Source organism: Meriones unguiculatus, chromosome 1, assembly GCF_030254825.1.
Source record: "Meriones unguiculatus strain TT.TT164.6M chromosome 1, Bangor_MerUng_6.1, whole genome shotgun sequence".
NCBI classification, from domain to species: Eukaryota; Metazoa; Chordata; class Mammalia; order Rodentia; family Muridae; genus Meriones; species Meriones unguiculatus.
In genome coordinates this window covers 109,666,834-109,737,627 of record NC_083349.1, presented here as the reverse complement: position 1 = coordinate 109,737,627, position 70,794 = coordinate 109,666,834, and the positions used below count along the sequence as shown (strand labels likewise).

General features: G+C 41.5%; 1 protein-coding gene across 1 annotated transcript; it reads left to right on the top strand.

Moving 5' to 3' along the window:
* Positions 1 to 13,307: 13,307 nt before the first annotated feature.
* Positions 13,308 to 70,578, top strand: Rab10 (RAB10, member RAS oncogene family). The gene is made up of 6 exons (XM_060365146.1): positions 13,308 to 13,988; positions 50,774 to 50,834; positions 59,476 to 59,614; positions 64,069 to 64,158; positions 64,690 to 64,791; positions 68,135 to 70,578. The coding sequence occupies exons 1-6, from the start codon at positions 13,862 to 13,864 to the stop codon at positions 68,216 to 68,218; spliced, it is 603 nt and encodes a 200-aa protein (XP_060221129.1). The 5' UTR covers positions 13,308 to 13,861; the 3' UTR covers positions 68,219 to 70,578.
* The last annotated feature ends 216 nt before the right edge of the window (positions 70,579 to 70,794 follow it).

The following is a 70,794-nucleotide window of genomic DNA, read 5'->3' as shown; positions in this document are numbered from 1 at the left end:
AGTGCTCCCAACCACTGAACCATCATCTCTCCAGCCCCAGTGTTTGGTTCTTAATAAACATTCAGGATTCATCCATTGTTTTTACAGTGGGGGAACTGAGCCCAGGGCCTTTTGAATTCTAGACAAGTGCTGATACTCTCTGCTAATCTCCACAGGCACAAGACATGCATGTGATACACACACGCACACACACACACACACACACACACGCACACATGCACACATACAGGCACACACACATACACACACATATGCTGGGAAAACACTCATACACATAAAATAAAATAAATCTAAAAAAAAAAAAAAAAGAAAGACAAGGAAGACCTTTTGCTGGTATCCCAGATTAGGGAAAACCTCTTTTTATGAAACTTTTTTTTTTTTAATTTGAGACAAGATCAAGTAGATGTGATTGTACATGTCTGTGATTTCTAACTCTAGTATTTGGGATGTGGAAACAGAAGGAAGGATTAAGAGTTCAAGGCCAGGGGGGCTGGAGAGATGGCTCACTAGTTAAGAACACTGACTGCTGTTTCAGAGGACCCTGTGGTTCAATTCCCAGCACCCACAGGGCAGCTCACAACTGTCTATAACTCCAAAATCTGACACCCTCACACAGACATACTTGCAGGCAAAACACCAATGCACATAAAATAAAAATAAATATTTTTTTCTAAAAAGAGCTCAAGGCTAGCCTTGCTTACATAGCAAACTTTGAGGTCAGCCTGGGCTACATGAGACCCTGTTGAAGAAGAAGAAGTAGAGGAGAAGGAGGAGGAAGAGGAGGAGGAGAGAAACGGCGCCTCAGTTGGTCTTGAGCTCATTTTGTGGTCCAGGCTGGGCTTGAATTTACAATCCTGCTGCCTCAGCCTCCTGACTAACTAGGTATATACCAGCCACCATATCAGCAGAAAGGTTTATTTTTTTTATATTTTTGAGACATAGTCTGATCTTGGGTAGCCCAGGCTGGCCTCAAACTCCCTATGCAGTTGAAGCTGTTCAACTTCTAATCCTCCTGCTTTCACCTCCTGAATGCTGGGATTACACAGATGTGCCACCATGCCCAGTGTCTGCAGCGCTGGGATCAAGCAAGGCCTCACATGTGCTAGCTAAGTACTCTACCAACTGAACCTCATCCCCAGTTATCACTGGTATGGTCCTGCCTCTATGAGTAGAGGCATCTCCCCTCTTTTCAAGTAACATTCGAGAAAAAGCAGGTGGTTGTGTTTTAGGTAACCACTGGGGTTCGTTGAATGTAATCAATAACTTAGATCACAACGGAATGGTTTGACATGAATGTGAATTTCAGAAGTTGGCTCGGCCCAACTTCTTTCTATGGTCTGTAGCTCTCCAGTTGTGTAATTTGTTGAAAACATCCATCTTGCCATTGTTGCCTGCTTCTCCACCTGAGAAGGGGAAGAGGTAAAGCGAGGGGACTGAGCAATCCTTAGCAAGAAGACCTTAGGAAGAAACAGGTCTGGCTGGTCAAATGAAGGGATCTAATTAAGCTTTGCTCTGTGCTGTATGACACAATCCTCTTTTCTATTTCTCCGTGAAGCTTTTAATAAACTTCTGCAGTCACAGATACTTTGGGATTTGAATGTTGTATGGGGTGGGTTTGTTAGCAGAGTGCTCAGCCAGGCCTGGAGGTGTGGCAGGGGGAGTGAGAGCAGAGGCCAATCACCTTCTGTTAGAAACCGAGAAAGAAAACAATGAGGGGACTGCGGAGGCTTTGACCTGAAGCAGAGCAAGTATCTGGGGCTGGGGCTGGAGAGGTGATTCAGTGAATTAAACAAACAAACAAACAAACACCCTCTTGCTGCCAATGCTGATGGCCTGAGTGGGATCCTCAGGACCCACGAAGAGGAACAAGAAAACTGACTCCTACAAATAATCCTCTCACTTCAACATACACTGTGTCTGCTGTGCTCACATATTCTGCACACCTGTGTGCATGCGCACACACGTGCACATATTCACATGCACACACGAAATGTAATCTCCTAAAGATTATTCTAAAAACGAAAAATTTGGTTCCCATATTGCCCCAATCTTGGTCTCTTCTAGGATGGAACCTAGAGGTGAACCCTTTCTTTGTAAAAGAGGATTTTTCTCATTCTCTCTCTCTCTCTCTTTTTTTCTAGTTATGTTTGTTTATTGCGTGCATGTGTTAGAGTGTGTGTAAGTGCTCTTGTGTGAACACGCATGTGAAAGCCAGAGGTGAGCCTAGAACACCATTCCTTAGGTGCCATCTTTGTTTTATGAGACAGCTTCTCGCTGGCCCAGAACTTGCTGACTATGCTGGGCTAACTTACCAGCGAAAGACACAGCCACCTATCTTTGCTTTTACAGTGTGCATGCTACCACAGGAGGCTTTTACAATGTTTGTCTTGGGGACCCAATTCAGCTCCTCTGAGGTGCCTTGCACAACTGATCCATCTCCTCTCCTCACCTGGAGGGTGTTTTTACATTTACTTCTGCTTCTCTCCTAAATCCAATTCCAAGACATCCAGGGAAGGGAAATTTTGGCAGATGGCAGGAGATGTTGGTGCCTGATTATCCTTTCCACCCAGGGACTCTTTTCACAGACATATCTGTGTCCCTAAGGACTTGGATAGTCACCTTTTCTTTTCTTTCTTTCTTCTTCTTTTTTTTTTTTTTTTTTTTGAGACAGGGTTTCTCTGTGTAGACCTGGCTGTCTTCTGTCCTCTTTCTTTCTTTCTTTTTTTCTTTTTTTTTCTTTCTTTCTTTCTTTCTTTCTTTCTTTCTTTCTTTCTTTCTTTCTTTCTTTCTTTCCTTTCCTTTCCTTTCCTCTTTCTTCTCTTCTCTTCTCTTCTCTCTCTCTCTCTCTCTCTCTCTCTCTCTTTCTTTCTTTCTTTCTCTTCTCTCTGTGTAGCTCCAGCTATCCTGGAACTCACTATGTAGACCAGACCGACCTTGAGCCCAGAGATCCACCTGCTTCTGCCTCCTGAATGCTAGGATTAAAGGTGTTAAAGGGATTAAAAGATCACTACACCTGGCTTTGGCTGGTGATCTTTCAGGCCAGTGGTTCTCAGTTTTCTTCATGCTGTGACCCTTTAATACAGTTTGCTGTGGATATAAGCATGGTTTTGTTTTGGTGTGGGATGTGGGACTGATTCGGATGGTCCACAGTAGCAGACTATTTGTTTTGTGCGGGCTCTGAGAGGAGCTCTTTGCCAGCTGCAGATGGTTTAAATCTGAGGACTCTGGAGGGAGACTAAATGCCAGAGCCCAGAGCATGTGGAGTCTGAGAAAGAACAAAGCTGCTCCTGCTTCCCCTTTGCTGCTCCTGGTTGCTGTTGTGAGACAAGAAGTTGGAGATCTCCTGAAAGGAGAATTGGACTGGCTCCAAGGAAGTCAATCACTTTGACCAGCAGGAAGCAGCTAAGAGAACTGTACCCCCTCTCCCACTAACCCTTTCTCTCTCCTACCTAGTGTTGGGATGTTGGAAGATATTGGGGTGGAGTAGAAAGAAAAAGATATAAGAAACTTAAATAAAAGAGGTTTTTTTGTTTTGTTTTTTTTTTTTTTAAGTACACCAACAACAGTTTCTCATGTTGTGGTGACATAAAATTATTTTGTTGTTACTTCATAACTGTAATTTTGCTACTGTAATGAATCATGATGTAATATCTGATATGGAGGACATTTGATATGCTACACCTATTGGGGCTGAGACCCACAGGTTAGGAACAGCTGTTTTAGGCCCTCTTCAAAGTGAAAACCTAAGGCATGAGGTCACTGCTCTGGGTGATAAGAAGACAAGGATGGGCACGCTAGGTCAGAATCACATCACGCAGGTTCTGTTCACCGAGGAGGATGCTGGAACAGGACAGAGCCAGGCTGGCCCTACTTGTCTAACCCAGCCAGGAAAGGGCAAGTCAGATCTGGCTCCCAGGGGAGGATGGGGAGGGGTGTGGTGCTGACTCAGGGCCTGGCAGGTCCGGTGACAACGAAAGGGCAGCTGTTCCCTGGTGCTTTTAGAAAACTTTGTCTGCCAAATACTCTCTTTGTGCCTGTGCCTCCTCCAAGGCAGGCAGAAAAAGCGAAAGTAGGTTCTCTATCACTGCCTTGCCAGGGTATTACTACCTGGAGAGTTTCTATTTGAAAAACAAAAACAACAAAAAAAAAAGCTTTATTTATTTGTTTGTTTGTTTGCTTATTGTCAGGGTTTTACTATGAGGCCCTTTCTGGCCTGAAACTCACTAGGTAGACCAGGTTAGCTTCAGACTCTAGAGATCTACTTGCCTTTACCTTCTGGGTGCTGGGATTAAAGAGTGTACTACCCACCTGGCTACTTTGTTGTTGTTGTTTCGAAACAGTCTTTCTCTGTGTAGACCTGGCTGTCCTGGAATTCGCTCTGTAGTTCAGGCTGGCCTGGAACTCCCAGAGATCTGCCTCCCTCTGCCTCCCTGAGTGCTGGGATTAAAGGTGTGTGCCGCCACTGCCACCGCCACCACCACCGCCACCGCCTGGCCTTTTTTTTTTTTTTTTTTTTATGTATGGTGTGTATGTCTGCATGTGGGTAGATGCACACTTGAGAGCAGGTGCCCACGGAGTTCAGAAGATATGTCAGATGCCCTGGAGCTGGAGTTACAGGTGACTGTGGGTGCTGGGAACAGAACAAAGGTCCTGTGCGAGAGCACTGTGGACTCTTGACTGCCGAGCGAGCCATCACCTCTTCCATCCCTATCTGGTGTGGGTATTGTCTGTGATGACTGAAAAAGAAGAGCAGAAATTAGTTAACAGGTTTTAGCTCTCCCTTGATTTCCCTGAATATCACTTACCAGTTCTAGGTATTTTTATTTATTTATTTGTTTGTTTTTTATGCAGCATCTGCCTGCTGTCTATGAGGGTACCACATCTTATTATAGATGGTTGTGAGCCACCATGTGGTTGCTAGGAATTGAACTCAGGACCTCTGGAAGACCAGCCAGTGCTCTTAACCTCTGGGCCATCTCTCCAGCCTGTTCTAGGTCTTTTTAAGGACCTTGCCAGAAAAACCCAAGTAGAAGCTGAGAGATCAGACACTGAAGCATCAAGGCCTCATGTGACTTTTATTTACTTGAATTTATAAACTTTAGTGTTGTTAATGAATTTTGTCTTCCCAGTCCTGAGAATTTAACTCATGATCTCAGGCTTCTGAGGCAAACATTTTACCACTTAGCTACATCTCCAGTAAGGAAAACATTTTTAATTATGGAAAAGTTCAAATACAGACAAAATAATTTTATTTAGCATAATGATCTTTTATGTTCCCATCATGTGTCTGGTTATCAATGCATGGCTAACCCTGTTTCATCTTTACTCTGCTTTCCCTCCTTCTATCCATGTACCATTTAAAAATACTTTTAAAATATTTACTTATGTATGAGTTTTCCGTGTGCAAATATGGTCCATAACAGAAGAGGGCATCAGATCCCGTTATACATGGTTATAAGATGCCATGTGCTTGCTGGGAATTGACCTTGGGACCTGTGGAAGAGCAGCTAGTACTCTCAACCTCTAAGCCATCTCTCCAGCACCCCAAAAATACCTTATTATTATTATGTGTACATATATTATGTATGTAAATACATGTCCATCCATCTGTGTGTGTGTGAGCCTGTGCACATGTGTGCATGTGTGCCAGCTTAAGCACAGGTGTGAACCTCAGGGGTGTAGAGAGCAGAATGCAACTTTGGGGTGTTGGTACTCTCCTTCTCCCTTGAGTTTTGGGCAATGAACTCAGGTCATCAATCTTGTGAAGCTCTGCTGAGGCATTACCCTACCCCCAACCCCAGTCAATGATTTTCAAGGAGGTCCCATGTATCAGTTCATTTTGATTTTCTTAACATCTTTCTTTCCTTCTTTCTTTCTTTCTTTCTTTCTTTCTTTCTTTCTTTCTTTCTTTCTTTCCCTTCCTTCCTTCCTTCCTTCCTTCCTTCCTTCCTTCCTTCCTTCCTTCCTTCTTTCTTTCTTTCTTTCTTTCTTTCTTTCTTTTTTGGGTTTTTGAGACACGGTTTCCCTGTGTACCCTTGGCTATCTTGGACTTGCTTTGTAGATCAGGCTGGCTTCAAACTCACAGCGATCCGCCTCCCTCTGTCTCCAAGAGTGCTGGGATTTAAGATGTGTACCACCATGCCCGGGTCCTTCTTACTTTCTTTAAACCCTTGTTTCCTCATCTAAAATTGGAGAACTTGTTGTCTCCATCTCAAAGTATTTAAAACATATTCACACTTCATGTGTGAGTGGGTGCCCAAGGGGGCCAGATGAGGGTGACGGATCCTATCACTGGAATCACAGATGGCTGTGAGCCGCCTGACATGAGTGCTGGAAACTGAACCCAGATCCTTTGGAAGAGCAGCCAGTACATTTAACCTACGAGTCATCTCTTCAGCCCTACTCCAAAGCATCACTGTGAGTCATGCCTGTACAATGCTGGCACAGTGTGGGAAATAAACTTGCATTATTAAATAAACTTGCATTATTAAAATGTAAAAATAAGAAGTTTCTATTTCCTTTTTGCCTCTGGGTGCCCCTTACCCTGTAGTGACCCTGAAGAGACTCTCCCCTGGCTGGTGCTGTGCTGAGATGGGAGGATAGGCAGAGGGCACACATGCCTGAGCCCAGATCCAGGTCAGAGGAAGGCAGCAAGCTGCTGGGAGGAGGTTAGATGCTACCCTGGCCCTGGCGGAGGATCTTGTAGATAGGAGCAGGGTTCTAGCGGAGGTGGAGCAGGGTCAAGTGGCAAGGTCAGCGAACAGTGGGAGAGAGAATGTGAACCTAAAGCAAATGCCTCCGAGAGTTCTATCAGAAACGAGTTAGCCAGTCATTCTTCACTGTGACACAAGAGGACTTTGGCATTTGGAAGCAATTCATACATTTATTGAAAGGCTACTGGGAAGGTCTTAGATTTACTCAAAAGCCAGAGAGCTTGACTCAGGACTTGTGGAAACAGACCAGGAGAGCCAGCAAGATGGCTCCATTGTGCAAGCCTGGTGACCTGAGTTTAGTTCCCAGAACCCACATTAACCTGAAAGGAGACAGCTGACTTTACAAAGCTGTCATCTGACCTCTGTGTGAATCCTGTGGCCCAGCTCCTCCCACCACCACACACAGACACAGACAGACAGACAGGCAGACACACACAAGCACACATAGAAGGGGAATGAATGTGAATGAAGGTGGGAAAATGGCCTTGGTGTCAGACAAACATTATCCCCCTTTGGCTCTTCAGAGCACTGGACAAGACTGGCAGAAGGTAGTGGAACCCTGAGCGCACAAACATGGTCAGAACCAATCCTGGGCTCTTCTGGGATATTTAGGACAATAGTAATGGTTGCTTTCAGATACTGTCTTGGCAGTGCCAGACCCTGTTGGCACGTAACACAAGGACTTTTGATATTCTGTACTTCTGCTCTGTCCCTGGCTCCAGGAAAGGGGTGGAGCAGCTGCAAATAACTCACTGCTTTATTCCAAAGGGCTGGGAGCAGACAGGGCGAGAGCTGACAGCTGTTCACTGAAGGCTGAGCTCCATGCTTCAGGAAGAGACAGGTCCGTGCAGTGTGGGCTTTCCTGATCAAATAAATCTGTCGTATTTTAAGTTTTGCATAACTTTTCATAGGCTATGTAGTTGTTAGGCATAAAAGAAATTTATATCACCATAAACATGCCAGCTTCTCTGAAACCATGGAAGTGTGCCTTATAGCTCTGTTGCACCGATTCATCCAATCACTTGCTATTTGTTGTGTTGTAGACCATATTTGAGGTACCTTGGTTTTTTCCTTTGTCTAGATGATAGAAATAGAGCAGTTACTACTTTTAAAAACATCTTTTAAGTTATATTTATTTGTGCATGTGTGCACCACCACTGCCTGGCCTATCAATACTTTTAATATTATTCAATCTTTGCAAGTCAAGTCAGCTAAGATTCTTTCTTTTACTTGTTTATTACAATTTATTCACTTTGTATTCCAGCTGTAGCCAGTTAAGATTCTTTGATGGATGCTGTGGTGCACGCCTGTAATCCCAGCACTCAGGGGGCAGAGGCAGGAGGATCTCTGTGAGTTCGAGGCCAGCCTGGTCTAAGCGAGTCCAGGATAGCCAAGGCTACATAGAAAAACCCTGTCTCAAAAAGCCAAAAATAAAAGGACTCTATTCTTTCTGTCCTAACTTTCATTTTCTGGCCATTTCTATTCTCTTAAAAATATTTATTTTTTTATTTATGTGTATGAGTGTGTGCCTGAATAAGTTTATGTATGCCATGGCCATGCAGGGGCCCATAGATTCTGAGAGCATCAGATCCCCTGGAACTGGAGTTACAGGCAGTTGTGAACTATCTGATATGGGTGCTGGGAACCAAACGTTGTTCTTCTGCATGAGCAGGAAGCATTCTTTACTGAGCCATTTCTGCACCTCCCCTCCTCCACATTCCTATTCTTAGTTCAAGTTCCTGTGGCTATTTTTCCTTCAAGATGTTTCCTTTCTTTCTTTCTTTCTTTCTTTCTTTCTTTCTTTCTTTCTTTCCTTCCTTCCTTCCTTCCTTCCTTCCTTCTTTCTTTCTTTCTTTCTTTCTTTCTCTCTCTTTCTCTTTTTTCTTTCTAAATTTATTTAATTTTTATTTTGTGTGCATTAGTGTGAAGGTGTCAGATCCCTTGGAATTGACATTATAGACAGTTGGGAGCTGCCATGTGGATGCTGGGAATTGAACCCGAGTCCTTTGCGGAAGAGCAGACAGTGCTCTTAACCACTGAGCCATCTCTCCAGCCCCCTTTCTCTCTCTCTCTCTCTCTTTTTTTTTTTTGAGACAGGGTTTCTCTATGTAGCCTTGGCTGACCTGGACTCTTTGCTTTGTAGACCAGGCTGGCCTCGAACTCACAGAGATCTGCCTGCCTCTGCCTCTCAGAGTGCTGTGATCAAAGGTGTGTGTCACCACCATTGGGCAATAATTTATGCTTTCTAAACTGTAATGTTTTGCTCTTTGTCTTATGGTGTGACTTGTCGCTCCTTATTATAACAGAAAGGACCTACCTGTGCATGCTCTTCTGTCTACACAAAGCATATTTACAGGCTTTATCTCATTTAATTTTTTGAAACAGTCTTTGAGTACAATGCCCTTTGGTACCTGAGCAGAACAGGCTGAACGAGGTTAAATGAGTCGTCCCTTATTACAGAGCTAGTCTCTGCAAGTTAGTTCCAGAAGATATATCATCTGGCTACAGGTTTAATGCATTCTGCTGACTCACAGTTGCCTGATTAGCTTTAACACTGTTCTTGTCCACAGAATAAATAATCCCTATGGTGGAATTAAGTTCTTCATGCATGCCCTGAAATTAATATTTTAAAAGATGAAAAAAATATTCAAATGTGTTATTTTTCATTTGCTCTTTAAATTCTTTTTTCCATTAATTAATTTCTTTTACATTCCATCACAGCTTTCTGTCCTCCCTCTTCTTCTCCCAGTCTCTCTCTCTCCCCTTCCCCCATACCCCTTTCTCCTTGGAAAAGAGAAGGCTTCCTTCCCATGGATATTGTCCTGATGGCTATCGTCCTGCCTTTGCATATCAAGTTGCAGTAGGACTAGGCATGTCTTCTGCTGAGGCCAGACAAGGCAGCCCAGTTAGGGAAAAAGGATCCAAAGGCAGGCAAGAGAGTCAGAGACAGCCCCTCTTCCAGTTGGAGGACCCACATGAAAACCAAGTTATACATTTGTTACATAGGTGTAGGGTAAATTCTTTTTTTTTAAACTTTATTATACAAAAAATTGAAAATAAACAAAAACATCACACAATAAAAATTTCTATTTTGAAAATTTCTTCCAAACAGTATTTCAAGCTGGGCAGGATGGCACATGCCTTTAGTCCCAGCACCCGGGAGGCAGAGGCAAGAGGATCTCTGTAAGTTCAAGGCCAGTCTGGTCTACAATAAGTCCAGGACTGCCTAGGCTACACAGAGAAACCCTATCTGGAAAACCAAAACCAAAACCAAACCAACAAACAACAATAAACCCCAAACTTGTCGAGTCTCTTCTTTCTTTTGAGACAGGGTCTCGCTATGTAGCCCTTGCTGACCTAGAGCTGACAGAGATCTGTCATCTTTAACCTCTGGCATTACAGGCATGAACCACAATGAAGTTTCTAAAATAAACAGTTATTGATTGTGAAAATAATAAATTAAAAGTATAATTACATATATATTTATTTATAATATATAAATACATATAAATTAAAAAATATAATCCTTGATGTTTGAAATCAGGTCTCATTATGCAGCCCTTGCATATGCATATCTTGCTATCAGAATGGCCTTGAACTTACCTAGATCTTCCTACCTATGTCTCCCCAGTGCTGATATCATAGGCTGTACCACCAGCCCCACAACAATCGATTTTGAAAGGTAGGTATGAAAGGAGTTCAGGAGGGCAACAAGCTACTCATAGCAGGAGTTGCTATGGTGAAGACATTTGAGCTCAAGGCCAAAGGGATAGCAAGTGATTTGAGGTGCATTTTATAAGGAGTGAATTACATTAAACTAACCTTGAAACCAGGAAGATACATAGTAACTGTGGGAGGAAAACCCTGCTTTCTAGAGAGATGTAGAGGCCAGGGTAGTTCACAGTCTCTTGAATGCCTACTGCCAATAAACAAGGCAGGCAATGGTGATAAGAACAGCGGTGGCCTCTGGGTAGTCAGGTCAATCTAATGAACCTTCCTCAAGGAAGTGCCTGCAGAAGATTTCGGGTGTGAACACAGGAAATGGGCAGCAGTAAATAGGCAGTGTCCCAGACAGACACCGAAGAAGTAGGTTTTACAGTTAGGTAATGACACAGCAAGGCTGACCTACCTTTCAAGCAAAGATGCCTTTTGTTTGTTGTTGTTTCTTTTTTTTTTTTTTTCGAGACACACTTTCTCTGTGTAGCCTTGGCTATTTTGGACTCCCTTTATAAACTAGGCTGGCCTCAAGCTCACAGAGATACGTTTGCCTTTGCCTCTCCGAGTGCTGGGATCATAGGTATGTGCCACCATGCCTGGCAAAGATGCCATTCTTATAAAGAACAAAGTGACCAAGGAGTAGAGCTTAAATAAAAAGGCAAGAAATCAGGCTCAGGTTCGGGTGAAGTGGCTGCCTAGTATGTACAAGGGTTCAATTCCCAACAGGCTGAGAGCCAATTCCTTTTCAGTTTTGTGGGGATGGGGCGGGATGGGTGAGACACGGTCTCCAGCTCAGAATCTGCCAGAACTAGCCTTGCAAGCTCTGAGCGGTTCATCCTTGTGCTTCAGCCTCCTGAGGATTAGGATTACAGACCTTCACACCACACCTAACGGAATTATGCTCTCAAAGATTTAATATCTCATGATCTTGATTTGAGGATAAAATCAACTGTTAATAAATATAAGAATTTGCAGATTTTCAGACTATGGATTTTAGAAACAGCTATTGGAAATGTAGAGTGAATTAAAAAAAAGTTCTTTCTAGCAGCCCATTACTTCTTAAATTTATGTGATGGCATTGCTTTCCAAATTCACCTTTCTACTTTTAAAACAAACCCACTAATATTTAAGCAGGTGTGGTAGCATACCTGCAATCTTGGGAGGCTGAAGTGAGAGTGTTGAGGCTTGCCTGGTTAATTCACAGACAGGGACTTTCACCTCCACTCTCTACAGGGTCTCATGTATTCCAGGCTGGCCTCTGATTCTCTTTCTAATCAAAGATGACCCTACAGTTCTGATTCTGATGCACCTCTGGTCTCCACCTTCCAAGTGTTGGGATTCATTTACGCTAGACAGGCACGCTACAAAGAGCCCTCCACTGCCAGCCTCTTGAAGGTTTTCCTGGGGTGCACAGGGGTATGACTGAATTAATGACAAACCTGAAAAGCCAGTGCTTGTCGGAAATTGACATAGAATTGCTGACTTATGCTATAGTAAGTCATTCCCAGCTGGAGGAAGAATGATTCAGAAGATTTGGTTTAATGATAAAACTAAGACCAATCAGAGAATTAACTGGAGGGAGATGGTTTAGAGCACACAAACATCTTCAGAGCTTTATGGCCATTTAGAAGAAAGACAAGTCTTTAAAAAACATGCTCACAACTGAGATGGTCACAAAAGAACATGATTAAAGGCTTATTTTAGTAACACATGAAATGCACATTTCCATGATGGTGAGGTGTCCGCTAAAATGTAGTTCATTTTAATTTAAAATGTAGATTTTTGTTTATATAAATAACACAAAAGCCTCTTTTATTGGTTTCAGATGTCCCAGGTTCAACCAGCCCACCAGGTTCAACCATTCTACCATCACATCCTGCAGGTGGTGGAGCATACTGAGAAAAGGTAGAACCTTCTTGGAAAGGAAGAAAGGAATAATGTATATAAGACTGATAGGGAGAGCAGTAAGCACGGGTCAAGGCACTGGTGTAGTGGAGTAAGCCCACCAGAGCAGCACTCTGGAGGCCGGGACTGGAGAATCATGAATTGGAGGCCAGCATGGAGTACGCAGCCAGACTTTGCAACAAAACAACCAACCTACAAACAAGTGAAAAGTAAGGAAAGGATCGGCTGGGCTGGGGCAGGCTTTTGGAATTTCGATTCAGTGGTACAACTTTTGGCTACAGTGACCCGGCCCGCCTTCTCTGTATAGAGCGCTTCGGCTCCCGGGGATTCCAAGGACTGCCTAGGCCTGGAGCAGCGAAGCTTCCATTCGCGGGGAGGTTCTCCCGCACCCGGGATTCCTCAGGCCGATGACATCATTCCGATCCCAGGAGCGCTGCGACTTTTTCAATTCGGAATCCCGGCTCTCTCGAACTCTAGCTTCTTAAGGAGACCGGGCTGTCACGCTGGGTCTACAAGCGAGGGCCCTTCTGGAGACGTCTGGTTTTAATAAGGAGGTTCTTGAATGGTCCAAGGGCACTCCTTTCTCTCGCATCTAGGAACTACACACACAACACAGGCCACCCACGCCCGTCGCTGAGCCAACATCTTCAGCTCCGCGACAGCAGACAGAGAGCGAGAGAGCGAGAGAGAGAGAGAGAGCGCGCAGAGGATCGCAGCCGTCAGCAGGACGCCCCGGAAAAGGCACGGAAAGGGAGGGCAGGGGCTACACGAATGTAGTACGCCTGCGCAGTTCCCAGGCCTCGCCTCCCCCGCGGGGCGTGTTCGTCAGGCCGCGCACCCAATCAGGAGGCCGCAGGGAGCGCGCCCGCGGCCTCGCCCTCCCTGGTCCCGCCTCCGCCTGCCCGACAGGCCCTCCCGCGCGTGCGCAGAGGCGGGCCGCAGGGGCGAGGGCGCGAGGGAAGGGCGGGTGTACGTCCTTGCGTGCGTCTCAGGCAGCGCGCACGCCGGCGTGAGAGGGCACGGGGAAAAAGGTGGCTCTGGCCGGGGCGGCTCGGTTTCCTGGGGTTATGTAGCAGGGCTCGTCGGCTCGCGAGACCTCCTCCGCCGCCGCCGCCCGCGTCCTAAGCGCGGAGTTTCTGCTCCGGGCCGAGGCCGTGTCCAAGCCCGCCGCGCTCCCTCGACGTAGAGCTCGCTCGCTCGCCCGTGGGAGCGTCCCGGCCGAGCCGCGCTGAGGGGGGAGGGGAGGCCATTTTGTCCCGACCGACTCCCCGGAACCGGGCGGAGCGGCTGGGAGAGGCTGCGGAGCCGCGGGCGCCGCCCCTCGGAGGCACGGGCGCCGCCACCGTCGGGGCTTCCTCGACGAGGCCGTTCGGAAGGTCTCCCGCTCCGCGTCTAGAGCTGCTCTCTCCCCCGCACACGCTTCCCCGCTGCTGCGGCCCCAGAACGCCTGGGTGAGGAGTTGGCCGTAGTGAGCAGCGCCGATCCCTCGGGGCCACCGGCGGCGAGCGCCCGAGCCGCTCCTCCCAATGGCGAAGAAGACGTACGACCTGCTTTTCAAGCTGCTCCTGATCGGGGACTCGGGAGTGGGCAAGACTTGCGTCCTTTTTCGTTTTTCGGATGATGCCTTCAATACCACCTTTATTTCCACCATAGGTAAGACCCGGGGTAGGATGGTGTGGGGGCCCTGGAGCCTCGAGCCGTTGTCTTTGATTCCAGACATCTTGCTTCCCGGAATTTACGCCTTTGTTCCAGTGATTCCGATTCCAGACGACAGATCCAAGTTACTGTTGGAATCGGAATAGCGCTTACTGGGGCGGGGTCTTCCCATGCTTTCCATCCGGTCTTTTGCTTTCAAGTCTCCTCCTCTGTTCGTTGCCTCCTGGCACAAAATATGCAGCATTTAGCAGCGTTCCAGAATCCTGTTTGTTTAAGTGACTTGACTGGCCTTTTCCATAATCAAGTAACTTCACGTTACTTGATGTGATATTTGTAGTAGACATTTTAGCGTTTGAGATGGAAGCAATACTGGCTGTATGGTAAAGGCCCGAATTTTTATTGGAGGTCAGAGAGAAAATATTCCATCTGGCTGTAACTTGGAGTAAACTTGAGAGTTGCAGAATCACTAAGGAAAATGAGAGGGGCGGAGGGGTGGGGGGGAGAGTGAGTTGGCTGTCTTGACTGAACCATTGATGTGTCAGACAATCGGAGGCTCTTCGTGCTTGGGGTGGGAATCTGGCATGGTTGGCTCACAGTGCTTTTTCAAGACCTCAACAGAAGCAGTAGTCTGAGGGAGACGATCGGTTTCTGTCTTCAACCCGATGGAATTAAGTTCTCCTGTTTTACTTGACGATAGAATTCACAGGAAAACATTTCGTCAGTCTTGGCCCTAAGGACTTCTAATGTACTTTCACCACATATTTCAGAATTACTTGATATGGAAGTAAAAGCTGAGGGGGGTGACATTTTAAAATGGGTTTCTTGCTTCGGAAATGAAAAGGGAAGGTTCCAAGAAATTCGTTTTGACTCTGACACCAACATAAATTTTGTCAAAATAACTACATGAAACATCCCCTTCCACCCCCAGTTTTAAAAGTATTTTGTGTCTATCATTTTTGGACCTCAGCTCCAGCATTAGGGCAGTGCAGGAAAACTCGTGATAAATGTAACTAATTTTATAATGAGGTAATATAGAGAAGCAACTTTGGTGGTTTTTCTTAAGAATTGTGAAAATCAAACTGATTTTAACCAATTTATAGTATTACTGAAATCGGCTTGGATTTCCTTATGACATATTTATAAGTAACTTAAACTCATTCTTATAAAGTAAGGTATACTGAAATTACAGTGAGCAAATTTTATTTAAAATGGGTTATTTAAAATGGGAGGGATTGTCAAAATTTCATGAAGCTTAAACTTGCCCTCTGCTTTGTGGATTAGCATTTACAGCACTAAGTTTGCTTTGAGTTGAGGTATAACTGGGTGAGTCAGATGACTAGATCAGCAAATATTTATTGAGCACCTAATGCTAGGCACTGTTAAAAGCTTTGGGAATAAGTGGTGGATACAATAGACCCCTTGACCATTGATGAAGACAATCACAATAGTGTGCAAAGCACTGCAGTGTGGAGGGGGAGCAAGGGGAACTAGTCAGAAATATGGGGAATCTGCTTTGCATGGCCTCACAGTTAACAACAAAGCCTGAAAGACAGCTGTAAGTTGGATCAGAGGGGAGACAGCCTTTCGGAAAGAGAATCTGATGTGTGGTCAGTTTTTAAAAACCTGCCCTTGAGAAGGGTGAGGTGAAATAGGAAGCAAAGTTTCGTTGTGAAGGGTGATATTCAGTTCCCCAGATGCCTGTCCCCAGGTACTGGGGATTGACGTTAGCTTCATGCTTGGTAAGCAAGCTGTTGAGCTACATCTTCAGTACTGAGTCTAGCTATAGTCTTTGTTGGCCTTTGACTTGGGAAAATGGGTTGTTAACACACAGCGCTGTGTTGTAATCCTGGCTCCACAGGTTACTAACTGCAACTTTGGCTACAATGTCTTCAAATAGTATTAGACAGTGTAAAAGTGTGTATGGTACTTGTGAGGATTTATAGGTCAGTGAGAGCAAAGCATTTAGTCATGATGCCAGGTGCTTTGTAGGAGCACAGTGCAGATTTGTGCAGAATATATGGCCTTTCTGCTACTGGTGTGTGACAGAATATGTTGCTTTATGGATGGAATGTGTCCTGTTTGTAATGGTCACTTGAATATTTGTTGGTACGCTGCCAAACAATTTCACTGTAACCTCCGACATTTACACATTTTGATATAAAAGTATTTTGATATTTTATATGAGATTTGACTAAAGTTAGCTGAGAAAATGAACATGATTCTGACAATTATTAGTTTAGTTTAAACACATTCATATATTAGCTCTGTGCAGAGATTTTGAATTCTACTGCCTTAAAAGAGTGCTGTCTGAAAGAACTGAGCTGCCCATGTAAGTAAACTGCTAGTCAGGAAGGAAAATTTTAACAATATATTTTAGCTCATAAAAGATGCAGTGTTATGCAGTCAATTTCAAACAGATATTTTACATTGTTTCCCTCTAATGTGGGAGCTGTATGGGCAGCCCATCTCAATTTAGGCTTTATTTTAGTAGTTCGGTTGCCACATATGGCTACTATATTGAATATATGTCTAAACAACAGAAAAGTAGCCAGTTGATACAGGGATAACTGGAGAGGCTTGCTTTATTACTTTTAGGATATTTAGAATACTAAGTATTTTCAGTGGGCCTGAGTCCTGTTGCCTCTTCAGGTGGCCATTCTAGCACTAAGATACACTCTGAGCCTCAAAAACCTGCACTCATGAGGAAGTTGTCACTTTACATGTGTTCTGAAGGACCAAGCTGCAAGCAAGGTAGCCCCTCATAGTCCAGGCAGGATTGGTTTAGCTTCTGACTGGTTGACTTTGACATTTAACCATCTGCATAAGTGAATCTAAAGTCACAGCTGGGTGTGGTGGCTCATGCTTCTAATTCCAAAACTTCAGTTGCTGAGGCAGGAGGATCACAGGTTCAGATAGCAAGGCCATTAACAAACAACACCAAACAAGTGAATCTAAGGCCATTTGAATAATAAGTTACCCAGGGCCAGGGCTCTTGTGTTTTGTTTTGTCTGTAAGTGCTAAGCACCTAAAAGAGATGGGTGATGAATAATGAACACACGTAGGAGAGATAGGATAGTAGTACATTGATAGTTTCTTCTTACAGAACATGAAGATATGAAGAACATATAGTTAGACCTAGGTCAGGGCTAACTTAGTTTAATACTTTACTTTTCATTTGTTTTCTGAGTATTATGATCTAAATTGGGATCAGATTTTACTTACCAGTAGTGTGTGTGTGTGTGTGTGTGTGTGTGTGTGTGTGTGTGAGATGTGGAGGCCAGACGATGAGGACAGGTGTGGGCTTCTGTCACTCTCCACTTGTACTTTTTGAGATAGGTTCTCTCATTGAACGATGAGCTTGCCAATCAATCATTGGCAGGCAAGCCCCAAAGACCATCCTGGCTCAATTTCCCTAGTGCTGGGATTCCCTATGCCATGCCTGGCTTTTTACCTGGGTTTTGGGCATCTGCACTGAGGTCCTTATGCTTGTACATCAAACATTTTAGGGCAAAACTTGTCCTAGAAATTCAGTGATTGTTTGGAGTGTAATTAAGAAAGTTACTGGTTCTGGTTGTACAAACGTCAGTGGTTGATTTGACCATAATTTTCTTGGCAGTATAAGCTCTGGAAAGTATTACTCAGTAGTATAGTTACATGAACTTGTTCTTAAAGCACATTCCTCCCAAGCCCCCTTTTCCTTTTTTGTTTTCTTCATGACAGGTTTTCTCTGTGTAGCCCTGGCTGTCCTGGAACTCACTTTGTAGACCAGGCTTTCCTCAAACTCAGAGATCTGACCGCCTCTCTGTCTTCCGAGCGCTGAGATTAAATGTGTGCATGTGTGTACTTGTGTATGTCCTTGCATATGTGCTACTAGCTTAACGATGTTATTACTTACTTTGTGTGTTTGAATGTTTTGTCTGCGTGCTTGTATGTACACTTTGTGCCTAGTGTCTTTTGAGGCCAGAAGAAAGTGGCAGATCTCCTGGACAGTTGACAGTTAGGAGCCACTGTGTGGGAGCTGGGAGCAGCAAGTGTGTCTTTCTCTGTGTAGGAGGCAGAGGCAGGCAAATTTCTTGAGTTGGATGCAAGCCTGGTCCAGGAAAGCCAAGGCTACACAGAGAAACCCTGTCTCCAAAAACCAAAAACAAAAAAGAAAGAAAGAAAGAAAAGAAAGAGAGAGAAAGAAAAAAAATACAGGTGTGGCGAGAGGATTAAGGACCAAATAATAGAAACAATACATTAAGAATGTGTGCTTTGGCTGGGTGGTGCTGGTGCACACCTTTAATCCCACGGCCTCACAAAGATCTGCCTGCCTCTGCCTTCCAGAGTGCTGGGATTATAGGCATATGCCACCATGCTGGGCAATTTTTTTTTATTTTTCTAAGGGCAGTATCTTCACTGAATAGTGGAGTCCCTGGCCCCCATGTAAGGAAATTAATTTGATAAAGATTTGCCTCTGATAGAGGTATAATATCTTTTTATTATTTGAGTGCATTAGTTAAGCTTTGGAAGAGTAAATTGATTCTACTAACCTGCATTAAAGACTTGTTGATTAGGCTAGTAAGATGGCTCAGCAGTTAAGGGCATTTGTGCCAAGCCTGAAGACCTAAGTTTGATCCCTGGGACCCACTTGGTTCAAGTCGTCCTCTCACTTCTGCATGTACACTGTGACACCTAAGTGTGTGTATGAATATACCCACACGCAGTCAAATTAGTCAATAGATGTAAATTACTCTTTCCTAAGAATCAGTTGATTTTACTGGATGTGGTGGTACATACTTATCATCCAGTACTCAGAAGACAGAGTGTGTAAGTAGGTCTGAGGCCATCCTGATCTACATGGAAGATTTGAGGCTAGCCAGAGATGAGATGGATATGGTGGCACGATCCTGTAATGCTATAACTCAGGACATAGGCAAGAGAATCACTGCAAATTAAAGCCAGCCTGGTTTATGGAGCTTGCCAGGCCAGCTGGTACTATACCGTCTTCCCAAACAAAAGGAAAACAACAAAAGAGTTGATGAAATTCAACTGACCCCATTTTATATAGAGTGTCTGCTTTTAAGAGAAATGGGCCAAACCTTTGTCATAAAGCATGTGAGAGCTGTGTAGCGATACTCGGGGTCATGCTGCAGGAATGCCTGAGGAATTTTTCTCATTGAAGCATGTGCTTTTAGGATAGACTAAAACTATGTAAGTTTGACTCCAAAAATACACATACAAATGGCTTATAAGCACATGAAAAGATGTTCAGCCTCTAATAATTAAAGACAAATCAAAGCAACATGAGATGTTATTTTACAGTCATTAGTTTGGCTGTTCTATTGACTATTCTATTCTATGGCTATTAGACCATGGTGGCACAGGCCTAATCTAGCTACGTGGGAGGCAGAGGCAGGAGGATTTCAGGTTCAAGGTTTGTCTAGTCTGCACGGCAAGACCATTCTAGACAAGGTAGTGAGAACTTGTTCAAAATGAAAAAAAGGAGGGATGGGGATGTAGGGTGCTTATTAGTATGTGTGAGGCTCTGGTTCAGTCCTCAGTAAGGTGACATACTCATGGGATATATGAGAGAATAAATGACTAATCTCACAGTATCCCAGTGAAACAAGACAGAAACAAAAGCAAGTGTTGAAGATCTGGAGGATTTGGAGCTCTGGCATGTTGCCGGGACTTTAGATAGTACTGTGGGAAAAGCATAGGAGCTTTTCTAAAAATTATGAGGGCCTGGTTTTATGAGCATGACTGTAACCTCTGCACTCATGAGGCTGCAGCAGGAGCTTTGCTGTGTGTCAGCCTGGGTTATATACTAGATCTATGCTACCCTGAGATACAGTGATACTCTGTTTAACAAAATTGAGCAAAAAAGGGCTGGAGGACATGGCTCAGTTAGCAGAATGCTCCCTAGTAGGAGGCCTGGGTTTAATCTGGGTTTAAACTGAGTGTGGTGGCATATACCTGTAATTCCAGTGCTCAAAAGGAAAAGGCAAGAGGATCTGAAGTTCAAGGTCATCCTTGGCTAACTAGGGAGTTTGAGACTAGCCTGGGTTAGAGATCCTATTTTTGTTTTTTAAAGGGCAGCAAGAAGAATATGATCCAGTAAATTTCCGTGTAAGTTATACCCAAGATAGTTAAAAGCAATTTTAAAATTTTGTGGTAGAACTCTGACTCCCAAGGCCTTGTGCATGCTAGGCAAGACCTAGTCAGAGAGTTTGAAGTAGGGACTCAGAGGTGTTTATATGCCGGTGTTCATAGGAACCTTATTTACAATAGCCAAAAAGTGTAAATAACTCAGATACCATTGATGGATGAATGACTAATAAAATGTGTATGCATGCTATGGATTATTCATTCTTGAAAAGTAATGAAATTCTGCTGAGTGCTATAACATTGATGGACCTCAAAAACAAAAATAGCCCACACGATGGTTCACACCTTTAATCCCAACTTTCTAGACTCAGAGGCAGGTGGAACTCTGAGATTAAGGCCAGCCTGGACAACATAGTGATTGTAGAGAGATCCTGTCTCAAAAAACAAAACAACATAAAGTCAGATGTAAGAGGACAGATACTCATATAGAGGTACCTAGAACAGACAGATTTATAGGGAGAAAGGAATAGTGATCACCAGGATTTAATAACAAGGGTATGCAGAGTTAATGGCATAAAATTTTCTCTTGATATTCAAAGAGTGGTTTGTTTTTTGTTTGTTTGTTTTGTTATATATAGTTTTGGCTGTCCTGGAACTTATTTTGTAGACCAGGCTGGCCTTGTATTTAAAAAAAAGTCTGCCTGTCTCTGCCTCCAATACTAGGATTAAAGGCTTGTTCCACCCAATCCCTACCCCCTACCTCTGTGGAAGCTGAGTTTTGGAGGTCATGGGGGCACTGTTGATCCTCCTGTCTCTGTCTCCCTTTGTGCTGAGATTACAGGACTGTTAATACCAAGCCTAGCCTATCAGTTTTTAAGTGGCTAAAATGGTACGTTTTGTGACATGTGACACTACCAAACAAAACCTTGAAGACTGTTGAAATATTTGACCAGGCTGTCTAAAAAGAGCGTTTTAGCACAGAAGGCCCCTTCTGTTCCAGATGACAGCTAATGTTAACAGTGGCTTCTGAGCAAAGAGGAACCTTCAGCAACCGGTTTCATGATTCTTCTCAGGGCCTTGTTTGTGACTGTGCTTCTCATTCTGAAAATGTCATTGTCACATTGTACCCCACACCCTAGCATGTCGTTAAGGTAGGATAGGTAGTTCTGGAGTTACCTGGGAGGGGCAATGTTTCAACTTGGGTTATTTGTCCTTTGCATGATAGTGTTGTCCGGAGCACAGTGGAGGAGGTAACGCTAGAAAGAACTGTCCTTTTCAAGAATAGTAGGATATAATGCTGTGTCAAGTACTAGAACAAAACTACTTACTGATACTTCCTTGTGACTTGGAGGAGGGAAAGAACAGGAGGAGAAACACTGACCATCTGTTTCAACTTGAAACAGTACAAGGTTGCTCAGGCGGTGCTTTGGTAGCAGCTTTGGGCAGAAAAGTGGAGTCTTGATTTACAAATGAGACTGTTTATTGAGCACAAAATACAAAATTGTGATTAGCCATAAACACTACATGAGGAAACTGCTTATGAAGATGGTTAAGTCGTGAAAGAGGAGTTTAAAGAGCAATGGGTAATACGTTTGAACCTAAAAACTGGTGAGAACAAGTCTTTGTAAATATGGAGTGAGTTCTACAAATACATTAATATTGAGGATGTAACCTGTACACCTGTAACCCCAGCCCCAGGCAGAGGCAGGAGAAATGCTGGAAGTTTGAGGTCAGTCTGGTTTATACAGCAAGTTTTAAGCCAGCAAGGGCTACAGGGAAAGACCTTGTCTCAGAAACCAAAGTAAGTAAAACAACTGAAGTTTCTTAAATTGGGATTGGTGAGGAACAGAATTTGAGAAGATAATAAAGGTGAAGAAAAAAAAAATGAAGTGGAGCTAAAAATGGCTGTGCTCTGTTTGAGTTAGTGTGCTTGTCTAACATTTGGGAAAACCCCAGGTTTGATCCTCAGTGCAGAAATGTGCTCCCTCTGGTTTCTAAATCTTTACATCCTTCTTTATCTTTGTCCCTAAGCTTTTTGTTGTTGTTGTTGTTTATTATTTTGAACATGTGTTGTGTGTCTCTGTGTGTGATGGCATGCATATTGAGGCTAGAGGACAACGTTGTGAAGCCAGTTTTCTCCTTTGACTTTTAGGTGTGCTCCAGGGTTGAATTGAATTTGGGTTGTCAGGCTTGCCCAGCAAGCATGGTTACCCTCAACACCATCTTGCACCCTCCCCTCTTTCTTTCTTCTGAGTTAAAATTTCTCTTTATTCAATTCATTTCCTTTTATCTGTTTCTAGGTTTACTATATTCTCAGTAACGTCTCAGTGAGTTTCTTCACAGTCAGACCATTAGAGAAACAGTCTTTTGGTTTTGTTAAGTTCTGAGACTGGAAAAGGCAGAGCTTTTCTCCTCACCTCTTCTGTAACAGGCTAGTAGCACAGCTATCTTTGGAAATTCCCCAGGTCTTCTATGTATGGCGTTCTTGTTCTTGCTGAACAGTCTACCTTGAAGCTTGTCACCCTCCAGTAGTTTCTTGCAGTAAGGCTGCATACAAAGGGAAGTTTTTGAGACAGTTCATGTTAGACAGTTAGACAGTTCTTTTTTAAAGTGGTGTTGGGGATCAAAACCAGGACCTCATACGTCCTGGACTAGGGTCCTGCCATTGAGGCATGCCTCTAGTTCCATGGCAGTGCTTTAATTCTTCCCTTTGATTCACCTGAGTGTTTGATGGGAGTCTAGGTTGAAAACCTAGGCTTTCTATTTTGTTCTAGCTTTGGGTGGTGCTTTGGTTTCAGAACTGTTCTGATTCCTTTGTTAGTGGTGGAGTTATTTTTGAGTCTTAGGGTTTAAAAATCCTTCCTAGTTAGAAGTTTCAGTTCTTGCTTGGTGAGCACTGTTTCTTTTAAAATCTGTCCTTCTGGGTGTATGGGTCTTTGAGATTCTTTGCTGGGCATCTTGTTGCATGTTTTCTTCCCTTTCCTTCCTGTTGTCTTTTTAACTGGATATTGGACTCCATGGATTGTCTTAGTTTTTATTTTCCAATCTTGTTTATTTATTCTACTGCCTGGGAAATTTCCTCAACTTTACCTTTTAGCTGTGTTTCCCCTACTCCCATTCCCTTTTCCTTAAACCTCAGCCTCCAGAGGACTGACATTACAGACTTGTACCATACCTGGCTCTCTTTAAACTTTTTCTCTTGAATAAATCTGGGTCTGTGTCATTCTGTCTCTTGCTAACTTGATTTCTTTTTTTCTTTCTGTAGCCCAGCGTAGTCTTGAACTGGCTGTGTAGCCCAAGAATGTCTTTGAACTTCCAATCCTGTTTCTACCTCCCAAGTGCTAATATTATAGTCATGCCCTATTATGTCCAGCTTATATTTTCAACTTTAGTAACTTCTGTCTTGTCTTTCCATTTTCTTTTCCTTCCTTCTCTCCCCCCCTTCTTCCTTTTCATCCTTCACATTATATAGGCTAGAATGGCCTTGAACTTGTCTTCCCTTTACCTCCCAGTGCTGGGATCACACACCTCAGTAGGTAGGGTACTGGCTGCCAACCTTGATATCCTGAGTTGATCTCTGGGACCCACATTGTGGAAGGAGAGAAGTGATTGCCACAAGTGTTCTCTGACTTCACTCATGCACCATGAATGACATCTGTGCACAAGTTTACAAGAAGGTTTAAAAATTAAGCAATTAAAAAAAAGAATTAATTGTTTAAAATGTAATTTCAGCCAGTGGTGCAGGCCTGTAATCCCAGTTATTCAGGAACTCGAAGCAGAGGATGACAAGTTTAAGACCCAATTTAGACAACTTAATGTGACTCTGCCTCGAGATACAAGTGTAAAGAAGTGTGGGCGTGTGTTCTGGTGAGAAGAATGCTTGCTTAGCATGTGGCCATCAGGTTCAGTTTCCAGTCAGCCTCCTCAGGTGCCCCATACACACACAAAAAGAAAAAAAAGGTATTTGCAGGCCTGGCTGGTAACAAACTCCTTTAATCCTACTACTTGGGAGGCAGGTGAATCTGTGAGTTTAAGGTCAGCCAGGGCTACATACTGATAGAATGTTTTTTGTTTTTTGTTTTTTTTTTTTTTTTAATAAAAGAATAAAGATTTGCAGTCCCTTTGATCATGGATGCTGAGACTTTGAGAGGATGATGGACAGTGAACATTTTCTAGAAATCTGGAAGTGTATCTTTTTTTGCTTGCTTGTTTTTGAGACGGTCTCAATATGTAGTGCATATTTGTCTTGGATTGCCTCATATTCCTTAATGCTAGGAATAAAGGTGTGTTCCTGCTATGTCTCAACTTTGTAGGTGTGCTTCATGGAGCAATTCTTTTTTTTTTTCTTCCCAGAGAATGATAATTGTTATAAGGAAAGAAAATCCCTGCTAGGAGGTGATGGCACACTTTAATCACAGCACTCAGGAGACAGAGGCAGGCAGATCTATGAGTTCAAGGCCAGCCTGTTTAGGAAAGCCACCGCTACACTGAGAAACCCTGTTTCGAAAAGCAAAATGAAACAAACAACAAAAACAGAAAAAAATGAAAGAAAACCCCAATAATTAAGTTTTTTACCAGTACTCAGGAGGCAGATGCTGGGATGAAAACCTGGTATCTCAGAGAGTCAGAGAAAGCACCCAACTCTCATCCCAGAAAGAAAAAGCCCTATCTCTTCCCTGCTGTTTTAAATGCCCTTCAACTCAATGCCCTCTCATTTCTACTTCCTGTGTGTGTGTCTATCCTCTGGGCTTCTCTCACTTTCTATGACTTCCCCCCCCATGTTTACTTTCTGTCAATCCAGGTTGCTTATTCTGCCTCTTGACCTCTAGGGTTAACTTTATTTAATCCTGTTTACAGAAAGTTCTTGGATTAAAGGTGTGTGCTAAGGCTGAGCCACACCACAGGAATTTGTTTACAGTAAACAGACAGCTCTAGGGCCAAAGACTGAGTTGTACCACAATAAGAAACAGGTTTTTACAGTTCACAATCTCCAGGCTCACAATGGGATCAAATATCCTGCAACCAGTGACACTCAAGTCACCTGTCTGTGACATGTGGAGAGAGGAGGGTATAAATCTGCTTGCCTGTGTTCTTGATGGAGCATTTAAAGACAGTTGGTTAAATGGCTGTATAAGGCTAGCTTAAATTTCAGTATATTTAGTCTTTTTTTTTTTTTTTAAGTGCATGATTATTGCACTTCTAGGGGGTCCATGTTTGGTCCCCACTCACACAGAGCAGCTCAAAACTTCCTGAAACTCCTGCTCAGAAGTGATCACGAAGCCTCATGTGCACATACCTTCCCTCCCACAGACACAATTAAAAATAAATTTAAAACAAAAAGGACCCCCCCCACACACACACTTGTCTTATTCCCACATTTCGCTGCACTTGTTTTCCCAGTCACTTCGATTCCTGCTGTATCTTGAGCAGTGATGGCGTCTGGCTATGAGGCTGCTACAATGCCTTTTTATGCACCTTCAATCAAGTCCTGCTGTGTATCTGAGATCTGTTCTCCTGGTGCTAAACCTTTCTAGGTTCTAGGGCGTGGATTGGTACATTCCTATTTGCTATCTTCAGTTGACCCTGATCTTTTTAGAGTAACAATGTCTAGTTGCTGAAATGAAGATGGAATTTATAATTTTTGTTTTGTTTTTAGTGTTTGGAGAGAAGGTAGTAGGAAGATCAGCTTTTCTATCAATAGGAATTTGAGATACTTTTAAATTAAATGACTGTTTTTAAAGTGCACTCGAGTGTGCATGTGTGTATTTGCATGTGCTTATGTGTGCTTGTGCATGTCTGAGCCAGAGGGCAATCTCTGGTGTCATCCTCAGAAACACCATCTACTTCCTTTTAGACAGACCCTCATTGGCCCAAACTGGCTGGCCAACACCCTAGTGCTGGGATTACAGTGCCACAACGCCTGGCCTTTTTTTGTGGGTTCTGTGGCTCGATCTCAGGTCCTCATGTGCGTGAGGTAAGCCATTTCCAGACTGAGCCATCTCCTTGGCCTACTTTTGAACTTAAAACATTATTGTGTTAGATTTTATTTTGTCTTTTGAGACAGCTTGTGTTGGCCTTGAACTTGATATGAGTGGGTTTCTGATACTCCTGCTTCCACCTCAAACGTGTCACCATTCCCAGTTTCCGCACTATTGGGGATTACACCCAGGGCTTCCTGCATATTAGGCAAGAAGTACTCCAGGTATTTTATATTTTTGGGCTTTAAAAATTTTTTAATTTTTTTTTTATTTATTTTTTGAAACAAGGTTTCTCTGTAGCCTGCTGTGGCTATCCAGAACTAGCTCTGTAGACCAGGCTGACCTTGAAACTCACAGAAATCTGCCAGCTCTGCCCCCTAAGTGCTGTGATTGAAGGTGTGTGCCACCACTGCCCAGCTAGGGATGGTATTTTGCTATTGATTTTGTAAATACCCAGTTTACTCTCATATAATGTTATTTAGGATAACCAGATGAATGTTGTAGGGATCAGAAATTTTCAACTACTGTTCATAACCATAACATTTAAGGAAATACTAATTTAAATGGCTAGTTTTTTTTTTTTACCCAGTTATTTGAAGCTTGGAGGATATGTTTTGTTTTTTTTGGACCGGGTATGACTGTAGTCTTAAATTTTAGTCTTTATGCTCTTGATAAATTGATTTTATAAGACACCCAACAACAAATGGCCCAGCTACTTCATAACTTGTCAGTATTACAGTAGTATGTTGTAAGACTTGCATTAAGTAGTAAGACAACTAAGTCTTGATTTTGGCCGATTCAAACCTAATTATTTGCTTACAGAAGGGCAAGTGTTGAGTTAATTTACCTTTATACAGTCATAATCTTAACATTTTACCTCCTTTAAGTGCATTTTTGTGTAATTTTGAGAATTCTGTAGTTTCTTTCCCTCCCTTCTTCCCATTTTCCCCTCTTCCTTTCCTCGGATGTGTTGTTTTGTTTTGAACAGGATCACAAGTAGTCTAGTCTGGCCAGAATTCTCTGTGTAGTTGAGTAGTTGAGGGTGACCGTGAACTCCTCATCTTCCTTGAACTTGATATGAGTGGGTTAGAAGTGGGATTAGAGTTTACTTTATAGCCCTTGAATTCACGTAAGAGTCTCCATGGTACTGGGATTACAGGATTGAACTGCCCTGTCTGGCTTTACTTTTTGATTTAAAAATTTGTGCGTATATTTGTGTATGGGAATGTATTCGCAGTTTGTGAGTTGGAGGTCACACTTCAGGAGGTGTGGTTTTGTTTTGAGACAGGGTTTCTCTCTGTATCTTTGGCTGTCCTGGAACTCAGCGAGCCATCTGCCTGTCTTGGCCTCCCAAGTGCTGGGATTAAAGACTGTCACCACCACCTGGCAGTAGTATATTCTTTCTCTCCACCATGTGGGGTCTAGGGATCAAACTGTTGGGCTTGGTGGCAGGTTCTCTTAACCTGTTGAGCCATGCTCCAATTTTTTTTTTTTTTTCAAACACAGTTGACATTTATGAATAAGAAGTTTTGACAGAGATTTGAAGCCTGGAATAATAGAGAGATGCTTAGTTAAAGTCATTAGACTTTGACCTTTTCTTTAAAAACCTGATTTTATTAAGATATAAGCAACTGAGGAGAGCAAACTTGACTGTTAAATGCTAACGTTCATCCAGTGGAAATAACGGTATGTAGAAATGTATGGCTATCTGTAAGTTTAAGTTGAAATTATGTTACTGGATCATAAAGATAAATTCCTTTATTTCTAGTCATCTCTGTAAAGATAAGAATTATATATTCTGGAAGCAATGAAAATAGTAAGCTTTTGGTGCTTCAGATGTAATGAGAATTTGATGTGGAGTAAATCTTTTCTATAAGATGCAGCATGAATAACTTATAATAAATGATGGTCTGTTAAAAGAAGGTAGAATACTAGATGCATCCGTGGAAAAGTTAAGCCTGAGAGTGAGTGTAATCTAAGCACATAGGAACTTGGATAAAAGAAATTTAATACTTACTAATAGTCAGGTGTCAGGATTGTTAAAGAGTTATCTTTTGAATATAATCGAACCAGTTTGAGGGATAAATAAAAGGTTGTTATTAAATAAATTCAAAGATGTAATTTCTCTGTATTAAGTGGATTTAAAAAGGGCTCCACGAATGTGTGCCTGTCAGACACACAAAGAGTGCCTTAGCAGACACCGCTGCAGAGCTTTAAGATGGGCTCTAGGAAAGAAGCCGTTTTTACTACTAGTCCTCTTTGAGAATAATTCTGGACGTTTTAAATCAGAGGTCAGTGTTTGCAGAGGTTTTGTTTTTTTACAATAAAATATTTTAATATTAAATAGAAGAACACTTTAAAACATGAATATTTATAAATTAAGCAACATTTATCCGGTGCTTGGTGGCTAAAGAATAGCGTGTGCTTAAGGGAATAAAAATAATTTCAGTATTAACCGGATGAATCTAGCAAAACTAATTTTTAAAGTATAATATGACATTCCCTCTTTAATTTTGTGTGGCTTCTCTTCTGTAAAAATTCAACTTGTTTTCCTGGGTTGGGTTTGGCAGCCTGCTTGTAATCCCAGTACTCCAGAGGCAGAGACCGGAAATCCTTGGGGCAAGATGGCTAGCTAGACCGGCCCAATCCCTGAGCTCTGATTTACCAACAGTAAATAGGGTAGAGGATGGTAAAAGAAGACATTCACAGGCCTCTGGCTTCCATAGGCATGAACACACATGTGCACGTGTACATAAATGATATAAATACACATGTGTACATACATGCCAAAAAATGCTTGTCTGAGCTGGGCATGCTGTTCCATACTTATAATCCCAGAGCTCAAGATGCTGAGGCATACACTACCCTGCTGGGTAGGCCGTGCTTTTAAACAGATGCTGTTGTAGGTCATTGATAATAGAGAAATATATGCAAATATATGAATGCCCTTACCTTTTACCCTCCATTGTAATTTTTAATTTGCAATTTCATTTGTGATTTATTTAAACGTAGTTTGTCATTTTGACCCTTAATTCAGTTCTAGGTATCACCTCTCTCCCCTCAGGTTACTTTGTAAATTTAAAACGTCCCCATAAAAAAGTTTTCTGTTTAGTGGGCTATTCAGATAATTTTTTTTTATTCTTTATTTGAATGCTAATCAGTTTAAAATTGTAAAGTTCGGGCTTGAGAGATGACTCAGTGGTTAAGAGCCCTTGTTACTCTTGCAGAGGACAGAAGTTCCCAGTACCCACCTGATGGCTAACACCGTCTGTAACTCTAGTTCCAGGAGATCTGACACCCTCTTCTGACTTCTTTCTGTAGTAGGCATGCATGAGGTTCCCATATGTACATGTAGGCAAAATATTCATGCACATGAGCTCTTGCCTGAGCTATGGGGTGAGACATAAAAGGCAAAAATAGGGCTGGAGAGATGGCTCAGAGGTTAAGAGCACTGGCTGCTCTTCTAGAGGCCCTGAGTTCAATTCCCAGCAACCACATGGTGGCTCACAAACCATCTAAAATGAAATCTGGTGCCCTCTTCTGGCATGCAGGTGTACATGCAAACACACATTGTATACATAATAAATAACTCTTTAGAAAAATAAACAAAAGAAAAGGCAAAAATAAATTGCTGAGTTGAGCAGGAATATTTTAGGAAACTTTAAGTGCAGCTTAGTAAGTAAGCATAATCAGTAGGAAAGAAAAGGAGCATAGGAAATTTCTGAAGTGTTTCCAAAGCTTTGAGAGACTGGCCTTAAACACTGACTTTGAAAAAAGCATTAAAGCTAACTAGATAAGTGAATAATTACAACAATGTTACTTGTATCAGAACTTTTCTGTCCAATTTTTAGCATATTCTAATGATCTAGCATGAATGCCCTATTAGTCCCCATTTTTCTTGCACCTTAGGGGTTTTCCTAACATGCTGAGAGAAGTTTTGGACTTAAGTGCAAACAGTTACTACCAGGCTATTTAAGTATACTCTCATGTGGTGGTGGTCTTTTGTGGTCCCTGTTCTTTATCTGTAAAATGGGAGATCAGCACCTATCTCAGCTGAGTGACAATGAATCTGCCACATGCTCCCTTGCTCTAATCCTAGCAGGACACTCTGATGGAAGCCTAGTCACTACATGTGAGACTACTTCATCTCGGAGGCATTTCTGAATTGGAACCAAGTTCAAGGCATTCAGCTCACTAGTTTCTTGTTTGTAGTTTTCAACCTGTGAGTGAGCCTGAGGCAGCTGTATGGCTGGCATCTAGAGACCGGCTCTGGCTGTTTGGCAGTTGGAGAAAAAGGGTCGAGGTCAGGGTGCCCAGCCAGACAGTACAGAAGGCATGACTGCCCGTCCTCTGGGCCACCAGGGGCTGCTCTGCCCCTTCATTCTAGCTTCTTGGAGCAGTGGAGTAAAGCTCAAGGGATCATCTACACGATTCTTGATAATTAAAGTCACAAATTGAAATCTAAATTACGGCAAACAAACAAACAAAAAAAAAACAAAGCACACACAAAAAAATGACTTGTCAACCAGTAGCACTGGTTGGTTTATTTAGTAGGTACTATTGGATATATTGTATATAAGGGTACTGAAGTTTATATGAAACCAAAAGAGAATGAGATGAAAGTTTTTCTACCAAGAAACTCACAATTTAGTGGTACATTCAACCAAACAACTAATTTTTTCAATAATCTGGGAAAACATTTTGTAGGAAGCACCAGGGAGAGACTAGTGGCCTCTGCATGGGAGCATAGGAATTAAAGGAAGTCTCATCTGAGCCCTGAAGCATAGTGAGTAAGGTTTTGGGGATTGAATGGCGTCTTCAGACATGCCACTGTAGTCATATCTCGTATGTGGAGAGGGAAGTGGCTGGAACAGGAGGTGTGGCTGGGGAGAGTGTGAAAATATTTCACAGCTGTGAAAATCTTATTAAGGAGTCTGGGTTTTCTAACAAGTTATGAGGCCTTTTGGTGTAGAAGGAACAGTGAATCCAGGCTGGCCTGGAACTCAGGATCCTCCCCGCCTCCCAAGTGCTGGTGTTTCATAGTGTATGACTTTCTATCTCCCTTTATAAAAGATAGCCTTAGTACCCTCGTGTGTACAGAGAGGAACATGAGGATGCCTATACCAAACTGTTAACTTGAAATTCAGTGGAGGAGCCTGGTGAGGTGGTGCATGCTTGTAATCTCAGCACTCGGATTGCTGTGAGTTGGAGACCAATATGGTCTACAAAGTGAGTCTGGGACAGCCAACGCGACACAGAGAAAACTTATCTTGAAAAAACCTATATATAAAAAAAAGTAAATGGAGAAAGAAAGAAAAGTTAGCAAAATGTGCCATTGGAGTTAGAAAGATGAGAATTTAGGATAATAAAGCAGTAAACTTGATTTCGAGTGATGGGATGTTGGGGATAAGATTGTTGAGTGGAAGGAAAAGCAGCTGCTTTCAGAATTTATATAGTTTATTTACTATGTATATTTCTACACTTACATTTAAAGTTTGGTAGAACATCATAGCCTTTTTGTCTGTAGGTATGAATAATGTATGTTTCACATTCATTTTGTGTATATTTTTATTCCAGTTTTTAGGATGAAATTTTAGATTACATTTAGTTTGTATGTGTTTGTGTGGGGTCATTGAGTGGTCAGGGGTCAAAGAACAACTTGTGGGAGTAGGTTCTCTCCACCGTTTGGATTCTATGGGTTGAACTCTGGTTTTCAGGCGTGGATGTAGCAAGCTTCTTTACTCTTCAGTCATCTTCTTGGCCTGATTAAAAAATTAATTAATTTGTATCTATGTGTGTGAGTGTGGAAAACAGAGGACAACTGAGTTCTCTCTTTCCATTCAGGTTGTCAGGCTTATAGACAATACCTTTACGTATGGAGACATCTTGATTGATGGCCCTTTTTCCTCATTGGCTTTATTTTCAGTCTCTCTTTTTATTTTAAAGATTTATTTATTTATTTTTTATACAGTATTCTGCCTGCATTTGTGCCAGCAGGCCAGAAGAGGGCACCAGACCTCATTATAGACAGTTGTGAGCCACCGTGTGGTTGCTGGGAATTGAACTCAAGACCTTTGGAAGAACAGACAGTGTTCTTAACCTTAGAGCCATCTCCCCAGCCCCCAGTCTCCCTTTTTTAAGCAGTTACGAGAAGACACAAGGAGAGGAGAACGAACATTCCATCTAGACAGAGGAAATTGTGAAATAATTATGTAAAAGTCTTAGTGAAGCCCCTTCCTTATCCAGTTTAGAGTTGAAGGACTGCCATTGCAGGCCTGATGGGGGTGAAGAAATCAGAAACAGTACATGTTGAGGAAGCTGTTGGGGGCTAGGTCATGTAGAGCCTGGTAATGATGGTTAAGGATTTGAATTCTGTCAAAGGTTTGAACAAAAATGTGAAATGGTTAGATTAAATTTAAAAAAGAAACGACTGTATGAGTTAAAGTGCAGAATTGGAATTTTCTGGCTAAAGACTTAGCCAAAGATGTTTTTAAACTTCTAGTGATACACTGAATGGTTTAACCTTTAAGATACGTGGATGACTATATATGTGAAAATGATTATCAGTAATATCAGTGACTGAGACAATAAAGTTTTTTTTAATGGCCTTTAAGTGTAAAATACATTAAGCAAAATATTGAACTTGGGGTCAGATTCTGTTTCTAGGTAATTTGCTTTTAAACTTGATTAAGTCTTTTAAGTTCTGAGCTTCTTTATCTGTAAATTTAAGAAACATGTGTTTAACTTAATTGTGTTAATCGCTTAACTCTAGTTCACATATGGGCTGAGTCTTGCTGAGTCATTTTCTCAGACCGTGTGGGCGAGGCTTAATTAAAACCAGCTAAGAAAACTTAATGATACCCCAAACCTCTTCAGTGAAAGAGTTATTTCATGTATGTTTCATTTATTGGGCCTCTGCCCCCACCTCCAGTTTTTTCAAGAAAGAATCTCACTATATAGTCTAGGCTGGCCTGGTACATGCAGTCTACTTGCCTCAGTCTCCTGGATGCTAGGGTTACTAATCTGCTTATAATTTCTGCAGTTGAACTGTTGAAGGTAGTGGTCTCCTCATCAGTAGCAGCAGTAAAATTACCACTTTGACTTTCATATCTTTCTCTTTCAGTTTGTTTGTTTTTTGGAAACAAGAGTTTCTCTTTGTAGCCTTGGCTGGCCTGGAACTCACTCTGTAGACCTGGCTGGCTTTGAACTCTTGAGATACCTGCCTGCCTCTGCCTCCTGAGTGGTGGGATCAAAGGCATCTTCTACTATGCCAGGCTGATCTTTTTCTTTTTTCGTTATTATTACTTTTTTAATTAAAATAACTTATGTGCTTTGTCTGTGTTAGGATGTCAGAGGCCCTGTAATTGGAGAGACAGGTGTGATCTGCAGTGTGAGTGCTGGGAATTGAACTTGGGTCCTCTTGAAGAGCAATCAGTGTTCTTAACCATTGAGCCATCTTTCCAGTCTGGTTTCTTCTTTCTAATTAAAGCCCTTTTATTTTTTATGTTTTTTAGCTCTTTTAAATATATAAGATATATTAGTTTCAATTATATATATATATATGGGGGAGGGGGTTATGTGAGCTGGATTTACAAGCATTTGTGAGTCATCTACATGAGTGTGGTGAACTGGACTGAACTGAACAGGTCCTCTGCAAGAATAGAACATGCTCCTAATGGTTTAGCCATGTCTGTAGTCCTAATTTTATTTTCAGTTGTATGTGTGTGTCAGGGTGTGTGTGTATTCATGTATGAGTAGGTGCACCTATCTGCAGGTGCTTGTGGAAGCCAGAAGTATTGGATTCTGTGGAGCTGGAGGTAGAGGAGGTGGTTGTGAACTGCCCAGTGTAACTGCTCAATAAGGGTGCTCTTCTCTGTAAGAATATGTACTCCTAACCTCTGAGCCATCTCTCTAGCCCCTACAGAATAATAATAATAATAATAATAATAATAATAATAATAATAATAATAATGGACTTTGCAGCATAGCTAGAGAATAATAGCAAGGTATTAAAAGAAAATCTTAGCTAGTCAGTTATGGTTGCAGATACCTTTAATCATAGCTACCTGGAAAGTTCAGACTGAATGATCTCAAGTCCAAGATCAGTTCCGTGCCTGTCTGAGCAACAGGGAGAGCTGTCTCAAAAGGAAAGTAGTACAACAGGCTGGAGGTACAGCTGATAGAGTGCCTGTCCAGCGTGAAGACTCTGGTCTAGGTTCACTTCCCAGTCTCCAGCAGCAACAACAGCATGTCCATAATGTCAGTTTCTGCTTTTAAGCTTTTGAGACAGAGTCACATGTATCCTAGGCTGGCTCAGGATCGTCTTGAGCTCTCATCCTTCTACTTCCATCTCTCCAGTGCTGGGATCACAGGTGAGAACTACTGTGCCTGACTTTTTTGTTGTTTTTGAGACAGAGTCTCTTTAGACTGGAACTCCGTATGTGGTTTAGGTCGTAGCCTCCTCAGTGAATGCTGGGATTACAAATTACAGGCATGAGCCACCATACTTAGCATGGTCAGATATTTTTGATAATAGTCTTGGTTTGGGAAAGCTTTATGCCAGTCTTAAACTTTGATTTGCTTATATATCTCTTTGGACTTGAAATTTTGCATCCTTGGCTTTATCACGAGATCCAGCCTTCATGGTCTCTTGAATTTTCATAAAGGATGTACCTTTTCTGTGTTGAGAATTTGCTGCAAGATGTAGATTGGAAAGTACAGCAGAGAATGGTGGGGGAAGAATCAGGCACTTGAAGAGGAAATCTAATTTTATTTTGATTTGGCCCCTTTTAAAACAGGTATATAAACTTTTATAATCATGTAATGAAGTTTGTAATGTGTTGAGCCTCCAGGATCATTTCTTCTTGGATTTGGTTTTGTTTGTTTAGGAATACTTAAAAATTAGGGAATATGTTTTCTTTCCTTTTTATGAACCCTTCACATAACAGGAAGAGAGAAGTAGATAGCCATTGCCATTTTATAGGTAGGTACAAGGAAGCAGCTTAGGGGTGTGCGCTGATAATAGGACAAGTGTATCTTAGCCAGGTTTTAAATGTGATAGAGAGCTTTGGGACTAGAAACATTTAGGTTTAGTTTGGTTCCACCCAAAGGATGTCTCTAAGGTGGACTTGGTAACACACACCTGTAGTTCCAGTACTTAGAGGCCGAGGTTGGGAATTCAAGGCCAGCCAGTGCTAAGTAGCCAAATGTGCTGTCCCTCAAAACAAAACCAAGAAAAAAACAAATTGTGGTAAGCCCTGACCTTTGTGTGTCTGTTTTTGTGTGAGACATGGGGAGTCATTATGAAACAACTGCCTCATCCTGATACAGGAGAACTTCTTCCAGGGAAAAGCACCTTTGAGATAGTTGGATTGGCCCTTATTTATTTATTTATTTATTTATTTATTTTTAATATAACAATGGTTATTCAGACTTGAGGACTTGGCTGATACTTTTCCAAATGAATCAAGTGACAGTCTTTGCTGCCTATGATAAAATTTATCCTTTACAATTTTAGAAACCTTGTGTGATCCTCTGGTACTATATACAATACTTGAATTTTCTTCCAGGCATGGTGGCTCATCATGCCTGCAGTCTAACACTTGGTGAGGCAGAGGCAGGAAGACTGCTATGAGTTCATTACTACAGAGACATTGTCCTAAACAAAACAAAAAAATCTGATGAGTGCCACAGTGATAATAACATGACTTTGAAAAAAAATACTGTATAATGAAATATGCCAGCGTTTTACAAAACTTGTTACTCAAACCAGTAATTCCAAATGGCTAGTACATGACATTAAAAGTCTCACATGGGCAAGATGATCCATTGAAAATGTGAAGTGACACACTTGTAATCCCAGCACTTGGAGAGGCAAAGGCAGGCAGATCTCTGTGAGTTGGAGGGCAGCCTGGTCTACAAAGTGAGTCCAGGGTTTTTTGTTTGTTTGTTTGTTTTTTTAAGGAATTACCGCTGGCCCCATGTGGTGGTACAGTATTCAAGAAGCTGAGGCTTTATCACTCAAATTAGAAGCCAGCCTGGTCTGTTTTTATAGTGCTAAGAGTAGAATTATCTAAATAAAAAGCTCCTCCTCTTTCCAGATATGTATCTGTATGCAACTTGATTTTTCTCTGTGACTTTATATTCTTTCTATGCTTCAGCCAAAAAACATATTTTAGTAAACTGAATGCACAAGCCCCTAAAACTCATTGCTGTCTGATAAGGAAAACATCAAAGTTACAAAACCTTAACACATACTTTTCTCACTAAATTTGTTTTTGGTTTGGGTAATGCAAATTTTTAAAATTTTACTAATTTTGCCTGTGTGGCGTGTATTAATTTATTAATAATAAATAAATTATTAATTTATGTTTATAGTATGTTCATGCAGAGCCATTGGAGGTCAGGAAGTGCTGGGTCCTCTGATATCACAGTCACAGACAGGTGTGAGCTGCCATGTGGTGCAGGGAATTGAGCCTGCATCCTCTGCAAGAGCAGTTAGTGCTCTTAACCACTGAGCCACTGCTGTAGCCGTGGCTAATGCTATTTTTTTTTAAATAAAAATGTTATTTATGTTAACATGCAGTATGCTTATTATTTTCAAACATGCTATTCACATGCTTAAAATTTTCTCAGTTTTAGTTTCTACTTTGATAAATACAAATTGACGTAAACCATATGAATAAAGGCTTAATTGGGTCCTCAGTAATTTGGGGACATAAAGGTCAGAACAAATACTATGAGAAACAGTTTATGTGCTTGTTTTCTTTACTTCTATGCACATGTTTAGGTCATGAGATGGGCTTGAGAGACAGGTTTGCTATGTTGTCTGTGCCCTATCAGAAAACAGGCAACCTCTTCAAGTTTAATTTGGGAGTATAGTTCTTTGCTTTCAAAGGGAAAGAAGATGGTTGAGTGTTGCAATCCCAGCGCTCTGGAAGTATGAGTAGGAAGATTGTTGCAAGTTTGGTATACACAGCAGGTTCCAGACTAGCCAGACTGTGTAATGAGACCCTGACTGAAAAACTTAAAAAAAAAAAATAAAAGAGGGGGGGGAATTAATAGTGGAAGTATTTCAGAAGTGGCGGAAGGCCTGGTTGGAAGAGCAAATGGGAGAAGGGGGTTTTGGGAGAAGGGGGTTTTTTTATCCAGAGATGAAGCGACCACTACCTTCTTTGAACTTCAGCTCTTAAGCACGTGCTTAACTTACAGTTGAGCTGTTAGAGGTGTCCTTTCTCTGCTTAAGAGCTGATGAGCTAGGCATGGAAGCACACACTTGACTGAAGTGGAGCGTGTGAGTTCAAAACACTTGACAAAACTTCATATTAAAACAAAGACAGAAAAAACTTGTTTTTATTTCTGTGACTGATGAACTAATGCCCGTTGCTGCACTGCCCATTGCTGTTGCCTGTGAGAGAGGCAGAGCCGCAGAGTCTGTTGTAGCCACTCTCAGAATCGGATGGCTTGCTTTTTTTCACTTTTATCTCATTTCCTGCTAGGATGTTTAACTAGCAGATCCTATCCAGAAGCAGCCTTTCTGAGCTGGTACTATTGATAAGAATCTGAAAAAATGTGGTAAGAGCTTTATATAGCTAACAGGTAAAGTGGATTTTCAGCTTTGTTGTGGTCATCATCGTCATTATCATCATCATCATGTGTGCACATTTGTATACAGGCACACATGCTCATGTGCATGCATAGAGGCCAGAGGAAGATGTCAGATAGCCCCGCCCTTTATTCCCTCTAGACAGTCTCTCCCTGAACTGGCTTGCCATTTTTTAACTAATTTGGCTTTAGGCTCTACCTGTCCATCTCAGCGAGGGGTTTGTAGGTCCATGCAGCTGCAGTCAGCTCTTACGTGGATGTTGGGAATCCAGGTCCTCACGCTTGTACACCAGGTGTTCTTATCTATTCACCCATCCCGCCAGTTCTCTCTTTTGTAAACAATTGGTTATAGAGAGATGGCTTAGTACACTTGCTTCTTTTCAGAGTACCTGAGTGAGTTTTGTTCCTGGAACCCATGCCACACAGCTTACAACCATGTGTGACTAACTCTTTAAGAGACCTGGTGCCTGTGGCTTCCTCCCTCACCTGCACTCAGACATGCACATATCCACATGCAGATGCACACAGCTGTACACAGTTCAAAACAACACAAAGAACCATTTGTACAGAGACCAGCTGATTTGAATTAGCTTATTAAAATAGCTATGTAGACTTCTTCAGGGAACTTCAGCCTCTTCTCCTGACTCAGTACTGATGGAAGTAATATTAAGGATTCTCATCTGGTCCATGTCTTAGAATCTATACAAAGTGTCTTGGCAGGCAGGGGAACTGGTCTTTTCATTTTCACGTTCTTTCCCTTTACTCCTCTGATCAAGCCAGCATACACCTCCAGAGACTTCCTGTTGCTCCTGCTGCTAAGGGTGAGTGATTGGCTCCTTGGCAGGAGTAAACAGTGGTGAGGAACTAGAGCCAATGAAACAGCTTTGTTGCAGCCTGCTAGCCAAATTTCACAGTGGCAAAAGCAAGGGAAGAGGAAAGTGCAGAAGGAATGGGTTAGAGCCCTAGAGTATTATGAAGGAAACTAAAAATGGTAGTAGATTATGGTCAGAACCTTAAGAAAGAGAGCTTTTCAGGCAGTGGGTCAATATGAATGAAGTGAGATTACAGTGAGGAAATTGATTATAAGATTATTGATTATATTGCACTTTAAAAATATTATTAATATGCGGATGGTTGTGAGGGCACTTGTGTGACAGTGTACATGTGTAAAGCAGAGGACAACTTTTGCCTGGGTTTAAGGAATCAAACTCAGGTTCCAGGCCTGAGTGTCAGACATAACTTTCTATTGAGCCAGCTCACTGGCATGCTTACCCTGTATTTTAAGAGAGAGCTTTGAAAAGTGGCAGTGGATTATGGACTTTATGTGGTAGGAGTAAGAGCAGGAACAAGGTAGTGGAAAGGAATGGTGCACAGCATTAGAAGACCAGATATGGTAGGAGAGCATAGCATGAAACAGGAGAGACTATCAGAAGACTCTTAAGAGGCCGTCAGTAGTCAGAGCATGAGATGATGGTGTGGCAGTAAAGAAAAGATTGTTTTAAAGAGTGACTTTACGTTGTCAGTGGTGGATTGAAAATGAATCAGAGGACTCAATTTCAAACTGCTCATTTCTAATGAAACTGTGTAGTTGGGATTGGAAACAAAAATGATTGTAAAATTCAGAATCTAAAAATGTGCTTTCAAAAGTATTGAGTAAAATGGAGAATTAACAACAGGGTTTAGGGTAGTTTTATCCCTGGATATATTCTATGTGCTTTTAGGAGAAAGTGGATAGCCGAGATAGCCACTGGCCCCCTCTATTTATAACTCAATTTATAACCTGCAGGAATGAGTGATATAACATGAGAAAGTCATGTAAGAAGCAATGATACTGAAAAAAGCCACCAAAAAAGGAATCTATTGAAAACAGTTAGCTGCCTGAGTGTGTTGGTACAGACCTTAATCCTGCTAGGGAGACCAGGTCTCTGTAGAGAGAACCTGTCTCAAAAAGAAAACAAAAACCAAACAAACTCAGGTCGTCACACATGCCTCATACTGACTGAACCATCCTCAGCCAAAAATAGGGCTAGTTGTAGTGGCACATGTCTTTAATCCCAGCAGGAGGATCTCTTGTGAGTTTGAGGCCATCCTGGTCAACTTTCAGGACAGCCAGGACTATATGGATAGACCCTGTTTCAACAACAATAACAACAAAATAAAAAATTACATGAAGAAAGAAAGCTAAACAGGAAAAAAATCAGGTGTAAAATCCATATTACTCTAGCTTTGTTTCTTTGGTTAGAGTATGAAAATGTCAGTGAAAGGTGTGTTTGAGAACAGCTTTATTGTGAGAACCTGTTTCAAGTTAAAATAGTCATGCATGTGAAAAATATTACCACTTGTAGAAGAAAAATACTTTAACTTTGTACTTTTTGTTTCTTTGTTTTATTAAGACAGGGTTTCTCTATGGTAGCCCTGGCTATCCTGGCCTGGAACTCATAGAGATCCGCCTGTCTCTGCTTCGGAGTGCTGGGAGTACTGGCGTACACCACCACACCTGGCTGCATTCTGTTCTTAATGGTAATGATGATAGGCTGCTTTCTTCCATCAAAAAGAAAAAGCATTCTTTGGCTTGGATACTTTCATCTCAGCCTCAGTAAGTTGCAGTAAATAGAAATTATCTCTAAAGCCTTGAGAGAATTATAGATGCTGGAGTATTAGGGTGCAAGGAATCTGCAGAGATTCAGAACTCAGGAGGTTTTTGGGTAAAGGGTATAGACAAAGGATACATGACATTCATTGGATTCTCAATGAGAAGATGTTCCAGAAAGAAGATAAAAGACTGCTTGACTTTAATTTTTTTTGCCTTAATTTATTCTCTATAGATGGATGTTTTTCCAGTAAACATGTCTGTGTACTGTGTGCATGCAGTGCCTGGGAGGCCAGAAGAGAGGGTGTTGACTCCCTCCCGGACTGGAGTTACAGATAGTTGTGAGTTGCCTTGTAGGTACTGGGAGTCGAACTTCCCTCCCTTAGAAGAGCAGCCAGTTCTCTTAAATCACCGAGCCTCTCACTAACCCAACCGCTTAACTTTTAAAAGCAGTAAGGTTTGAGGACCTGCAGTTCTGATCACAATAAGTAACTAGTATACGACCAATGTTCTAGCCGTAAACAGCTAGGAAAACAGACAAAGCATTATGAAACAACTGCTCCCTGTGGAAAAGAAAAAATAAAATAAATTGAGCTTTGTAATCAATCTCCTCAGATTTCTGTCTGAAACTGGATTCCAGTACATAGTTGAAGCAGAGAAAGGCAGTCTTGTCAGACAAAGTACAAGCTGGACAGAAGGCAGGAATTTATAGGATTGAGTACCAGGAAAGATTAAAGAGTGAGATATAGAAATCTTCAGAGGCTGTCTTAGGTTGACATTGGGTAAGGCTCCTGGGCTGAGTAGGGAACAGTTATGAAGAAATTGGTAGAAGTTATTGGCACTCCTGGTTAGGCGACAGTCTAGTTTGTAATGTGGTAAAGAGATCTTTATCATTAAGGATAATGTAACCCCCATAAAGACTACTTTAGCTCCACCCTAAAGATGAAGTGGGAAGGGTAGAAAAAAAAGGAGGCTGATAAGCCCTCAAAAGATTAAGCTAGGAGGTAGTTAAGTGGTAAGGTACATATAGGAGGTGCTGGATTCTAGTCCCAGGGTCACAGAGTAAGCAAAAAAGATTAAGCCAGTTCTCGGTTATCTGCCACAAGGGCAAAGCCTAACACTTAAAACAGTCACGGTACCTTTATTGGCAGGTGTGGTGGCACGCATTTCTAACTCCAACATTTAAGAGGTGGAGAACAGAAGGATCAAGAATTCAAAGCCAGTCTAGCTCTGTGGCAAATGCCTGTGATCCCAGCACTCAGGGAGGCAGAGGCAGGCAGATCTCTGTCTATTAGAGGTCAACCAGGTCTACAAAGCAAATCCAGGATAGCCAAGGCTACACAGAGAAACCCCGTTTCAAAAAAAAAATTAAGAAAGAAAAAGAAAGAAAGAAATTAAAGCCAGCCTTGGCTTTAATAGAGAGTTCAGGGCCAACCATGGCTACATGAGAATCTGAGACAGGAGAAATCTTGAGCATTAAAACTGACCTGAGCTACTCTGCATAAGTTCAAGGCCAACCTGTACTATAAGATATTTTCTAAGATTAAAGGCTTACATATTCATCAACAAAATATATAAGTTTCCAATTCCATATTAATAGGTTAAGAGATGGAAAAATAAAATCTTTAATTAGAGAAGTTCATTGATAGATCCAGAAATGAGAAAGATGGTTTTCGAAGATAGTTGTCTGAAATGAAATACATAAAGGGAAGCCTGGTCAGGACATTGTTGAAAGGGGCAACAAAAAAAGACTCAGGAAAATTTCAAGAACTGAAAGATAAAGGATCTGTAATGAAAAGTTCAGTCACAGGTCTCTAGCAAGTTATACATTCTAGAAGAAAAAGAAAGGAAAGTTAATACAAACTATTTACAGTGAAGCACAGGTCAACAAACAAAAACCAGGCAGCTGAGCCATCATGATGTGTGGGACAGTATCACCTGGTCTACTGCACAGGAGGAAATGTATTTGGAGAAATAATGGCTGAAGAATTTCCAAATACAATTAAAAAAAAAAAAGCACACACACACACACACACACAAACTTTGAGGCTGTAGCCATGAGTGCATATAAAGAAAACAGCACTAAGATACATTTTACTGAAATTATTGAAAACCAGTTAAAAACAAATGGTATAGGGCTGTAGAGGAGCACTGCTGAATTTGCAGAGGACCTGAATTCTATTTCCAGCATCTACAGGGTGTCTTACAGCCATCCTAATTCCAGGTCCAGGGCATCCATTACTCTCTTCTGACCTTGATGGGTACTAGGCACAAACATGGTATTCATATACACATGCAGGCAAAACATTCATGCACTTAAAAGTAAATAAGAATGATATAAGCCACATATGGTGGTAGATACCTGTAGTCCCAACACTCAGGACACTGAGGTAGTAGTTGCAAGTTCAAGAACAGAGTGGGCGAGGAAATAAGACCCTGCCTCAAAAACAAAAGGGCTGGAGAGATGGCTCAGAGGTTAAGAGCACTGGCTATTCTTCCAAAGGTCCTGAGTTCAATTCCCTGCAGCCACATGGTGGCTCATAACTATCTATAATGAGATCTGGTGCCCTCTTCTGGCATGAAGGTACACAGGTAGACTGAATATAAATTATAAATAAATCTTTAAAAAAATAATAAAATGGGTAAGGTAAGAACATACTAATTTTTTTTAAATAAAAAATAATGCAAACCCAGGAAATCATCCTAATTGTAGTACAAATGAACAACATAAAGGAGAAAACAGGTATAGGATTCAAAACAGTACCAATAGAATGTATATGTAGTTACAAAATGGAATGCTGGGTGGTGGCGGTGGCACATGACTTTAATCCCAGCATTTGGGAGGTAGGCAAACGCAGGTGGATCTCTGAGCTTGAGGTCAGCCTGGTCTACAAAGCAAATCCAGGACAGCCAAGACTACACAGAGAAACTCTGTCTCAAAAAAAGAAAAGAAAAGGGGGGGGGGAACCCAAAATGAGTTATTAGATTAATTTATATTAGAGGCTGCATAATATCACAGTTGCCTCTGGTGAGCTTGGGAAACCAGTAGCTACTTGGTTTAGAAAGCTGGGCGCTTTAAAGCATGGGACCAATGATGCAGCCCTAGTTGGAGGCTGAAGGCTTAGCTTCAAGTCACTGGTGTGATGTGCCCACAAAGACTAGAAGCAGCCAGAGTCTGGGCAAGGATAGCAAAGCAGTAAGAAGAATCAAGCTGGAACAGTGTGGATGATCTTCCCCTTTCCACCTTTTGTTTTATCTAGGCCCAGCCTGTTGGACAGGGCCACATATTCTGAGGGGTGGTTCTTTCTATTCAGTTTGTTGACTGACAAGCCATTCCTCTCTGGAAACAGATATATCAGTAAGTATGCTTTGCCAGTGTTCTAGGCCTCTCTTCTCAGCAAGTTAAATCAACAACAGTTCTGTCGTTACTGTCTTTGTGGTGCTGATAGTGATAAAAGGAATTAAATACATGAACGTTATTCCTGTTAGTAAATGTAGTTTCTTACAGGGATATGGAACTATATAAATAAATACAAACAGAAGTTGAACATAGAAGTAAATATTTTAGGATTTGAGAGTGAGGGTTTTTTTTTTTTTTTTTCTTTTCCCCCAGTGTTCATTTGTTGAAGAGGCTTACCAATAAGAAAATGCTAGCTGGGCAGTGGTGGTGCATGCCTTTAATCCCAGCACTCAGGGGGCAGAGGTAGTTGGATCTTTTGAGTTTGAGGCCAGCCTGGTCTACAGAGTGAATTCCAGGACAGCCAGGGTATACAGAGCAATCCTGTCTCAAAAAAGAGGGGGAGGGTGGCTAGAATGAACTCCGATGTTGGGTTAGAGCTGGAGATGTATGAGCTCTACATATTGTAAGTATATGGAGTATGTAAGTATATCAGTATGTAGGCATACATATAGGTGTTGGCTGATACAAATTTTATTTTCTAACTCTGGCTGCCTACAGGAAAGGCAAAGAAACAGTGCTATTCCAGTAACAATGAGGATGCTTGGACATCAGATACAGCTCTTTAATAAAAAGAATCAGGGTGCTGGAGATGGCTCAGTGTTAAGAGCACTTACTGCTTTTCCAGAGAACCTTAGTTTGGTTTCTAACTACCATGTATCTGTAACTTCAGCTCCAGGGGAACTGATTTCCTGAACAAACAGGGCATTCACACACACATAAATATTAAAAAATAAATAAATAAAAGGAACGAGGGTTCTCTGAAGAACTTGTTGATTTCAGAACTAGGGTAAAAGAAATAAAAAATGGTGATGATTCTGGACTCTACGATGCCAGAAAACAACTTGGATAGATTGGAAAGGACATCGGAGTAAATCTGAAGAAGTCTTTAATGGCTGACTGAAATTAAACAACGCTACTGCATTATAATCAATAGAATATAGTATCTATTAGTCCATATTGGTAACAGTTGAATGAATAATTAAATAGGTTCAAAGAACAATCTCAAAAGAATTTTAGATAGTGTAAAAGATTTTCATTGGAGAAACAAAGTCATAGAGAAGGCTGTGCTCGCTGCCCTGTTCTCTACTCCCAAGCCTGGGCCCCTGTGTCCTCCAGGTCCCTTTGCTGTACTACTGTAATGCTCAGTTGTAGAAAATAAATATTTCAGTACTGTCATTTTTATGATAAAGTGCGTACCGAGTGGCCTTTAATCCCAGCAGAGGGAGGCAGAGGCAGAGGGAGGAGTATCTGTGTGAGTTTAAGTCCTGCTTAGTCTACATAGTGATTTCTAGGATGGCCAGTGCTACATAGTGAGACCCTGCCTCGATAAATAAAATGTAGTGCTTGCTAATGCTATTGTTGCCTTAGCTTTTTCTTTTATTTCTTCTTTTAAATGGTGGAATTGAAACAAGGGTTGTACAATGGAGTATGCTCTACAAGTAAACTCTGCCTCCCAGTTTGTTTCCTCACTTAAGAGTGTGGAATTAGTAATGTGGAGTAGGGTTGTTTAGAGAATTTAATTCAGGCAAAGAGCTTCTTGGAACAGTGCTGAGCACACTGAAATGTTGTCTAAGCTAGTTATTATTTCATGAAAGGATTTTTTTCCTTTGGTTTTTTGAGACAGGGTTTCTCTGTGTAGCCTTGACTCTCCTGGATTCTCTTTGTAGACCAGGCTGGCCTCAAACTCACAGTGATCCTCCTGTCTCTGCCTCATTGAGTGCTGGGATTAAAAGCGTGTCCCACCACGCCCAGGGTATGAAAGGATTCTTATCCTTTGATATAATATCAAGATACTTGTTTGCATGCACATACAGCTTTAAAAAAAAAAAAAGAATGTCGATACTAGAAGATGACATTTAAAAAAAACTATTAACGTACTGTTCATGAAAGAGCTGAGACTAAAGCCTGGTTTCTTAAATTCTAGACCAGGTGACTATTCAGAGGTGTCTATTTTGATTCTTAATTCCTCTCAGAGACACTTGATTTTACTTGCTAAAAATCATTGGTGTTGACAATTTGTAAATTGATAAACGTCAGCTCTCTGGATTATTACATGGGTGTGCCTAATGTTGATCATTGTGCAATTCCTGGCGGCTACAGGCTGCAGTTAGTCTTTTTGCCACTGGATGGTGCTTGTGTAACAGTTAAGTGGAATAGGGTTGATTATTTTTAAGACAAGACAAAACAAATTCCCACCATGTAGACTGGACTATGCAGTGTTCCTCATGCCCCTGACTCCCCAGCAGTGGTATTATGGGCATGTGCCACCGTATGCAGCTCAGGTGTGCTTTCTGATGTTTCCCTCTTGAGCAGCTGAGTGTTGATACAATGTTTACTGCAGTAAATGAGACACTGTAGTTGAGTCTCAGGAATCATCCAAAAGTAGAAACTGTGTTTACACAAGCATAACCTATGGGGGCATAGCTGATTGGATCCAATCCTGTATTTATTTCAGCAGATGACAGGATTGCAGGAGAATGTGATTATCCTCTTGGCAGCTGAGCTAGTTAATTATTTTGCTCTGGTCCCTAAATTTAAAAGAAGTATTTGTTATTTTATATGCATTGTGTTTGCCTGTGTGTATATATGTCACCACATGTGTGCCTGTTATCCACAGAGGTCAGAAGAGGTCATTGAGTCCTCTGGAACTGGACTTAAAGACTGCTGTGTGCTGCGAGTGGGTTGTTGTGAATCAAGCCCTGGTCTTCTGCAAGAGCAACAGGGGTTCTTAACTGCTGAGCCAATTCTGTAGTCTTGCTCCCTGAATTTTGTCCTATACTTTTCTGCTTATACTGGACAAATGGGAGTATAAAAAGTAGTTGTTGGTATAACAAAAGTATTTGCTTAGAAAAATATTAAGCTCTAAAGTTGTGTTTGTAGCTGTGCATGGTGGCACATGTCCTATAATCCTAAGACTTGGGTGATAGAGGTAGAAAGAGAGTTTGAAGCCAGTGTGAGCCTTAAATAGCCAGATCCTATATGAAAACAAAATAGATTGTTTGTGACTTACACGAGTAATACTGGTGTTTTTGCTTATACATGGTGATGACCAGTTGACATTCAGTGTTGGAGAGGCTATATTTGCAGTGATGCCTCCTTTGTTAACCATATTTTTGTTTCTATTAATATAGTAGGTATACAGGACAAGCCCCATGTCCACCTTGTTTTGCCTTTCTCAGACATTTTTGGCTTTTTCTTTTGTTACCTAGACTCTATTTCTTATAACTTAAGAAAAACCTGGGGCTGGAGAGATGGCTCAGAGGTTAAGAGCACTGGCTGCTCTTCCAACGGTCCTGAGTTCAACTCCCAGCAACCACATGGTAGCTCACAATCATCTACAGCGAGATCTAGTGCCCTCTGCTGGCGTGCACGTGTACAGTCAGACAACATTGTATGCATAATAAATAATCTTTTTTTTTAAAACCCAACTTTTCAGGAACCCATTTTAAGATTTATTTATTTTATGAGAATAGGGTTTTTTTTTTTCTGCATGTATGTCTGTGTGAGGGTGTTGAATCTTGTGGAGCTGAAGTTACAGTTATGAGCTGCTGTGTGGGTACTGGGAATTGAATGCCAGTCCTCTGGAAGAACAACCAGTGCTCTTAAGCCACTGAGCCATCTCTCCAGCTCCCAGGAACCCACTGTTATTGTTATGGAACATAAGAATTCAATACCACAATAATGTCCCTGGTGTTTCATTATATTTCCTTTCCGCATAGTAACATGTTCTGGTTTGGTGTTTAACCAGGTAGTGCACTGTATTGTGTCTTCTCTTGCACTCATTTTTAAACTTTTATTCGGGGTATTTAAGCCTCTTCCTCCCTTCCACCAATCTTTTAACACTAGGTAAGAGAAAGAAGGTTAGTGGGGAGAGGGGGCATAGACCCCTTTACTTCTCCCTGCTGTTTAGGGTCGATAGGGTCTTTTGGGGCTATATCAATCTCTGTCACCAGCAAACACAGCAAGCAGTCTTCTCCAAGCTTTGTAGCTGAGGCTAACCCACCTCCTGAGTGCAGTGTAAGGCACCCTTCTTGAAAATAAGTTATTGTTCTCCAGGCCATTTTGGCCTGTTCTATTCATCACTCTGGTAGTGATTTCTTAACTTCCTCTTTCTTGGTGTGGTAAAACTGTCTCCTTGTATCTGTCTCAGAAGGATGCATGTATATAGAAAGTCACACTTTTTCAGAGTTCACACTTTGCTCCTGTTTACAAGCAGGGGAAACGGTATAGAGGTTAATATGCACACAGATGAGATCCAAAGAAGGGTTGGATGGTTGGAGCTTAAATGTCCTTTTGAGAGAGGGGAAAGTAGGTGTTAGCAATTTAGGATTGGAAAATTATTTTTAGGGTAAATGGCTGGTCCTGGAGTAGGGGTACTCACTTAGGAGAGGCTTCTGCCTGGGGTGGTGGTGATATTCAGGGAAAATGAGGAGTCAGCTGTAATTCAGGCAGCCTGCTTTCTGTGGTCTCTTGGATGTGAATTATCATCTGTGGAGTAGGTGTCCTATCTGTCCTGCAGGCCAGGAGACCTGTAGCTTGATGTTTTCTTGGTCTTCCTATCTGCCCTTGAACAGCTTTCCCTGATTATTCGCTGTCATTGTTGTGGGTGGGGTTAAGTGGAATTTCTTTTGGAAAAAGTTTAGAGAGCGCTTCAATTCTCAAGACTTTCCAAAGTACATCCCATTATGGTGCCATACTCTGAGGCTTAACTGTGTCTTAACACATGGGGCCTGAATTATTTCCTATCTTTCATGCCTGAGACTAGATTTCATCTTGTATTATAGAGACACATATTGAAAATACTTGGTGTGTCTGTGGTGTATGTATGTATTCTGTGTTCATATGTGTACATGTGAAGTCCAGAGGCCTAATTTTGTGAGGTAGCACCTCCTACTGCCTTGGGACCCTCCTGTCTTCATCTCTGTCCCCTGCCCTAGTACTGGGATCTGAATTCAGGACCTCATGCTTGTACAATGTGATGACGGTTAGCTGTCTGTAATCATCGTCATAACACAGCACAGGAGAGTTTCAGTGAGGGACTGTCCACACTGGACTCTTCTGTTGGTGTGTCTCTGGAGGGTTGTCTTCATTAAGTTTATTGACATGGGAAGACCAGCCACTGTGGGAAGCCCACTCTGTAGGCAGAGGATTCTGAACTGTGCAAAACTGGAGAAACAGAGCATAAGCAAGTAAGTGAGGGTGTGCATCCGTGTCTCTGCCGTGGACTGTGGATGTGATGTGACAGCTGCTCTAAGCTCCTGCCACAGGGACTGTAGTCCATGCTTGTCTATAACTTGGTATTGTGAGCTGAAGTAAAGCCTTCTGCTTTTTGTCAGGCATTTGACACAGCAGCAGAAATTAGGACAACACAGCAAGCTGTGTACTAACCAAGCCTCCCCCGACCCCAGTCTTTTTATCTTTTTGGGTCCTAGTGTTGCTTTTGTGATGTTTACAATTGCCCTTTAATGTGACTTGTTTTGTTTCTCTGCAAGCACTTATAAATGTCCCTCCTGGTGTTAAATTTTTCTGTGATGTGTCTTGAAATAAAACATACTTTCTTTTTGCTGTACTTGATGAATCTTTGAGTTCAAAGGCAAGTCTCTTTGTTTTTAAATTTTAGAGAGATAGGGTGGATGTTGACTGGATGTAGTCATAGAAATTCAAGGAGATTGTCTGTCCGTCTCTCCTATCTGTCTGTCTGTCTGTCTGTCTATCTATCTATCTATCTATCTATCTAGTTTTTTTGTGACAGGCTGAGTACTGGGGATTAAAGGTGCACCACCACTGCCAGGCCCCGAGTATGATATTCTTAGAGTGAGGGTGTTTCTCACGATTGTATATGTTTTTACTTGTTTGTACATATGCCCTGGGGTACATGCATATGTGCAGGCAAGAAGTTTATAGCCAATGTTTCTCAGTCACTGTGCACTGTATGTTTTGGGGTTTTGTTTATTTTTGTCTTTCCATGCTTATTTGAGGGAGTGGGCATCTACATGGAGGTGAGGGGACAGCTGTGGCATACTGTTTCTCCTTTTACTATATGGGCTCCGGGACAGAACTTAGGTTGTAAGGCTTGGCAGAAAGTGCTGTTGCTCCTGTTGAGACAGGGTTTCATACTAACCTGGAGTATACTGAGTTCCAGAGAAAGAGTACAAAATACTCATGCTTCTGCAGCCAGCATGTACTGACTGAGCCACACTAGCCTCCATTGTCTTACAAAACTTGATTTAAATTCATTTTTTCCCATAATTTCTATTATTCTTCTTTGACACATGAATTTCTGAATGTTTTGCAATTTTTCTAGATGCCTTTCTGTTGCTGATTTTCCAATTTGTGGGATCAGAACACATATGATTTCAATAAATGTATTTTATTGTGATTCATGTTCATTGTGTACTGTAAGAAAGACTGTGGAGTCCTAACACTTGGGAGGCAAAGGCAAGCAGATCTCCATGAATTGAAGGCTAACCTGGTCTATATATAGCAAGTTCTCAGCTAGTCGGTGAGGCTACAAAGTTAAACTCTGTCTTTAAACAAAAGAAGTGTGGGGTCAGGGTGAGCAGGGAATTTTCTTTCTTTTTTCTTTTCTTTTTCTTTTTCTTTTTTTCTTTTGAGACAGGGTTTCTCTGTAGCCTTGGCTGTCCTGGACTCACTTTGTAGAACAGGCTGGCCTCGAACTTACAGAGATCTGCCTGCCTCCCAGATTCTGGAATTACAGGCATGCGCCAACCAGGCTTTAAAACCAAATTTAAAAGAAATGGGCATTAAGATTTCCAACTAAATTTACGTATTAACTAAATATTAAGTATTAAATTAACTAAATATTAAGTAAAAAAAATTCCTAGCTTGTAAAAGCTCTTTCTACATAGTTATTGTTTCTATTAGGTTGGATCTTATATTAAACAATTCAAGTCGTGGACATGCATACTTATGTATGGATATTTACTGAGTGTATATGTACAAGCAACCAGGTTCAAAAGCATAAGCATTTTGACTGCAGAAAACTTGTTTGTTGCTAAGTATGATGCAACAATTACAGTTTACCTTCCCTGTGTTACAGGAATAGATTTTAAGATCAAAACAGTTGAACTACAAGGAAAGAAGATCAAGCTACAGATATGGTAAGTGATGCATTTCCTTACTTCCTGGTTGGTGCCAGTTGCTTAAGGTTTGCAGTGAGACTCTGCTTTGCTATTTGTTTAACAGTCTTCTAGACTGCCTTTCCTGAACAAGTAACCAGTGACCTTCCAGGACGTAAAAATTACTACTGTTGACTTCATAATGTTTGTGCCTAGATTAAAAACTATCTCAGCAGTGTCCAAAGCACACAGCTTCACCCGCCCATGTGGACCGCGGGGAGAGACACTACTTTGCCTCTTAGGAATGTAGCACATCTTTTCTAACGTGTCATTGGGAGTGATAGTATCACAGCATTCATTCTCTTAGCTGTGTGTCTTTTATTTTATACAAGGGAAATTCTGCTATTGCCTCATGATTTTAGCAGTCTGATCATACTAGATTGGTTAAAAAAAATTAATAGAGGAAAAATGCTAGGCTTTGAAAACAGGAAAAACGTGAAAACAGGCTTAGAAATGTATGCTATGATTAAAAAAAGAAATTATAAAACATGTTCAATGTTTAATTGCTCTTCAGATATTTAACATCAGTTTTGTTTTTTAGGTGAATCTAGAGCACTGGATCAGACTTAGACTTAAGTATGTGAGAAGTTCTAAAACTAATTCCACCAACTAACAGACACCTTTAGCTCTGAGCAGAGGGGTTGTTACCAGTTAGCCTAGAGGTAGTAAGGCAAAAAGTTTTTTATATATTATATATCAGAGAGATGGCTCAGTACATGAACTTCTTTTTCAGAGAACCCAAGTTCAATTCCCAGCCCCTATGTCAGGCAGGCTCACAGCCTCTTGTAACTCTAGTTCCAGGGGATTTTGATCTCCAGCCATCTACACTCACAGGCACTTACGCACCTGTGCACACACACCATCATCATCATCATCATCATCATAATGTTCCTCATTGTTGGAGCCTGGTAAGCATAATGAGAATCTATGTGCAGAACTCAGGAACAACCCAACTCAAACCCAGCATTGTGGTACATGTCTGTAATCCCAGTTTGGGGAAGGAGAGGGCAGGCTATATGTCAGATTCTAGGAGAGCCCTGGCTAGATGCTACCATATTTTAAAAAACAAACAAGGGAGCCAGGCCATTTTGGTAAGGTAAAGTTATATTGAAAGTGTCAGTGTGAGCCAGGAGTGCTGCTGGCTTTTAATCCCAGCAGTCAGGAGGCACAGGCAGGCGGATCTCTGTGAGTCCACATTAGTGAGTGAGTTCCAGGACAGCCAGGACCACAGCAAAGGAAGCCAGGGACACACACCTGTAATTCCAGCACTCAGGGAAGCAGAGGCAGGAGGATCTGTGAGTTCGAGGCAAGTCCAGGACAGCCAAGGCTACACAGAGAAACCCTGCCTTGAAACCCACCCCCCCCCAAAAAAAAGAAAATAAAAAAAAGAGAAGTATAAATGTATGAGACATGCAGATTAAAATGGGACACTGAAAATCATGAAAAATTTACCTAGGTTATTCTAACAGAAATGAGAGGTAGTAATTAGGTGTTATGATTCAGAAAAATGAAAACAAATTTTTAAAAATAGGCCCAATAGGGAAAGGTGACTGCCATCACACCTGACTACCTGAATTTGACCTTCAGAATCCACATGGTAGAAGGCAATATCTGGCTCCCCCAAAATTTTCCTCTGATCTCCACCTGTGTGTCTTAGCATGTATGTGTCTCCCACCCTCCCAAAAAAATAGGGAAAAGACACAGAAACCTGTTAGACTTTTAAATAATCATTAACGGGGTGGGCAGATATTATCTTTCTAAGCTATCTTGACTACTTTCCAGCCAAACTTTCCATAAATACTTTTGGCCTGCTTCTCTCCATCATGCCAATCCTTAGAGCAAGCTCCTTCTGGCCACATGCGTCTAGTTCATGCTAACCCATGATGACCTCCTACTTCCTCTCCTCCTCGTGATCTCTGATACAACTAAGCTTTTTTCTGCCCAGTCCAGGTATAGACAATTTTATGTAGCCAATCAGGAATAGTTTGGGAAGCAAGCATTACACCACATCATTTTGGATAGGTGAGAATTTCTTCATAAGGATCTTGGGGACAAGCAGTTAACATTTGAATATCTAGTAGCTTCAGTTCAGCCACAACAAATAAGTTTCAGATAAACCAAGTAACAGAAGATAGTAGTGCAGTTGATTAAAACATTTCTATGAACACAAAATACCATTCTTGGGGGCATTAATATTTTAACATCTTGGGCTGGAGAGATGGTTCAGCACTACTTGCTCTTACAGAGGTTCTGAGTTCAATTCCCAGCAACCACATGGTGGCTCACAACCATCTGAAATGAAATCTGGTGCCCTTTTCTGGTATTCAGCTGTACATGCAGACAGAACATTGTTTACATAATAAAATAAATAAATCTTAAAAAAATATAATGTCTTTAATAGTAGAATATGATGCCTTCTTCTGGCATGCAGGCACACATGCAGATAGCACTCACACACACACACATACATTTTTTTTTAAAGATTTTGTTGTACAAATAGGAGGACCGGAGTTGAGATGCTGGGTGGGTGGCGGCAGTGGTGGCAGTGACCTATAACTCCACAGTCTAGAACGGTGCAGAAGAGGTCCACAGAGCAGGCCAGCTATGGAGTCTAGCCACATCGGCAAGCTCTGGGGTAACTTGAGAGACCCTGTCTCCATGAGTAATGTGGAAGAGCAATCAAGGATGATCCCTTTATCAGCCTTGGACCCAACTCCATACACGGATATGCACACCACAGACACATGAAAATGGAAAAAGAAAGAAAAAAAAATAGTAAGAACCGCTCACCCTTGAAGACATCCCCAGGAAAAACTGAGCGGACTTCTTGAGGCATAGAAGAAAGGATGTCCAGGAATTTGACATCCTTGGTCATGGCCTCCATAACTTCAGTAGCCAGTCACTGCTGCTCCATCCTCCCTTTGAAGAGACCCAGCTGCTCTGGCCCTTCCACTGGACTGGCGGCATTTGCTATTTGGTATTTTCCCAGGGCTTAGTCATTTTTTTTCATTGACACTTTGGTATTACTTAATCAGTCATTTTCTGGCATTCTGTGTGGTTTACTGGTTGCCTCCAGAAGAATACAAATTCCTTTAAGGTAACAGTTTGTATTTACTGTTTTATCTCTGGTGGATAGCATATAGTGTTTGCTGAGTAAATATTTAATAATTGAATAAAAGGTAATTGGCGGATTGATTTAAAGGGAAGACCAGTGTACTTTGAGATAAGATGAGCGTGTGACAGATTGTCTTAAGAATACTGCAAAGTACAATCACATCTTTCATTTTCTAAATAAAAACTGTCATACTTCTGTTACAGAAATAGGCTGTTAGCAAAGCCAGTGCTTTTGAAAACAACTTTGAATCTTGCTTTAGACAGATAAACATTAACTTGAGAGATCACTTAATACAAGAGAATATCAGTAAAATTGACTTTGACCTAGTGTGTTACAAGGACATCGTGAAAACATGGAGCTACATTTTGAGTTCCTTAGGGGCATGTTGCATCTTTCTATAATTTTATAGAAGCCATCTCTCCTAGTTGTTTATAGTACCTTCAAGTCCATCCAGAATAAGACTTGTCTGGCTTCAGACCTGCTCGTTGTATGTTTTAAATAATGCCTAGTACATTGACTATCCAGCAGATGTTTGAATTAATGGATAAATGGATGGATTCTAAGTAGTAGGAACAGCTCCTGTAAACTCTCAAGTGATCTCTGCCAAGTGTAGGTTGTGTGATTAGTAAGTGATGAACTAAGCTCCAATACTTCCATAGCCAAAAAACTGAGCTCTGAATTTTAAAAAAGTGACAAAATTATGTAGGCTGGAGAAAAGTAGAAAATATAAAGGAAAAAATGAATAGAAAAGGAGAAAAGTCCTATATGGCTTTGAAACTCTAGGGGAAAAAATTAGAATTGCACCTCATAGCCAGTTGTTCCTCTTCATCTGCTTTCCCTCCCCCTTTCCAAGGTCTTACATTGTTGTTAGACTAGTATCAAACTCACTATGTAACTCAGGGTGACCTTGAACTCTTGGTGATTCTTTTGCTTCCGTCTCCCAAGTTCTGGGATTACTGGTGAGAGATACCATGCTCAGCCTTTTGTTTAAAGATTTATTTTCTTTTTAAATACGTGTATGTATGCACGTGTGCATATATGTGCACAAAAATGCTGTGCAGCAGAGGTCAGAGGCATTGGTCTTCTGGAACTACAGTTAAAAGTGGCTTTGAGCCACACAGCAGGAAGTGACCCTAGGTTTTGTGAACATGTGGACACATTCTTAACTGTTGAGCCATTTCTGCAGTTCCACCAAGTCCTGCTTTAAAGTTTTTTTAATACGAATTTTTTAAAACCTGTGTTTTGGTTTGGTTTATAGTGGATTTATTAGGACATAATCCACATGCCATTTTGCCAGTTAAGTGTCCAATTCAGTAGTTTTCAGTTTAGTCCTAGGATTGTGTAGTCACCATTACAATCTTAGAGTATTCGCTCTCAAAAGAGGCCACACGTTCACTCTCCCCCAACCCTGCAGTCTGCAGTTTGCCTCTCGGAGCTTCCCAGTCTACACAGTTCTTGTATATGGGGCTGTATCTGATGGTTTGTGGCTGCTATTTCACTTAGTGTGCTAGCAAGACTCAACTGTTTTATGCATGTACCACCACTTTTCTGCTTCTGCGCTAGTATGAAGTGTGTCTGTGTGGTCTGTCTGTCTGTGACCAAGTGTATGTGTTACAAAGAGGTGAAAAAAGGGCAAATCTCTGCAAGTGGACAGTCGCTTGTGAACTGCATGATGCAGGTGCTGGGAACTGAACTTGAGTCTGATGAAAGAGCAGCAAGCACTCTTAACCGCTGAGCTCTTTCTCCAGTCCCATGTTTAATGTTTGGAGCAAAGGGCAGATTCATCTAAAAGTTCTCAATTATTCTGTGTTACTACCAGTAACAGATGAGAGGAAGGCCCTACCTTACCAGCTTTTTGATTATAGCCATCCTAGAGGAGTTGAAATGGCATTGTGGTTTTGGTTTACTTTTTGTTTCTTTGTTTGGAGACAGGGTTTCTCTGTGTGGCCCTGGCTGTCCTGGACTCACTTTGTAAACCAGGCTGGCCTCAAACTCACAGAGATCCACCTGTGTCTGCCTCCCAGAGTGCTGGGATTACAGGATGGGCCACTGTGCCCAGCTTTGTTTACGTTTCATTTCTGCTTTATGACAACTTTGGACATCTTGAGTGTTTATTGACCATGTAAACCTATTTTTATAAGGATGCAATAATATCTTTTGCTTATTTATATATTTTATGCGTATGAGTACTTTGTATACACATCATACTAGAAGCGGGCATCAGGTCCCGTTATAGACAGTTGTGAGTTGCTATGTGAGGGCCAGGAATTGAATTCGGGACCTGGAAGAGCAGCCAGAGCTTTTAACCACTGAGCCATCTATGTAGCCCTTCCTTTTGATTATTTTTAAGTTTGTTCATTTGTCCTTTTGTTGTTTGAAGATAAGACCATTTTTAGAATTTAGCATGCAGAAACACTAAACATTTGCAAACATTTTTCTATTATGTGGGTTATCTTTTCTTCATCGTCTACATTGACAAATCCAGATGTGATAGCGCACACTTAATTCCCTGCACTCAGGAGGCTGAGGCAGGAGGACATGGGTTCAGAGGCAGCCTGGGCTACTTAGCAAGTACTTACCTCCAGTGAAAGTGGAGGGGTGGGGAAGCAGGGCTGAGTTTGGTCCCTAGCACCACAAAATGAAAATGGAAATGTGAGTTTTTCATTTTTATGAAGTCTAGTTTATTTAACTTTTGTTGCTTGTGCTTCGGTAACATATATAAGGAGAAAAAAAAGAAACTATATCCCCCTTTGCGTTCTTCAAAGGAATTTTTTTTTCGTGTTGTGTTGTGCAGTCCTGGGGATCAAACCCAGACCTTATGTGCACTGGGCAAGTGTTCTGCTTTAAGCTGCACATTTCCAGCCTTCTGAAGAGCTGTTAAGAGTTTTTGTTCTTACAGCCAGTTTTAGTAACTTTTGTAGCTTTATGGGACGGAGTTAGGGGTTCAGCTTTGCTGTTTTGCATGGGAATGTAAAGTTCCAGCATACTGTTAAAACTCTTACTCTGGACTTGAAAATTGAAGCAGAGTTATGATTAAACATGTACTTGAAGAACATTTTAGATCATAGGTAGCATTTAGGAGGCTGACCCAGGAAGATTTTGAGTTTGAGGCTAGCCTACGGTATATACCCCATTCTCTGTAATCCTAGATGACATGGTCAACTGCTTGGGATTCTTCTTAGTGGTTAGATATAGAGAAAAGAATGGCTATTGAATTGAAGACAAGGCTATGGGGGGGCATCTTTTGATGAAACACAGTCTCTCGGATTTAATAAAAGGAATGTGACTCGAGTTGGCTAAGGAGACATGGAAGTGTGTAGCTCACTGCTTAGGAATGTGTTTAGCCAAGGGGGAGATCCTGTTTACTTCAACCCCCAGCAAACACACCCCTGCCACCCCATGAATTAACTGACAAAGGTATATGGAGAAATAGCAACTACAGAGTCTCCATAGAAGTTTGCTGAGGGGATGTGTCTTAGTGGTAGATCTTTTGCTAGGCACATGTAAAGCCATGAATTTAGTTTTAACATCACAAAAAAAGTTTGCTAGGTGGTTTCTTTGTTTTAAACATAGACAAGCTTCTAAAATAATGGAGACTAGTGTAGCTAACAATTCTAACAAAGTGCACCAGGAAGAATTAGTCACATGATTTTAAACATTTATTTAGCAACAGTTAACCAAGACACTGTGGTAAAGAGGAAGGCACAGATACATAGGGTATCATTCTATTTTAGAATAAAGAGACCCAGGAAGCTGGTTCAGTGAGTGAAGGTGCTTGTTACCAAGCTACTGCTGAATTTGATCTCATAATCCACAAGGTGGAAGGAGAGTACCATCCCCTGCAATTTGTTCTGTGACGTCCATGCATATACCATGGTACACACATGCCCATCTACACATATATCCTCAATAAGTAAATAAAGTTAAACAAATTTTTAGATTAAAAAAATACATTTTGTGCGTGTGTGTGTGTGTGTATATATGTGTATACCATGTGCATGCTTGGTGCCTGTAGAGGTTAGAAGAGGGTGTCAGATCTAGAACTGAAGTTACAGATGGTTGCGAGCCACATGATATGGGCTGGGAACAGAACCTGGGTTTTCTGCAAGAGCAACAAATACTCTTAACTGTTGACCCATGTTGCCAGCCCCAGCATGTAATAACCATGCAGTGAAGTTTTTATATATATAAAAATAAGGAAAAGGCAGAAGAGTGAAATCTGAATTCTGACATAGATAACACTAATGTCAAGTTCTAGTTTTGCTATTAAATTACAGTTGACACATTTGGATTACTTTTATGGGCCAGACATGGTGATGCACACCTTTTATCCCAGTAATTGGAAGGGCAGAAACAGGAGAGTCTCTGGTTTGAGGCCAACCTAGCAAGGTCCAGGCCATGCCAGCCAGGGCTGAGTAGTGAAGCCCTGTCTGAAAGTGGGGATGATGTTGGGGCGGGCAGATATCTCTGCCTTTTAAGAGCAAACACCTCTCATCCCAGCACTTGAGACGTAGAGGTAGGTGGATCTCTGTGAGATCAAGGCCAGTCTGGTCTATGGAGTGAGTTCCAGGGCAGCCAGGGCTACACAGTGAAACCCTGCTCTCCTCCCCCTCCCCCCAAAAGAAAACCCAATAAATAAATTAAAATTACTTTTACAAAAAGGTAGGCACCAGTTCTCATGCCCTCTTCTGATCTCCAAAAGGCACCAGGCAAGCATGTTGTACATATGCATACATTCATTAAAATAAAATAGACAGAGTTAAAGAGAAGTGAGGGAGGGGGCTGGAGGAAACTGGCTTCTCTTTCAGAGGATCCAGGACTCAAGTACAAAAAAAGATCTGGCGCCCTCTTCTGGCTTCCATGGGCACAAGCCACACATGTGGCACACAGACATACTTGCAGGCAAAACACTCACATAACATAAAATAATTAAAATAATTTTTTTAAAAAATTCAATAAAATGGGGTGGAAGAGGCGAGAGGGGAAGGTATAGCACAGTGGTAGAATACCTGGCTAGCGCGCATAAGCCCGCAGTGAGTGAGACAGTAAAGACCATCTTCACAGTGTCTATAAATGACCCTAAAAGCTGTGGTCTTTAAATGGTTAAAAATTTTCATAGGCTTTTGTGTTACAAAATGAAGAATTTGAATAAAAATGGATCCAGGAGTTTTTATATGGCTTGTGTGTATTTACCAAATAATTTCAAAACATTTTTTTTGTAACGTGCTGTTTTTTCTTCTCAGCTCAGTATGGGTAGGTCATGAATTTCCTCTAAGTATGAAGTATGGAGCTTGGCATTCCTGTGATGCCATTGCTTTGGAGGCTGAGGCAAGAGATATGAGTTCAAGCTTTTTTAAAGTTTTAGACCAGCCAGTCTCAAAAGAGTTAAACGAGTTCTTGTTCTGTGGTAAATAGTGAATTTTAGTGCATATTTTTGCTCGTATTCTATTTTGTTCTTTATTTGAAGTGATATTAAAATGCTTAATACAATTATTGACTTTATTTCAGGGACACAGCAGGCCAGGAGCGATTTCACACCATCACAACCTCCTACTACAGAGGAGCAATGGGCATCATGCTAGTGTATGACATCACCAATGGTAAAAGTTTTGAAAACATCAGCAAGTGGCTTAGAAACATAGATGAGGTAAGACCTAGGAGGAACATAAACCTTCCTTCTCAAACATCTGAGTAGTTTACCTTAAAATTTTGTTCAGTAATTCTGTATATACACGATAGCAGAAACTGCCAGTGGCTTTTATAATGCTTTTTCCCTAAATGAGTTATTTCTCAGTGAATTTTTATTGAACGATTTAATTAAAAAAATTTTAAATTACTAAATTATAGAAAGGTCACACTGCTTCTGGACATTTTGAAATGTTTAGTTATTAAGACAGTAAATTTAACCAAAAGGAAATAGTGCCATATGCATGTAAAGATAACAGTTCTTTTGTAAGCTGAAGTTATGCATTAAAGCTTATTTCCTAGCTACAGCTTTCAGACTTCCTGTTGCAATTGTTATTCATGCCATATTGCTGCCTTCTAAAATTTATATTTCGCTAAGACTAACTCTTTAAAGTTAGCGTTGACTGGATACATGAAGCAGGGAAACTACTTGGCTATAGAAATCTCAGGGAAAGGTGATTTGGACCAGAGGTGTTAGTTAGCCTCAGCCTTATTCTTGAGAGGCTTAATATTGAATGTTACTTCTAAAACGAGGGATCTATAGATGTAGAAAGTCTATAGGTGTAGGTGTGTGTGTATGGGGGGCCACTCTGCATGTCAGGGTATGCATATAGTGATTCAGAAGATAGCCTTGTAGAGTCTGTTTTCTCTTTCCACCTTCATATGGCTTTCAGTGATCTAATCCATGGTGCCGGGCAGATACAGCAAGCATCTTGACCCACTGAATCATCTCATTGGCTTGAAGCTCTCTATTCTGAATGATTAAGATGTAATTTGCAAGTAGTCTTGTTTTGTGGGTGGCCTTGTCACTATCTTTTGAGAGGTCTTATATCTCACTCAGGCTGGCCTTGAACTTGTTGAGGATGACCTTGAACTTCTGCCTCTTCCAGTTTATGTGCTTCTAGGGATTGAACCAAGGGCTTCCTGTACACTAGGCAAGCTGTCTACCAACGGAGCTGTCTCCAGTCCTTGTCACTCTTTTGGTAGCATGCTTGTAAGGCAGGAAAGGAAAGTGAGGGCAGCCAATGGGACATAAATTGAGAAAGCTGCCAGTCGAAGTTCTGCCAGGTTCAGGAGCACCAATGCAGTTAGTCAAGTTTACTGTGTTGTTTGCCTACAAGACTATTTCTTTATATACATATATATGACATTCCCAGTAAGGAGTTTTAAATAATAGTGACCCGTGCTTAAGGTGTTGGCATATATTCCTCCTTTTCCAGATATTAGCTTGTAATTTTCTATAAATTTTGTTACTTAAACTTCATTTACAATGAAAATGTGTCTTAGCTCCCTGTGCAGTGCTTGTGATCTTTGGTTTCACTTTACAAGTCCGTAATCCTAATCCAGGGTACCTCAGAAACCACCCTGTGCTGTCATTTACAGAAAAAGAGGGGTTCAACACAGGTGGAAGGTCCTTTAGAACAAAGTAACTTAAAAGCCATCAAAGAATCCCAGGCAGCCAGCAGTGGCAGTGCGCACCTTTAATCCCGGCACTCGGGGAGGCGGAGGCCAGCCTGTTCTACAGAGTGAGTTCTAGAATAGCCAAAGCTACGCAGAGAAACCCTGTCTTTTAAAAATCAAAAACAAAACAAAAATCCTAGGCGTGATGATGCACATCTTTAATCCAGCACTTGGGAGGCAGAAGCAGGCAAGTCTCTCTGAGTTCAAGGCCACCAAAGCTATATAGTGAAAACTTGTCTTTTTTAAAAAAGCCACAGTATAACAGTTGTTGAGATGTTTAATGTGACTCTTGAAATCATGCCCACAGCTGGCTATGCGGTCCTTTCCCCAGGCACCTCATTTTCTTTTAACTTCTGTGTTTAAATGTTTAACATCTCTTAATAAACTTCAACTCTGTTTCACACCTTCTTGTCCCTTCTTTTTTTTAAAGACTTATTTTTACTTCATGAATGTACCTGTATGAGTAAATACTCCATGTGTGTGGGTGCTCACTGATACCAGAAGAGTGTATCAAATACCCTGAAGCTGGAGTTACAAGTGGTTGTGTTTGACCTGATGTGGGTGCTGGGAACTGAACTTGTGTTCTCTGGAAGAATAGTGAGTGCTCTTAGCTGCTGAGCCATCTCTCCAGCCCAAAGATTAGAGCAGTTTTTGCCAGGTTATGCTAAAATTCTTTTCTGCAGTGAAATCAAGGCTCTAGCGCACATGAGTTGAGATCTCTGAAAACAGTTGTTCAGACTGCTGCAGGCAGCAGTAAGCTTTGTCTCCTGCTCCCACTTGTATTAATGCTGACATTTGTCTGCACCAAAGTTTTTGGGTTTTTTTTGTTTGTTTGTTTGTTTGTTTGTTTAAATTGTTTGGTTTTGATTTGGCTCTTTACGTAGGTGTCTCACATAGCCTAGGCTAGCCTCAACTCTATGACCTTAAATTCCTGAACCTCTGATCTCTACCTCCAAGTACTAGAATTACAGGCATGCCCCACCACTCCCTTTCTTTAGATTTATCGTATGTATATGGACATTTTGTGTACATGTATGTATGTATGTGCAGCATATGCATGCATAGTGCCATGGGAGTCAGAAGAGTGTATAGATCATGGAACTAGAGTTACAGGTGTGGATGCTGGGAGTCCAACCCAAACGGCAGGTGCCCTTGCCTGCTGAGCCAGGTCTCCCTCCCTGGCTTAGGTTTAATTTAATGAATGAAGAGTTTTAATAGAATTTTGACTTGTAAAAATTTGGTAGGGGGAGGATGCTGAGAAGTATCAGCTGTTTTTTAGGTACTTTTCTTTTTCTTAGTTTTTATATAGGCAAATTTCTTCCTCATATAAAAGAGATAAGTAATTAGGAAAAAAGGAAGTCTGAGCCAAGATTGTAACTACAAAGATTTCCCACACCAGTAGGAATGTTTTTCTAAATAAGAAGTATGTCCTGGCTGTGTATTGCCACTGTTGTTGGTCTTTTCTGTAGCGCTTTATCACAGACTAGCACACAGTGAGGAGCCAGGTTGAGGCACAAATGTCTTGTTACTAATGTGCTGTGTGTGTGTGTGTGTGTGTATGCACATGTACATACGTACATGTGTGTGTACGCTCACAGGCTTATGTGTGTAGAATCTCACTATGTAGACCCGGCTGGCTTTGATACTTACAGAGGACTTTAGCTGCCTCTGCATTCTGAGTGCTGAGATTAAAGTCATGGACCACCACATCTAGCCTCTGCTTTTAAAATTGTTGGAAATTCCGCCCCAATCCCAAGTTAAAATTCATTTAATTATTTCTTTAAACTTGTTAGCAGTTAGCCCAACAACTTTGAACTATGGCTGTCCTCCTGCCTCCACCTCTAATGTACTGGAACTCTGAATTTGTTTTCAGTTAACTTAAATGAGTGAGATCTCCTTGTAATACAGCAATGTAGCTATTAGAGATGATAAGGGCTAATTTTTTTCTTAAGGCTTTCCTAGTATGGGTATAGTGCCAGTCAAATCTGAAATCAGCTCAATTTAGATATGCGTAAGTGGTTCTGTTTCCAGTTATGTTGCCTGGATCTTGTGTTTTGGAGAGAATATGTTTACAAGTAGAAAAGCTCTCTAGAAGAGAAGTAATGTATGGTGTGGTTCTGTCTTAGGAATTGTATGTTGTCTGCTAGGTAGTTTAAGAACTGCTGTAGGGGAATTTACCACTAGGAAGATGGCTTCACAGGTGAAGTGTTTGTTGTGCACACATGAAGACCAGGTTCACTCAGTCCTCCAACAGTCAGTTGTGAGCCGAGTGTGGTCGTGCACGCCTGTTGATCTCTGAGTTCAAGGCCAGCCTGGTCTATAAAGTGAGTCTAGGACAGCCAAGGATATACAGAGAAACCCTGTCTCAAAAAAAAAAAAAAAAAAAAAAAAAGTCAGTTGTGGCAGTGTAGGTTTTTGGTCCTCCCCCTCCCCCATTTGTTTTTTCCATCATTTTATCAGTATGGATATTTTTACAGACATGTATGTCTGTATGCCACTTGTATGCAGAAAGCCAGAAGAGGGCATGAGATCCCCCTGGAACTGGAGTTACAGACTGAGCTGCCTTGCCCAGGACCTCTGTAAGAGCAACCAGTGCTCTTAACCACTGGGCCTTCTCTCCAGCCCTATGTATAGGTTGTAATACTAGCTCTGGAAGGTGGAGACAGGTTGGGACATGGCATCTTACTCATAGGCTGGCCATTCTAGCCAGTTGGTGGTTCCAGGTCCAATGAGCCACCCTGTGTCAGGGGGAAAAAAAGGTGGAGAACAGTAGTAGAAATAGGCAATTTGACCTCTTGCTGCATACCCATGGATAGGTCCATGTCCCTGTGCTTACACATATACCACGTGCAGATTCATGGAACAGGACATGGTTTCAGAAACACAGTCATGTTTAGGAAATGCTAAGTCATAACTCATACCAGTGTGCAACAGTACAACTTTATCCCATTTCAGCATGCCAATGAAGATGTGGAAAGAATGTTACTAGGAAACAAGTGTGACATGGATGATAAGAGAGTTGTACCTAAAGGCAAAGGAGAACAGGTAAGTGTGAGCAGAGTGAGCTCCCTCTGTGACAGGTGTGACTGCAGGGCTGCTGTGGAAACAGCAGCTTCCCTGTCAGACTTTCCTACTGTGTCACTGACATGGGGAGGAGGGCCGCGTCTGTGCCTCATATTTGTTAGCTTATGTAAGCTCTACAGAAAAATGTGCCAGCAGTACCTGTTGTTTTAATTTTAGAGCTTTAATGTTCCATTATTAGATTCTGAAGTTTGGTAACTAAAAGACTGGCAAGCAGAAATCAGATATATCATGCCCAGCTTCTAATGTAAGGACAAAATCCCTAATTTAGAATATCTGAAGTGAACTCTTGAGATAGGAAGGGGGTTGTTTTTATTACCTACCTCTCTTTTTAAGATCTCGACTCATTAAAATGGTCCGTGTCACATTCTAGTTGACACCACCACCTTCAGAGTAAAATAATTATTGCCTATAACATGTTACCTATAACATGTTACCGCCACAGTTACTATCCATATTTGGCATTTGCATAATGTTATTTTGCTTCTATTTTAGATTGCAAGGGAGCATGGTATTAGGTTTTTTGAGACTAGTGCAAAAGCAAATATAAACATCGAAAAGGCGTTTCTCACATTAGCTGAAGACATCCTCCGAAAGGTAAGCTCCTTTGCGCAGCAGCGCTTCCCAATTATTTGTCTGTTTGGTGGTGGTAGTAGTTTTTGTTCTTGTTTGTGACAGGGCTTTACATGTCCCTTGGGCTGGCCTGCAGCTCTTGACCCTCCCGTCCCAGCCTTCTGGATGGCTGAGCTGCTCTACCACTCCCTCTTCTTTGTCTCCTTAAATACTGTATTCACATAGACAGCTTGACTTCTGGTGCTGCTGCTCCTGCAGATCACCCATTGTCAGTGTTTGACCCTGCAGAATCAAGCAAGGAGTTTAGAGTAGATGGCTAGACCACTGTAGCAACCTGAAGGAGCTAGTCAGTGGTAGCTGTTGGTATTCACTGTCTGGCTTCTGTTTCATACTGCGTCCTCCCCGCCCCCACAACTCCTGGATGTCAGATATTTGCATTACGATTCATAACAGCAACAAAAATTACAGTTAGCAATGAAACTGATTTCCTGGTTGGGGGTCACCACAACATGAGCAACTGTATTGAAGGGTTGCAGCATGAGGAAGGTTGAGGACTACCGTGTAGGTCATTGGTGGAATGATTGACTGCCCAGCATGTGGGAGGCCCTGAAGTTTAATCTAGCTTTCAGAAATTAGGGAAGTTTAGTATGGGGAGTATATGAAGGCTATTTATAGCATATTGAGTGATGAAAAGTAGGTTAGAGTCAAGTGTGACATGTCTGCAATCCAGTACTTACGGAGATGAAGTGGGTTGATCATATGTTGAGGCCAGCCTGGATTATGAAGAGAGACCCTGTCTCAATTTCTTGTTATTTTTTTGTTTGTTTGTTTGTGTTTTTGAGATAGGGTTTCTCTGTGTAGCCATGGCTGGCCTGGACTCACTTTGTAGAACAGGCTGGCCTCAAACTCACAGAGCTCCTCCTGCCTCTGCCTCCCGGAAGTGCTGGGATTACGGACATGTACCACAGCACCTGGACCCTGTCTCAAATTAAAAAATAAATAAAAGATCAAGTGAAACATAATGGTTTTATTTTAAAAGTATATGCACCAAACAAATATATGCACCCACACAGTTACTTATAGAAAAGGAAGATCTGGAACAGTAGGTTATAAAAATTTTCTAAATTATGCAAACATTTTAAAGTGCTGTTTTTGTTTCTTAAGTATTACTTGTTTGGGCTGAGAAAGCAGCTCAGTACAGGAGCACTTGTTTAGCATGCCTGAGGCTCTGGGTACAGTGTTCATAGCTCCAGGCCAGTCAGGGATATGCTGTAAGATAAGCTGTCTCAGAGAAGAAGGAGAAGTATAGCTCTTTTATACACGAAAACGCCATGGAAACCTACTTCGTAAGCTAATCTGTTTAAAAAAGCAAAAAAGACTTTTTGAAGCCAAGTGCACTAGAACACACTTTCTATCCCAGCATTTGGGTGGCTGAGGCAGAGCTACATAGTAAGTTCAAGGCTAGCCTGCATACAATAGTGAGATCCTTTCCTTAGAAACAAAACAATGAGCATGTAGCACATGCTTTTAATCCCAGCACTTGGGAGATAGAGACAGGTGGTAAATAATAAGCTCCCCAAATTTAAAGAATGCCTTGTTTCCTTTTTTGTTGGGTTAGTGCTCTTTGCGAGGCTGAGTGCCCGATTAAAGTCTGCTTCATAAACTAAATTCATATTGTGACTATCAGGTATTTGTTTCACCAAGGGATGCTCCTTTGCAGACTGCAGAGTTAAGAGAAAAACAGATTGTGAGGGGCCATGCATAAACCTGAATCTCAGTTACTTGGGAGCAAGAAGGTCCTAGAGAAAAGTGAAATCTTGTGCTGTTGTGTTTTCTTGGCGTGGGCCCTGTTTGAGCTGCCTCTTTAGTTTTCTATGGTTTTTTCTTAAAAGCTGTCTAAGGAGTAAAGGCAGTTTGTCAGGCAAGTTCTCAGGTGTGGGACCTTGTCTTGTTAGTGTAGTGAACCTTTTCCCTGACATTGACAGGGACGGTTCCGTCTTGAGGCAGTGAAAGTAGATGAAACAGGAGTTTCAGTTCAGGTTTGCCAGGCTTTCTGAGGGCTGCCTGGGTTTATAGAACACTCTTAATATTTTCCCTCGTTCTACCAAAGACCTTACTTTTAAGTTGTTTCATAAAAGTTCAGATCTCAGGCCCACCTTAGCCTTTAAAACTTTAAAACTCGGTGATATTCTAAGAATCATGTTCAGGATGTTGAACATGGTATAGATGTAGAATGCTATAAAAGAGAAAGCTCACCGTGTAAGAGTAAGCAGTTAACATTGTATGTGTCCTTGGAGCTTTTTCTAAGTCTCTTGCCACACAAATTCTGTAACTGCATTTTGTCCATCCTCACTCAGGGTTGACAGTGCCTTTTTTGGGGGGAGGGAGTGGTTAGAAACAGGATTTCTCTGTATAGCCTTGCCTGTCCTAGACTTGCTCTGTAGACCAGGCCTTGAACTCAGAGATCCGACTGGCTCTGCCTCCCTGAGTCCTGGGATTAAAGGTGTGTGCCATTGTGTGTCTAAGATTGTCTTGGCTGTTTGTAGGTCTGTGTGAGGATGTCAGAACCTCTGGAACAGGGGTTATAGACAGTTGTGAGCTGTGGATGCTGGGAATTGAACCTGGGTCCTCTGGAAGAGCAGCTAGTGCTCTTAACCATCTCTCTCCAACCCTGAGATTGTCTTTTTTAAAGCACTGGTACACTGATACAAGCCAGTCTGAAAGGGCGAAAGACTGAACAGAGATAGGCTCTTGGGTCTCTAATGCCAGGCTTGGCCTAACAGTGGCTTTTTTGTGAGTTATAAATGATATATTTTGATTTGGAGGAGGCAGGGCTGGCAGGAGTTCCACAGCCCACTTGTGGAGCTCAGACGACAACTTGTGGGAGCTGGCTTTGTCTTTCTACCTTGTGATCCAAGGACCAAACTCAGTCTTAGCAGCAGGCAGTTGCACCCTGAACTATCTCGCCTGCCTTTCAGAACAGAACAAGGTGCAGGTCTTGCTGTGTAGCCCAGGCTAACCAAGAATTCGTCATCGTCTGTCTTCCAATTCTGGGATTACAGGCATGTGCCACCACGCCTGACTTAAAAACGCTTAAGTTCTAAGTTCTCAGGGTCAGGGCTAAGAGATGACAAATCTCTTCTAAAGAGTTTGAGCAGAGATGGTTTGAGATGTTTTACTGCATGTTTCTAGGAGACTTCTTTCACACTTCACAGACTAAAGCAGTTTCCAAATCATTACACAGGCCACACTGTGTAGCTATAGTTGCCTTTGTTGTGTAAGCCGATACTGATGTGACTCTTTCCGTTGAATGTTTTTTTCTTCATGCTGGTGTTTTCTCATGGCTTGCTTCCTTGTGTTTTTGCAGACCCCTGTAAAAGAACCCAACAGTGAAAACGTAGACATCAGCAGTGGAGGAGGTGTGACGGGCTGGAAGAGCAAATGCTGCTGAGCTGAGCGCTCTCTGGTCCATCTGTTGCCATCCACCATCCGTTTCTCTTCTTGCTGCAAAATAAAAACACTCTGTCCATTTTTAACTCTAAACAGATATTTTTGTTCCTCATCTTAACTATTCAGTCCACTTATTTTATTTGTTCTTTCATCTGTGACTGCTTGCGGACTATTATAATTTTCTTCAAACAAAAAAAAATGTATAGAAAAATCATGTCTGTGACTTCATTTTCAGATGTACTTGCTCAGCTCACCACTGCACTTCAGTTGTATTATAGTCCAGTTCTTATCAACATTAAACTATAGCAATCATTTCAACTCTATTCTGCAAATTGTATAAGAATAAAAGTTAGAATTAACAATTTTATTTTGTACAACAGTGGGGTTTTCTGTCTTGAATAATGTGCTTGAGTCCCTATAATCCATAGACATGATAACAAAGAAACAAAAGCCAGGAAAACACTCATTTTCGCCTTGACTCTGTACGTGGGTTAATTTTGTCCTGTGCCTTATGTGGAAAGGAACTTCTTTGGTTTTTCTTTTTTCTTTCGGTGGAAGCATGTGCAGGAGACATTTCACCCCGGCATCAACCCGCTCAGATGCTCGTGGTTTGCTTGGCTGTAACTTTCACAGTAGTTAACTGAGGACAAAGGGGAATGCAGAAGTGACATTTGATTTGCAGTCTCATTTCCAGTGGCCTTGATATTTAAACCGATTCCTGCCACCGGGTCCCTCGGCCACTCTGTCCCTGCGTCTCATCTTTCTGCATGCTGCTCTGTTTGCCCCACTACTCCTGCTATGAGTTATTTAAAGATGAAAGGTTTGTCGAGTTTAACATAAAGCACTGATTTATCTTGCTAAGTAAATGGAAAGATGAATTCTAACTGCCTACTATCAGATGTCAGTTATTGGTGTCAGCCCCTTATTTACTCTCTCCTAAAACCTGTCCCGCTGTTTGCCTTCTGTTCCTCTCCTTTCCCCTCCTTTTCCTGTCTATTCATCGAGTTTATGAAATGGAAGAGTTAATTGCATGCACTAGTGTTTGGAGGGTGTTGTGGTTTGTCTTTCTAATTAGGTATATATCCTATTCACTTTCCTAGAATAAACCTCTTAACCTGAATTTGAGTAGTCTCCATTTTGGCAACTCCTCTGGCAGTTCGATAGCCCAGGAAAGACTGGTTTTAAAAATAATATACAGAACGAGGAGTGGATCTTAGTAGCATTTGCCAAATGTATTAAGATTTGGCTTCTGAACAACACTTTCAGTGTTAAGTTGTCTTTACCTTAAGATTTAGAAATACATTATAATATTATTAATTTCGAGTCCTCTCTTTACATCCTCTTGGAAAACTATTACCATGAATTTTTTAAAAAAGAAAAAGGACAGCAAAAGGCTTCTCATGTAAAGCTTAGATCTGTGGTTCTTTCTGATCCCATCTTTCTCTTCCTCTTTCTAGTTTGGCTTCCTTGCTTCTCATTAGGGTAGGGTAGGCTAAGTTCCCTATGCTGCTAGCATCCTAAGATGACACCTTTGTGGAAATAATTGTGAATAGCATGATTCATTTCGAGCAGAGGCTGAGTTTAGGACAGCAGCTTCCATTGAGAAGATTTCTGTGACATGCATTTTAATGACCTCTTGGCTCACATAAACAATATAGGGACATATCTGCTAAGAGAACCCATGAATTTTTCAGATAGTGCCCTAAAGACAATTTTATATGCCTCATTGGTGGTTCTTAGGGTCCCCCACTCGACTTTATCATTGTTTACTAGTAAAAAGCAGCATTGCCAAATAATCCCTGATTTTCCACTATGAAAAATGCAATGTTAAAGCTTTTGAAGTTGTAGGTTAAACCTACTGTTGTTAGATCTTTGCTGTTTTTGTTGTTTTCCTCTATCTGCAATGTGGCAGTTGCCTCTTTACTTAAAACCCTCTTTAACCCTTAATTCAGTGACTTAAGGTTTGGAGCTACACACTGGGATTTCGGCTAACAGACTGACAGTTTTGTTGTTTGCATAATTATAATCGGCATTGTACAGAGAAAGAATATGGCTACTTTTTGTTAACTCTGCACTTTCTGAATATCAAAAAAAAAAAAAAGGGAAATGGAGTATAAATCAATTTTTTGTATAATCTGTTTGAAACCTGAGTTTTATTTGCTTACTATTAGGGCTTTGTCCCCTTTCTGTAAGTCTCTTGGGATCCTGTGTAGAAGCTGTTCTCATTAAACACCAACAGTTCAGTCCATTCTCTGGTACTAGCTATAAATTCGGTTTCATACTCTACTTAACAATTTAAATAAACTGAAATATTTCTAGATGGTCTACTTCTGTTCATATAAAAACAAACTTGATTTCCAACTGTGTGGTTTGGTTTTCATTTATTTTTGGAGTTGGAGATGGAGGGTTGCTTCTGAAAACAGTCCAAGAGGGCATCCTGCTAAGATAGAAGAGCGATGATTTTGTCAGCATATGTGAAATAGGGGACACTCGGAAGAACTGTATAGCAGACTGTATTTTAAGGAGCTCTAGGACATTAAGCAGAACCATCCCGATACAGGAAGACTGCCCGTGCCT

Bases quoted from the DNA above. Each gene is read 5' to 3' on its own strand.
- Rab10 (XM_060365146.1), top strand. From the start codon at position 13,862: ATGGCGAAGAAGACGTACGACCTGCTTTTCAAGCTGCTCCTGATCGGG. The intron at 50,835-59,475 runs GTAAGTGATGCA...ACTTTATTTCAG, and splicing joins AAGATCAAGCTACAGATATG to GGACACAGCAGGCCAGGAGC. The intron at 64,159-64,689 runs GTAAGTGTGAGC...CTTCTATTTTAG, and splicing joins CTAAAGGCAAAGGAGAACAG to ATTGCAAGGGAGCATGGTAT.